The following is a 70,251-nucleotide window of genomic DNA, read 5'->3' on the forward strand; positions in this document are numbered from 1 at the left end:
ATTTAGGTGTCCTGGGGCTGCTCGCTGTAAGTCCTTTCTTTAAAAAAGCATCTTACATAGCATAGTTTCTATTTTAACATTTTGTTATAACCTAAAACTATATTTAACACACTACTTAAGAGAATTAATACAGCGTAACTTTCTAACACAACACATATAATATTCATTTCAATATTTGCGAAAAGCCAATCATAAAATACGCATTTTTCCCACCAGGAAGTTCTATGCTCCCTGCTGAACTCGACAGCGCGTTCCCAAGCAGCCGAGCCCCGTGAGGGCAGAGCTGCTGCCCTCATGCCGTGCCAGGACAGCAACGCGGCACCGCATCCAACACTCAGCAGGGACACCCCGTCCGTCGCCCTTCCAAGGCGGAACCTGCCGCTTTTAGCCAAGACGAGCTCCCGGCAGCCGCCGCCCCGCTAAGTTTGGTAAGGGCACGCCTCTCCCCTCCTTCTGAAGGGCGGTGCGGCGTGCCCTCAGCCAAGATGGCGGCGGGGCCTCAGCGGGCGTGCCGCCGCCGCCGCCATGTTGGCGGCGGGCAGCGCGTACGGCTGAGCTGGCCTTGCCGGGCGCGCGGGGCGTGCCGGGAGGGAGCGGAGCGAGCGGCGCGGGCAGGTGGGAGCGGCGGGGCTCCGAGGGGCTGGGAATGGGGATGGGGGGAGGTCTGTGCCCCCTGAGCGACACAGGCGGTGTCAGGCGGTCAGTGACAGCCCCTGTGAGGGGGAAGGGGTCTTCCCCTGTGAGGGGGGCCAGTGGCGTCCGCTGCGGGCAGGTGTGGAGGGGGCGGTCAGCGGTGTCCCCTGAAGGGGTGTGGAGCGTGGTCAGCGGTGTCCCCTGAAGTGGCGTGGAGCGTGGTCAGCGGTGTCCCCTGAAGGGATGTGGAGGGTGGTCAGCGGTGTGGAGGGTGGTCAGCGGTGTCCCCTGAAGGGGTGTGGAGCGTGGTCAGTGGTGTCCCCTGAAGGGATGTGGAGCGTGGTCAGCGGTGTCCCCTGAAGGGATGTGGAGGGTGGTCAGCGGTGTCCCCTGAAGGGATGTGGAGGGTGGTCAGCGGTGTCCCCTGAAGGGGTGTGGAGCGTGGTCAGAGGTGTCCCCTGAAGGGATGTGGAGGGTGGTCAGCGGTGTGGAGGGTGGTCAGTGGTGTCCCCTGAAGGGGTGTGGAGGGGGCGGTTAGCAGTGTCCCCTGAAGGGATGTGGAGGGTGGTCTGCGGTGTGGAGGATGGTCAGCGGTGTCCCCTGAAGGGGTGTGGAGGGGGCGGTTAGCAGTGTCCCCTGAAGGGATGTGGAGGGTGGTCAGTGGTGTCCCACAGAGCAGCAGGGGCTCAGCGCTGTTCGCTTCGGCCGGGCTGGGCATTGGCAGTGTCCCCCGGGGCAGGGCTGGGGTCAGGCGTGTCCCCTGTGGAGGATCAGCAGTGCTTTGCCCTTTGGCCGTGCCGGGGATCAGTGGTCTGGGGTCTCTGGTGTCCCCCATAGCCATACCAAGCACAGCAGCTGGGCCATTACACCTGTCCTGACCCCAAACTAGGGCCACAACCCATGTCAAACCCAGCATGGCAGTCGGGGCTCTGCCTGGGGCAGGGAAGTGATGCTGGGCTGCAGCTGGAGAAACATGGAATAAATCTGCCCTGTGGCTGTGCTGCATGCCTGAGATTGTCAAGTGTTTGTATTGCTGTCCTGATGTGCGGGATCTTTTACAGGCAGACTCAGCTCTGAGTTTCACCTTGACAGATCTGTTTGTGGTGGGGATGTGTTGTGAACCCTTCTGTTTGTCCATCCAGAGACGGGGGTGGAAACATGGGGAATTCTGCCTAAGCTTGATTTACATCCTTAATAGCATAGAAGAAAATGTCAGTGAATTTGGAGTTCCGTAGGAAAATATTACACCAAAACTTCCCCTCCTCTGAGGGGATGTGTTGCTTCTGATTTCTCATGTGTATGGCCCTCCTGAATATTCCACCCGCAGTGAGGACCAGCAGTAAGGTAGTCCTGGAGCATCTACAGCTGTAGGTGAACCTCTGAGTTTCCTTGTCTGAAGCAGGTTGTGGAGCTGCTGCTTTTGGCTCTGTGAGTTGCTGCTAGTGCTGTATGGTGTTTTTGTGGTCTGTATTTGATGAGTAAGTTTTTTGGTAAGCTTGTCCTTGCCTTTCTCAGAGAAATCAAAAGTAGTGATGGCCTGGAAGCTCTTGTTTTGTGCCTTATTTTGAAGAGTTTAGTGAGACAACAGAGAATGACTCTTCTGTTGTGTTGGGGATATTCCTCCTTGATGTTTCTGAAGTCTTCTGGATACTCAGTTGCTTCCTTACAGTGGCACAATGATGCCATGCAGAGTGGGTATTTTTTGATATTTTGTCATGTACTCGCTTCCCTTTGTAAGCAGGTCAGGCTGGCAGCTTGGTGACATTTGTGACTGGTTTGGTGTCAGACTTGGCCTCCTTTTCTCCCTGCAACATTTCAGCTGAAGGCTCCAGGACGTGTTGCAAGTCTGGCCTGTTTTCCTTTACTGACCCAGTCAGGCAGGATTGCCTTGAGGCCAGCATGAGGCTGATTGGATTTTGAGATGTTAAAAGTGAATCATAAGGAAAAAAAACCACCAACCTCTTGCATTCTGACTTTGAGTGTCGGCTTTCCTTGTTTCTTTGTTGGATTTGATGGTGTTTTAATTGGCTGTAATGTTGATGAGAGCACTGGACAGAAGAGATTAATGGAGTCACGTGGTTTAGTTGATAATGGGATTAATGCATTGTGCTGTGTTGGCTGCACACACATTGTCCTGCAGTGCCTTGTGCCCTCACCTGTAGTTATGTGCTGAGCTCCTTTGCAGGCCTGTTGCCCACACCAGTGGCCTGAAGGTGCCTTTTTCTGTCCTTCAGGAGCTTCTGTGGGGCCATGGCGACGTACCTGGAGTTCATCCAGCAGAACGAGGAGCGCGACGGAGTGCGCTTCAGCTGGAACGTGTGGCCCTCCAGCAGGCTGGAGGCCACCAGGATGGTTGTGCCCCTGGCCTGTCTCCTGACCCCGCTGAAGGAGCGCCTGGACCTGCCCCCCGTGCAGTATGAACCAGTGCTTTGCAGCAGGCCCACCTGCAAAGCTGTGCTCAACCCTCTCTGGTAGGAGTTGCTCGCATGGGGATGTTGGAAGGGGCTGGGTAGGACCTAATTTTTGTCTGAGCTTCACTGCTTCCTTATTCCCCTTTTTCTCTGCCCTATGCCTGGCAGCCTCTTTGATTTAGATGTGGTGGGCTTGTTAAAATCCATACATCAACATGCCTGTTACTAGAGCTGGCAAGAGCAGAGGGCAACAGGAGGATCTTTGGGGAGGCTGTTAAGGCAGAGAGTCCTCTTAGCATCCCAGAGAATTTCATGGTGAATGAGGAAACTCATAATAGACAAAGATGGCCATTATACTGATATTATGCTCAGGACTCTGATATTCACTTGTTTTCCTGCTTCCTACACATCCTGCTGCTTGTAGGTCAGTTCCAGTATGAGCATAATGAAGTAATTTTAGAGGAATATCTCAGTCCTAAGATCATATGATGATCATGCATACTTGGAGCATGGTGTTGGGCTGAGAAAAAGCAGGGAATGCCAGTGAGAGGAAGTGAAATGAGATCAAAGTCATGGAATGAGAATGTGGCATCCTGCACTAGCAGGATGTTATACTGGGCTGAGGAGAGTAAACTCTGTGGGACAGGGAACAGCCTGTTTGTTCTGTGTTTGCACAAGATCTGGGTGGATGGCTCATGCTGCTCTGAGACTGGAGCACTTGTGTGCTACAGCTACACAAACAATAAGACATGAGATGAGCCTAAGTGTAAGGAAAGAATTATTAACCCAAGTCTGTGTCTGCCAAGGGTTGAGCTTCAGAGAGCTGTCAGTTGGTCCCTCATGCTGACAAGCCTAAAAATGGCAGGGCTGGATTACCTAATGAACTTGCTGGTAATAGAAACACAGTCTGAGTCCCTGACACACTTGCTGTTCAAGCTGGAGCGTCTGTTTCTTCCTGAGTGCTGTGAACCAGCATGGATTAATGAATTAATTGTGAAGCTTTGCTGTAAAATTGTTCCTGAAGTCACACCAATGCCTCATCTTTCCCTTGCAGCCAGGTTGACTATCGGGCCAAGCTTTGGGCTTGTAACTTCTGTTTTCAGAGAAACCAGGTGAGTTGGAAAAAGCACTTCCACCTTTTCAGTGAACACTTTATTGATGGCCTTCCCTGGACATTAAAGATCAATTCTGCTTCTCTAGATCCCTTCCCTTGGCCTTCTTCTCTTGCTGAACCCAGGCTAGAGTACAGTCTGCTTTATCTGATATACTGTCAGAGATTTCACTGACATGCAGAACATAGTAAGGAGATAAAAATGCTATTTTGTTCCATGTGTCCCAGTGTGTTTTTTGCATCTGATATTTACTATTCCTGCAGATTATGGAATTCATTAGATTTGAGTAGACTTTTGCCATCAGAAACTATGGCTAAAAGAATTTCAACTACTACATTGTTGCTTTTGTAGCCTTACCTTTTATTTACACTGGATTGAGTCCATCCTGCTGGCCACTTGTTGTCTGTGCTTAGGAAAAGCACTGTGGGTTTCTTGTAATGAATTAATCAGGTTGGTGCAGTGGCAGTAAATAAAAAGTTAAATAACCACATCAGCAGCAGGGCAGGCTCTGTGCTGCAGAAGAGAGCCCTACATTTTTGTCCTGCAGCTTCCTTGTCCTAATTTTTTGTTCTCTTTTTCAGTTCCCCCCAGCATATGCTGGTATTTCTGAAGTCAATCAGCCAGCAGAGCTTATGCCTCAGTTTTCAACAATTGAATACATAGTGCAGGTAAATGAACCACAGGCGAGTCTGGAGCTCTCAGAATTGTCTTATTTGTGACAAATGATATATGTGTAAAATATTCTTAGGATAATACAAATAAATACCATGTCTGCAAGGTGCTTAAGAAGGGGCTCATTTTATTCCTTGGCTGGAGGCTTTATAAAATGTCATTTCTTCCCACGTCAGCGAGGTCCGCAGACGCCGTTGATCTTCCTGTATGTTGTGGACACGTGCTTGGAGGAGGAGGATTTGCAGGCCCTGAAGGAGTCCCTGCAGATGTCCCTGAGCCTGCTGCCTCCTGATGCCCTGGTGGGGCTCATCACTTTTGGCCGGATGGTCCAGGTTCACGAGCTGAGCTGTGAAGGGATTTCCAAGAGCTACGTGTTCCGGGGCACCAAGGACCTGACAGCCAAGCAAATCCAGGTGTGCTCTGCCATCCCTGGCTGCTCTGCCATCCCCCAGGCCAGGGGCTTGTACCTCTCAGCTCTGTCAGGCTCTCAAGCACAGGACTCTCTGGGAGAAAGGAGGGCTTGGTGCTCTCAACTGTGAGCCTGTTGCCCTCCCAGTATCTGTCCTGTCTTTTTGCCTTTGTAAATGTCTTGGAAGCTTGTTCAGGATTGAGTTTGTGTATCTCACATAATGGACCCATGATCCATTCCTAATGGCAGTGCAAAGATGAATAATTTTACAGATTTAAGTATATTTAATGCTGCAGTATCAGGGTATATTAAATAATAATACAAGCGATATGTTTAGTGTTTGAATAGTACATCTCTGCCTCCTCTTTACTGTTCTTAGGATATGCTTGGGCTTTCGAGGCCAGCTGTCCCCATGCAACAGGGAAGACCTGTTCAAACTCCAGAGCAGCCTGTTATTTCCAGCAGGTAAGCTTCACCTGCACAGCACACAGCAGGGCAGATGTTTTATGCCCCTTTATACCTGTAGGTCACGTTTCTAACCCTTTTTCCCAGGAGAGGAAAGAAGATTTAAATGGTATTGTCTTGTCACAGTTATTTACCTCCATTGAACACACTTTTCTCTTTCTCAGCTTCTCTTTTTCAGTGGTAGCTCTCATGCCTTTCAGCAAACTCACCTTTTAAATTCTTTCCTGTTCTTTATGTGACTTTACCTTCTTGTCAGTTACTGATGTCTTGCTTTGATCAAAGTTTTTATTTTGCACAGGCTTGTTATCTTGGAAAGTTTGCATGTAAGAAGACAACCTGCTGCATGTCTCTTTACTCCTGATTATTGTCTCAGTGCAATTTATGTGTGCCAGGAACAAAGAGGCAGTTTTTTTTGTCTCCAAACTTAGAAGCAAGAAAACACTGTATTTGAATTTTTGCAGGTTCCTGCAGCCTGTGCATAAGATTGACATGAATTTAACAGATCTGCTTGGAGAGCTGCAGAGGGACCCATGGCCAGTGACCCAGGGAAAGAGACCCTTGCGTTCTACTGGAGTGGCTCTTTCCATTGCAGTTGGCTTATTGGAGGTACTTCTAATGCTGCTGTTTGAGATGCGCAGGCCAAAGTAAGCACATGAGATGAGATTAGTACAGCTGGGTTACAGTGGGGTGCAGAGCTGCAATTTGTCTCTGCTGACATCTGAGCTGTGCTAGCACCAGCTGATGTAGAGTGGGCTGGAAGGTTCCATCTAAATGGTAAAATTTGCAGGTGTTTAAAGGCCTCTGATTCTTGTGTGTGTTGCTACACAAGGGGTGATAGTAAGCACTAGATTTATCTAAGTATTATCTAAGATATAAGTAAAGAGAACAGAAACTGCCTGCTTCCTGTTTTGAAGGCATGAAGCTTGATATGGTTTGTTTAAACTTTATGTGACTGTCAGGAAGTGCATCACTATTTATTGAGGTGGCCTCTAGCAGGGACAGGTCCCTGCTGACATTGCAGGAGCACGTGCACACCCTTCTCTAAAGAAAACATTGTTGCTATTTAATCAGTTTCCATTTTTTGTCCCTCCTCCCCTTCTTTGATATAAGTCTTTGTTTTTATTTCAGGGCACATTTCCAAACACAGGGGCCAGAATTATGCTATTCACAGGTGGGCCACCAACACAGGGGCCAGGCATGGTGGTGGGAGATGAACTGAAAACACCCATCCGTTCCTGGCATGACATTGAGAAGGACAATGCAAGGTTCATGAAGAAGGCCACCAAAGTAGGTACTAGGGCTTGATGGGCGTGTTTAAAAGCTGAAACTGAGTGTTGTGTCAGAACACTATGTGGGTTGCATGGTTGTCCTTGAAGTAATATGAGTCTTTGTGTACACTAAATTATGAGGATGGTTAAGGGAAGGGTAAAAAAGCTTTCTCCTCGTTAGTTCTCCATCATGGTCTTGTGCCTTCTCAGAGAAGAAAGTATTTCAGTGTTGTTTCTTAGCTGATGGTGGGTGGAGAGTTTGTTCATTTGCATCATTGTATCTCCTCCTAGAGAGGAACAAATCTCCCAAGAACTGGTTATTTCCAGAAAGCCTCCTTTGTCTTCTTGGCATATAAAACAACCATTAAAATAGAAAAAATGTCAGATATGAAATGTGCCTGTCAGTGTAGAGAAAGTTAAGAGAACAGGTGTCATCCTGCTACCTTTGGGTTCCCAGCAAGTCATCACAGACTAGATGATCCCTTGTCATTTATGCACTGTTTATATTTGAGACAATAAACTCAGGCTCATCCAAATGCAGTCCTCATCCTAGAAGGGAGCAGTGTGCTGCAGCCAACATCTCTTTAACTACCACAGCACTGGTGGTTGCCCCATGTGTACCTTGTGTTGGCCTGAGGTGGGGAGCAGCAGAAGTTGCACTTTGCAGCCTCCTAACCCCCGGTGTGTGTTCCCAGCACTACGAGACCCTGGCCAACCGCTCTGCGGCCAACGGGCACTGCATCGACATCTACGCCTGTGCCCTGGACCAGACAGGGCTGCTGGAGATGAAGTGCTGTGCAAACCTCACTGGGTATGTTCACAGCAGGGCAGCACACAGCTGGCACCTGCTTTTGAGGGTTTTTCTGGAGGGGGAAAATACTTCAGGAAGCAATTAGGTGTGCTGGCAGGGCAGAAGGGTTTTTATCGTTCTGTTCTAAACTGTGGTTTGAATTTGCCAGGAATTATATGGCAAGCCTCACCTGATCCCAGTCCACATTTCTGGAGTCTCAAAGCAGCATGTGAATTAGCACTGCTGTTAGAAAACTCAATGGTGGGTAGAAGCTTTCCTTGTGTGGGCCAGATTTTCTCTGCTTAACAGCTTGCTTATGCTTTCTCCAGAGATTCTTGACTTCCCTGGGCCCAGTTTTAAGTGACATATATTAAGGGGTAAAGGTCTCTGTCCCATACTGCTAGAAATGGTCTCTGTGAGAAAGGCTGTGTGCTAACCCAGGCCTTTTGGGGACTTGGCATGTCTTACTGCAAGTGCAAGGTGTTTGTAAATAACCCCTCAGTGCTCAGCAAGGAGAAGAGAGACTGTTTGACCCTGTGGATGTGTTACTGAGCTGCATCTGGTCAGGCCTGGGTTTGCCAGGGCACTTAGGGGAAGCCCAGCACCTTCCCTGTGCTGCAGTGGTGTAGCCACCCCATGTGTGATGCGGTGGTTCCAGCCCTGCTCAGGGAAGGCAGCCTGAGCAAAGAGCTTTCCAGGTTTGAAACACAAAGGTTTTGAAGGCAGCTGAAGCAATGGCAAGAAACAGAGTTGAGAAAGGAAACTGACAAAGGTGGAGCACTAACCTGTGTGGCTTTGTAGGAGGCACCCATGAATCTGCACTCCCTGGTATGAATCCTGCCTATGCAAAGGCATGCTCTAAAGCAGTAACTGCATGTGTTTGCATGTGTCAGAGGTTCAGGGGTGTATTCTTGGTGCTTCTAGATCCCAACTGCTTCAGTTCCCTTGTTTTTCTTTCTCAGAGGACACATGGTGATGGGAGACTCCTTCAACACTTCTCTCTTCAAGCAGACCTTCCAGAGGGTATTTAGCAAAGGCTACAATGGGGAATTTCGGATGGCTTTTGGTGCAAATCTGGATGTGAAGGTGAGAGATGAGTTTGATTGCAGTAATGGGGAAATACAAGTGCTGTTGATTAAAAATTCAGTTTAAGTCTCTGGGATGTTTAGGGTATAGGAATGTCTACATGTTAGAGGTCAGATGTAGTGCTTCTTTGGGAGTAGCACTGTACTGGAGGGATATTTATTTGGAAGCTTAATAATTTTGTTGTTGTTGTGTGGGTTTTTTTTGTTTTGTTTATTTGGTTTAGTTTTGTTTCATTTAAAGCAGCCTCTCCTCACTCAACGAGGAGCATTTCATACAGTTTCATCCCTATAAATATGTCTTCATTATTAAAATGTGGTTCTGCAGATTCACTAATTCTAGCAGTGGGTGGTCTGGGAAATACCATCTCATTAAAGCTGAGTGACTAATTTAGACTGTGTGTATTCTGTTTGACTGACTTAATGAAAAAAACTTTTTTTTTTTACCTTGTTCAAGACCTCCAGGGAGCTGAAAATTGCAGGAGCCATTGGACCATGCATATCCCTGAATGCTAAAGGGCCATGTGTGTCTGAAAATGTAAGTTTCTGACATGGAAAAATCTTTAATAAAGAAGTAAATATACAGTGCAAAGTTTCTGTCTAGACCTACAGTTGAACCAGAATGTCAGAGTTTTCCAGGAAGCATCCCTAGGAAATGACAGCCTTTCTTAGATTAAATTCTTGCTTCCTAAGAATTTCTTTTAACTGAATGGCCTTCAGTAACTTCATTCACACCCAAAAGATAAGCAATCTAGAAGACCTGCCATTACTGGTACCTCTGATCAGAATTTAACAAAAGCTTGCCTTTCCTGCTGCTAGAGGAAAATTGTTGCTTTCTTTTTGATTCTGTGCAGGAACTTGGAATTGGAGGGACATCTCAATGGAAAATCTGTAGTCTGGATCCCAGTACAACTCTGGCCATTTACTTTGAAGTGGTAAATCAGGTAAGTCCTGGCTTTTTTTTTCTTTTAATAGTCTTTTTTACTCATCAAACTACTTGTTACAGGTCTAGATAATGCCATGGCACCCCCTGTGTTGCAGGGGGATAGTTGCAAAGCAGCCAAGTGTTCTGTGATGAGGAAATAATTTCAGAACTTTTTTGCATGTGTCTCTTTCTTTTATGTGGTGTGGGGGCTTGTTACAGCTGGGAAGAGTTCTGGAAATCATGTTTTGAAGAGTGCCCTTGTTTCATTTGCAGCACAATGCACCCATCCCTCAGGGAGGCAGAGGGGCAGTGCAGTTTGTCACCCACTATCAACACTCCAGCACCCAGAAGCGCATTCGTGTCACCACCATAGCCAGGAAGTGAGTACCCCCTGCCAGTGCTCTGCCAGAGTGGCAGCAGCTTCAGCTCCAGTTTGTGCTGGGATTCCTGGCTTTTTGCTGCATGCACTGGCACACGTGGATGCATGTGGCATTAACCCTTTGCTCACCCTGCAGCTGGGCAGATGCACAGACTCAGCTCCAGCACATCGAGGCCGCGTTTGACCAGGAGGCAGCTGCTGTGCTGATGGCACGGCTGGGAGTGTACAGGGCTGAGTCTGAGGAGGGACCTGATGTTCTGCGTTGGCTGGACAGGCAGCTCATCAGGCTGGTAAGACCAACATACTGAGCTTGGGGGCATTCTTGATTTCAGTGAAAGTGGAAGAGACAACAGCAATCTTTTTTCAGATTGACTTGCTTTGTTCTTGCATCACAGTCACATAGCTGTAGTGTGGAATAACAGAACCCAGTGTGATCAGCAAATTTAGGATGGGATAGGTGAACATTCCATCATGCCAAAAGGGATTGAATAAGGGATAGTGAAACACAGAATAATGCAGGTGGGATGGTCACTGGTTCAACCCTCCTGCTTAAAGTAGGACTAGCTCTGAAGTTAGAGCAGCTTGCTGCAAGTCTTGTTCAGTTGTGTTTTGAAATCTCCAAGGGTGGGATTTCTTACACTTCTCTGGACAGCCTGTTCCAATGTCTGGTCACAGTCACTGGTTTGTGGTTTTTATTTCCCTCTTCCCTGCCTCTATCTCTCAATCACAATTTCCATTTCTCCAGTTACCAGTCACGTAGACAGAAAGTTGACTCCCTGATCTCACTCTTCACCAGGCTGAACAAACCCAGCCTCTTCAGCTTAATTTTCTTCATAAGATGCTCCAACCCCTGACTAACTTGGTGGCCTTTGCTAGACCAGTTTGTTTGTATATGCTAGACCATACCTATGTGTGTCTTGCACTGGAGAGCCCACAGCTGGACACAGCATTCAGGTGTGGGCAAGTTCAGGATAGTAATCTGAATTAATTCTGCAACCTCCTACTGTCTCTTGCTTTGAATTTCACAAGCCCAAATTGCCTAAATCAGTGCTGGTCTTGTCCAAACACCCATGTGGGGTTGGTACTAATGCAATATGGCACATCAGACCCTAAAAAAACAGGGCCAGTCAAATAGAGATTGGAGCACAAGCACAAACAGGGGCAAACTGTTTGCTGCAATGACTGTGGGATCATTTAGAGTTTAATTTCTAAAACCACTGATACTTAATTTCAGTGAAATGGTGAAATACTTATCTGCTGTTCTGCAAGAAATGTTCCATAGTGTACAGAACAGTTCAGGTGTAATAGCAGTGAATTAATGGAAAAAAAAATGGGTAGTGCTGTAGAGGCACCATTTCTTTTATTCTTGGATAAATTCAAATCTAGACTTCATGAATATATATATATATCAAAATAGATTAAATCTTCATTCTCATTTCAGTAAGACAGAAAAATCACTGACTTAAAGAAAAATAGCCTGTAAATACTGTAGTACTTGTTCTTGTCAGGTTCATGCCTTGATTGTTTAAAAATTAGCAGAAGAACACCCTGTAGAAAAAGAGATGTAAATTCTATTAAAGAAAAAGTAAAAAATACTAAAAAGAGAGAGATAACCAAACTACCCATTTTGCTTCCAACAGTGTCAGAAATTTGGACAATACAACAAAGATGATCCCAACTCCTTTAGGCTGTCAGAATCATTTTCTTTGTATCCTCAGGTAAGAATGTCACTTCCCACAGCCGTGGGAAAAGTGTGCAGGGGTGATTGGGAATGATGATGAAACATCTGGCACTATTTATCAGATTCAGGAGGGGAGGAACGGGTACTTTTTTAATATAGTGGACTGGTCCTGTAATTCAGCACTGCAACAGACCAATAAGAGAAGTCTGAGGAGTTATTAAGGGGCAGACTTTTCCATGAAGAATTTGCTGTTCAAATATACTGGAATTGGGTCCACATGATTTGGCAACTTTGGCTGACATTTCTTGTCTCACTTCTCTTTCTGGTGCAGTTCATCTTCCACCTGCGCCGCTCCCCATTCCTGCAGGTCTTCAATAACAGCCCGGATGAATCTTCCTATTATCGGCACCACTTTGCCAGGCAGGACCTGACCCAGTCCCTCATTATGATCCAGCCCATCCTTTATGCCTATTCTTTCCATGGGCCTCCTGAGGTGAGTCCGTGTTTTCCAGGAAGAGGTCAATCAACTCAAAATAATGAGTGTTCAGTTGAAGTAACACTATTTCAGCCAAAAGGCCCCTGTAGATTAAAAAAAAGTTAATGGACAAGATATTTTTATTCAAGATCATACCAAATTACACTGATGGGCATAGAAATTGCTCTCTGGCATCCTGAGATCTGAGAGCTTAGGGGTGCCTGACTTTGTTCTTTATTTTCCCCAGCCAGTGCTTTTGGACAGCAGCAGTATTCTTCCTGACAGAATCCTACTGATGGATACTTTCTTCCAGATAGTTATCTACCTTGGTGAGGTATGGTGCAACACATTCTCTTTGACTTTTTGTGCTCCTTCCCTCCTGCCATGCATGCAGACAGCTTTGCTGCTAGTATGAAATATTAAGAAACTAACTTCTTGCAAAGCCCACACAGCATCATGACCGTGTCGTACATGCTGCTTGTTGGAATGCAATTCCCACCACTGTCAGAGTAAAAGTAATACTGGAACCACTAAGGATGTGTTCTGCACCAAGCAGCAGTATAGGAATGTGCTCTCTGTTGATGGAGTGACAAAACTGTCTTTTGTCTCCTTAAAAAGGAAAAAAGCCTAGAAGTTTCTTTCCTCAATTAGGTAAAAAGACACCTCATAGGACTTGGGGGACTTCACCTCAAACTTAAGGATAGCCAATTGGACAGGAGCCAAAAGTCCCACCTAAGCAATTTACTAGAAGAAGACAACAAAGGAACCAATCACTTTTGTGAGGTGTTTTACCAGGAGCAAGAGCCTCTTGCCTCTGGCTCAGTTTTTTTCTGTGAAGAGTTTTGCTATTTTGCCTTTTATAAATCTTTTCTATTTCCAACACTACCACAGAAGCCATCCTGCTGATTTTATGCCTTCTAAGGTAGCTGAGCTATCTCGGGTGTGATATAAATCTCCAAGAATTTATGAGACCTAGCTTCGTGTGTTAGCTTGGCCACGAAGGTGGTCCCTTACCATACCTGGAAAAGGCCAGAGAAACTGGAAATGAAGCAAGGCAGAGTTACAAGATGATACATACTTTAACAGAGTTGCAAGTATTTTCAGAGGAGTGACAGACTTTTGCTTGCAGGGTTTTCGTTCTTAAGTACTGTGGCTCTTCAAGAAATCAGGCAGTTTTCCAGTTTTAAATACTGGATGTTTTTGAAATCTGCTGCTATATTCCTTCTCTCATGACTGAAGGAAGTGCTTAGTTACTGTCCCTTTCTAAAAATCTTCTGGAGTTACCTTAAGGAGTTTCTATCTTCTGTTGCAGAGCACATGTAGCAGGGTAAAAAGGGGAGGCTTGTAGACATCTGTGCTCCATTTTCATTTCCTCCCTGTCCCATCAATAGACTATTGCCCAGTGGCAGAAAGCTGGATACCAAGACATGCCTGAATATGAAAACTTTAAGCATCTCCTGCAAGCCCCACTGGATGATGCCCAGGAAATCCTGCAGACTAGATTCCCAATGCCACGTTACATCCACACTGAGCACGGGGGCAGTCAGGTAAGGAACTTTCTGGAGGAGCTCTTTCTGTTGTTGCCTAGAGCAAATGGCTGATTCTGCTTTTCTGAAAGGATGGTTCTGGTAGTCAAACACAGTTTAGCTCTTCAAAGTACAGAACTTGCATATTTTCTTATCAGCTTTTACTACAATTCTGTCTTTTAATAGGCTGATCACTTGCAGGATATGGTTATGAAATATGAGGGTGGAAAAAAATGGAAAAGCCAACTTAAACATGTTTTTATTCCCCAGTAAAAAGGTGGGAAAGAAATGATTTGGCTCTGTATCTACAGTTAGCTTGCTAGGACAGTAATGCTGAATGATTGACCGTCTCTATCTTCACTCTCAGACACTGAATGAGGATATAAAATTGTTCTTATTTTCACTCTCCCTGGAATTGCAAGTGTGCTGTACTTGTTTGTAGCAGTGAAGGGGCAGGAACTGATACTCCAAACCAAAGATTTGGTGTTGGTTTTTGGTGTGACCCTTTTACACTGGTCTTGCACTGAGCCCTTTTCGGAAGAGCAGATGTGGCATGGGGGAGAAGAGCAGTGCTGGTGTTTCCTGTGCAATGGAATCAGAGCAGCCAGGCGAGCACAGCCTGCTGGAGCAGGGCACTCAGTGCCCCTGGGAGACAAGCTCTCTGTGGAGCAGGGATTTCTGGGCTTGAAACCTGCTTAAGTTAAATTAGTACCTTGCAAAAGCAGAGGAACATTGCTGCTCATGCATCTAGAGTGAGATGAAGCCTGAGGGAGCAGACAGGGCTCTCATTTTACCAAACTCCTCCTCTTTTGTCTTTATAGGCCCGGTTCCTCCTGTCTAAAGTGAATCCTTCTCAGACCCACAATAACCTCTATGCCTGGGGCCAGGTAAGCGATGGGGGAGCTACTCATGTTTGGGAATGCTGTAAAATACACGTGGACACGTTTGTGTGTGCAGTGGCCATCCTGTCTCACCAAGTGGCCACAAACAGCATTGCATTTGTCTTTGGTTCCTTATCATGGTAGCACTGGGTGATCAGAATGGAGTTTTCAAGCCTGGATGTCATGCATTTTCAGTATTCTGGAAAAAGCAACTAGCATATGGATACATGTAAATCTGATTTAGCTGAGAATACTAGACTTTTTTATCCTCTTTGTTTATCTTGTTTGTGTAGAGCTTTGGGCAGCAAAATTCCCAGTGCTTTAGGAAGAAGAGACTTCCCTGCAGCAGTCAGATTGTAGGAGAGGGTAATATCAGTGCTGTTGCCAAAGAGTAGCATTTGGCTTTTGCAGGAGAAAAAGGTTTTAGCAGGCAGTTAGGTCAGAGTGCTGACATTTGATTTGCTTTCAGTTCATCCCCTCTGTTAGCCACAGTATTTTAGGCTCGTTATTTCTTTGTTTTTTCTGCAGGAATCAGGTGCTCCAATCCTGACAGATGATGTGAGTCTCCAGGTGTTCATGGACCACCTGAAAAAGCTGGCAGTTTCTAGTGCATCGTGACTGAGCAGACTGAGCAGCAGGAGCAGACGATTTACATGGATCATGTTGATGACAGAAGTGGACCAATTCATTTACATTTCCTTTCCTCTCTTTTAAACTAAGGATTTTAACTGTTACACGAAATAAACATTCAGGGAGAGTTTTTTACTTCTCCCTTCTAATTTATTTGTATTGCCGTTTGTCTATATTCTGTTCACTCTGCGTTTTCCACACATCGTAATTAGAGTTGAAAGGTGTTTTAGCCAACAGAGATTTTGACAGCCTTTAGCCTAACTTTCAAGAGTTCTCTTTCAAGAGTTCTTAAGAGGTCTCCTAGCAAGCGGGGGGCTGTATTAATGAAAACCAAAACGGGGTAGGAGCGCTGCTCCTTAGTGTTGTCCCCAAATCCCGCTGTCGGTGCCATGGGCGGCTCTTGCCTCCTTTTGCCCCGCCCCTCTCGCGCGTGCCCCGCCCCCCGGCGCGTGCCCCTTTTGGGGGCGGGGCTTCCGCGCGGGCGGCCATGAAGCCGGCGCGCGCCGCCGTGTGGAACGCCAGGGCCGCGCTGGTCTATTCGCTGGGCGCCTGGACCACGCTGGGCGCCCTCATCTACTACGGCCGCCTGGAGAAAGGCAGCACCGGCACCGGTACCGGCAGCGGGGCCTGCGGTCACCTCCGGGAGCTGGGGAGGTTTCGCTGAGGGAGAGCCCGCTCGGCGCGCGTCGTGTCCGGGGCGGGGCTTGCTCGGGGGGCGGGGCTTGCGTGAGGGAGAGCTGGAGAGCTGGGCCGCGGGCGGCTCCTGGGCTCTCATGGCTGTCAGGGGCACGGCCGGGATCCCCTCAGTCCCGCTCCCACCGCTTCCCGGCCGGGGAAAGTAACGCTGCGTGTTGCCCGCCCGCCCCTCGGGGCACTTCGGGCTGTGCGGCTGCCGGCTGAGTGAGCCGGGTGTCCGCCCGGCCCGCCCCCGGCTGTCCCTCCTGAGGGTAGATAAATCCCGTGTTGATGGGAGAAGCTCATGTTTTATGTCAAGTCACGGGAACGGGCACTAGGCTCTTCCCAACGTGGTGCTTTTATTTGCGCTGTGGGAATGGTTCGAAGCTGTGCTGCCGGAGGGTTAGGCTGGACATTAGGAAGTGTTTCTTTACTGAGAGGTGATCAGACAGTGGAATTAATAGGTGTTTGCACTGGGCTGCTTGGGCTAGTTTTGATGTGGATAGCTTGGGAAACCTGTTGTTACTGCTACTGTAGTACTGATAATTGTCCAGTACCAGTGCAGGTATCTGATCTACCCCATTAAATCAGTTTTTCTGGCTATGGTTAAGAGGTCTTTGCTATCTGAGCCTCAGAATGGAAGGAAAAGCAAAAAGAATACTGAATGCCCATGATAAAGGGATAAAACATTTTTATTGTTGTGCTCTTTTTTGTCTTCCCTCCCTTACCATCCTTTCTATTCCTTAGAGAATGAAAATGATCCTGAGGCAAAACAACCCCGCAAGGAAGTACACACTAAGGAATATCCTTTTGGATTGACAGTGAGAACAGAAATAACATACAAAGAGGTTCAGCCTCCTCTTACTCGGCTGCTCAGGCGTGTGGTGTCATTCTTTGTTCCTGATGACGGCCCTCCTTCTGAGAAGTGAGCTGTTCAGAAGCTCAGAACGTTGTGCTGGACCTGTGAGAACATCATCCCAGTGCCTGGCACCAGACCACTGCTGGAAAACAGTCCCTTGCATTGCTGGAACAGCAGCTCTGCCCCGCTGGTGTGAAGGTGCTTTCCCAGCAGGACAAGCCCAGGTGATGCAGGCTGTACCTGGGATGGCTCCTCAGCTGGGCAGCTCTGAAATGGATACTTCAGGAACCATGAGTAAATGGGAGGGAATATAGTTTAATGTCTTGGTTACCGGAGTTCTTAATGTTCCTTCAAATAAAAGCTCAGAGAGATGAGTTACAAGTGTGGAAGTGTTTCTGTAAGCTATTTTCCCTAGTCCTCATGGACATCACCTTCCCCGTTTCTACTGGGGCTCTCCCTACAACCCTTTTAGAACACATCTTGCCCTGCCCAGAAGGGGATCTGAGGTTTTCCATCTTGCTCTTTGGAAAGCTGTCTCCATCTCTGCCTGCACACCTCAGCTTCCAGATCCTTCCAATTGCTGAAGGGGGCCCTGCAGGGATGCTGCAGGGAGAGGGAGTCTTCATCAGGAACTGTGCTGATACAACAAGGGGGACTTGGTACAAATAAAAGGAGGGCATAGGAAAAGGTTTGATATTAGGATGAAATCCTTGACTGTGAGAGTGGTGAGGCACTGGAACAGGCTGCCTGGAGAGGGTGTGGATTCCCCAGCTGTGGAAGTGCTCCAGGCCAGGTTTTGGATAACCTTGAGCAACCTGGCCTGGTGCAAAGTGTCCCTGCCCTTCCAGCCCACAGCTTTGATTCTATAGGAGCTTTTACAACCCAAGCCCCACTCAGCCCGTGCACCTACGGCCCCGCCTTTCCACATGGGCTTCTCAGCTCCTTACAGCCACCACCTCCTTTTCCCGGGCACTCTGCTGTGTCCCTATAGCTGTTCCTATAGCGAATGCCAATCTGCTTACGTGCATATTCATTTTTTGGAAGGCACCCCCAAATCCCTACAGGAAGGGGATTAAGGGAATAAGAGGAAGAGGGGATTAAGGGAATAAGAGGAAGGCCAAGCACCTGGACACGCACCTGTCCCGTATCCTATGGAATTCCCCAGCGCGGCGGGGCCGGGGCTGCAGCGGCACCTCCCGTGCGCCGGGGGGCGCTGTGCGCGGGGAGCGGCCGCCGCTGCCGCTGCCGGGCGCCGCCGCTGTCCCCGCTCGGCGCCGGCCGCGCTGCGCTGCGCCATGAAGGCGATCGTGCAGCGGGTGGCCCAGGCCAGCGTCACAGGTCAGTGTGTCCCGAGCGCGGAGCTGCGGGGGCCGGGCCGGCCGGGCGCGTGTCTGTGTACGGGGCTGGCTGTGGGTGTGTGCGGGCGCTTCCCTCGCCTTATCCCCCCGCGTGGGGTTGGCGTGGGTCCGCTGCTTGCGGCTCCCCCGGGGGCCCGGCCCCGCGGGTGCGTGTGTGTGTGTGGGGTGTGTGCGGAGCTCTGTGTGCAGCCTTGCCTGGCGGGCGAGGGCTGGCACACACGCTGCCATCGCCTCCTCCAGCGCCTTTGTGTCGGCAGCACAGTCGCAGTCGTCTTGCTTCGCTTGTGCTCACGGAATCGCACAGGATTCCGAGTTGGAAGGGACCCACAGCGGTCGTGGAGTCCAACTCAGCCCTGCACAGGACATCCCCGAGAATCACGCCGTGTGCCGGGGAGCGCTGTCCAAACGCTTCCTGGGCTCCGGCAGGCTCGGTGCTGTGGTGCCGTGGCACCGCCTGGGTGCTATGACACGGCCTGGGTGCCGTGACACCGCCTGGGTGCCGTGACACGGCCTGGGCGCTGTGTTAGCGGGGCCGCCCTGGCACGGCCGTGCATTGCTGTGCGTGTGGTGGCAGTGCCACCCCGGTGTCCCTCTCCCTGGCACTGCAGTCCCAGTCACCTCGGTGCATGGCAGGCATGTTGGCAGTGCAGCCCGCATCATCTTTTTCCACTGCCTGTGTGTGTGTGTCAGTGGTGCTGTCCCAGCTGCCGCTGGTCACTGCTCGCCTGGGTTCCTTCAGGAACGCTGTGTCCTGATGGAATGTCCCTGCTATTGCACTGGTTTGCACCTGCTGTGCTCAGGGTGCTTCAAATCTCCAAGAAGTTTGCCCGTGAGACACTGAGTGCCTGCTGTGGGAGTCTCTGGTGTGCAGCAGGGTGGCCTTTGAGTCATTGAGGAGCTTCTGGCTGGGTGTCACTGTGTGTCAGCACGGGCAGAGCATGTCTGTGGGGGCACAGCTTTTGGGCACACCTGTCCGCACCAGTGATTCTTGCTGCCTTGGGACTACTTTTCTGGAGAGAATTTCAACTGTTGAGTTGAAACTGGGGAGAGTTCCTGGCTGTTGAAGAGTTTGGTGGACAGTGCTGTTCAGAGCAGGACAAATTTCCGGACTGGAGGACTCATACCCTGATCCAGCCACTTTCAGCTTTCACTGGAGGCCTGATCTCCTTTCTTTTTGTGGGATGTTTGGAGCTTTTTGTCCCAGTTATGAGCCTGGATGCAGTTTTAGCAGCTGAGTAACTGGTGGTTATCTCAGTTTTAAGACCGCATTTATTCTTACCACAGTCATCTCAGGGTGAACCACATTAAGATAATTTAATTAAATTAAGATAATTTAAGGCATTTCTTAGGAAAACACTACCTATTTTTGTGTTTTATTGTAAATGTCATTAAAAGGATTGTTTTCCCAATTAGGAGGGTCTAATTTGCAGGTTGTTGGAAGTCATGTTTCAAAAAACCCATGAGGACTCGGGTAGAAATCACCTGTTCAAAAAAATGGCCAAATATGAAGGGAATGGTGGAGTAGAGAAATTGAGTGCACTTGGTGGCATCAACCAGGTGGATAATTTTTCAAGGATTGGGGAGACTTTTACCACTTTTCTGTTTAGGACAACTGATGCAATTGTAGTATAAAAATCATCAAATAGTGTTTTTAAATGGTGGGGTAAGTAACCCAATCTGATAAAGAAGTGCTGGCATTGGAAAACTTTTGAAAGAATGCTTCTGTGTGATCTTTCAAATCTACAAACTTAAGACAGAGGAAACAGGGTTTAGAATGTAGTTTTCTTTAGTGGTTGCACTGCTGAAACCAGTCCTGACTTGTGCCATAAAACAAGACAATGCATTCAGCCTTATTTTTCTTTTCCCTCTCTGCTTTCTCCAGTGGGTGGTGAACAAATCAGTTCAATAGGACGAGGCCTCTGTGTGCTGCTGGGCATTTCTTTGGAGGATACACAAAGAGAGCTGGAGCACATGTAAGTCACTCCCTTCCTTTTGCCTTGTACTCCTCTGTTTGTGCATTGCTGATACCTGTGCAGTAGCCAAGCAAATAAGCTATTCCTGTTGGGAAATTCAGGTTTGCCTGTTAGTTCCTCTTCATATTTTATACTGAATACAAGTTTTCTCTTCATGTTCCATTGAGAAAAATCTGGTCCCATTTTTTGCTATGTGTTTTTTATCAAGAGCAGATTCTTTTAAATCCTTTTTGAGTCCAAAAGAAATCCATCCTTCAATGACGGGATTTATGAGCATCCTCAGACTCTCCTTTTAGCTTGCACGTGAGTTTTGTTCTTTCTAAAGGCAGGATAGTCTTGTCAGCTGCTTGTCTGCAAACAGGAATCAGTTTTGGCAGCCTGGAGGACTGGCTCTGGCCATCTGCTCCATGGCCACAGAATATTGGGATTCAGCCAGCAAACACATGCAAGAGAGAGCTCTCCAGGGGCTTCTTCTGTCTCTTGTGGACTGGTTATTGCTCTAGGACTGACCTCAGTCCTCGCAAAGGCAAAAAAGAAACAGGTAATGGAGCTGACTGGTGTCAGGAAAAAGGGGTTTTTATTCTCACATGCTCCATTGGTTCCCTCAGTGTGTAACATCTGCTCTGCCATCTCTTCCCATCCCTCCCTTGGTGGATGTGGAAGCTGCTCCTGAATTTGGCAGGCAGGAGATCTGTGGCTGCCATGCTGTCAGCACCAGGTTGTTGGGGTGGCTGACACAGGAAGGGCAGGAAGCCAGCATCTGGGCAAAGGGAGTGAAGAAAGCAGCTTAACCAGGCTTTTCAGGTCCTATTAAAGGAAACTTTAGTAATCCTGTAAATGAAACAACAAACACCTCTGTGTAGAAAACAGAGCAGTGGTGATGATTTAAACCTTCTGCTGGGGCCTTCCAGTGGATGCTTTCAACAATCCACTTCATTCAGGAGGTAATTCTGTTTGCTGTCGACGCACACAAGTTGGCGAGGATGTTCTTGTGACTGTGCCTTAGTGATGGCAAAACCCTGAAGCTAGACCACAGCAAAGTCTCAGCTTTGTCTTGCACTGACTGCCTCACCTCTGGTGCGGTGCAAAATGCCTGGCTGATGGCTGCAGTTGAAACCCTTTGTACTGGATAGGCTCCCTTGGTATGCTGCAGGTGTGGAGAAGCCAGAAGAAGAAACTAAAGACGGGAGAGTGGCTTGGATGCAGTCCTGTTATCAGTCAAAGTCCTGACATGGACTGGGTTGCAGTTTCCTGCTGTTTTTCAGGATCCACTTGTGAAAGTCCCCTTGTTGAGTTGAGCCAGTCTGTTCTGTCCCCTATCTCTAGAAAATCAGCCCAAAATTCAAACCACTTTGCTGCCAGCTGCAGTTCTGCCCTGTTCCTTGGATTCCTCCTCTCATCCTGATGAAAAAGTCTTGTCATCATCTGGCTTATGGGGCCTGGTCTGGAAATAGTGCTAGGAAGTGACAAAGCAGGAGGAGGATATCATGAATCATGATTGGAATCATGATTGGAAACAAAAACCCACAGTTTTAAACACAGTTTAGGATGATCTCATTTCCTACTGAGTGTGATTTCCTGGTCTGGTGGGAGGATTCAAATTCCCGAAGCTGTTCACACATTCAGTAATGTTGTGACACATAAAAGCAGATAGTAAAGAGTGAGCTTTCTTACTTCCTGTGCCATCTTTATGTTGCTGAGGAACATGCAGTTATTCTGTCCTGGTGCCACGCCGTGAAATGATGGTGTGGATTAATAACCTGACACTGCTGTGTAAGGGCTCTCTTGGTTAAGGCTCTGCCTAATGTGATGAGATTCCCGTGGCTGGGAATCAAGGGGCAGAGGGATAACTTGTTATCTTGTGGAGGCAGACTGAATATGCATCTGTTATTGTGTATGGTACCTGTTGATCCCACAGGGGACGATTTAGGAATTAATTATCTTCTCCTTCTCCCAGGGTTCGAAAGATCTTGAACTTGCGAGTCTTTGAAGATGAAAGTGGGAAGCACTGGTCCAAAAGTGTGATGGATAAACAGTATGAAGTGTTGTGTGTGAGCCAATTCACTCTCCAGTGCATCCTGAAGGGAAACAAGCCTGACTATCACATGGCCATGCCCACGGAGCAGGCAGAGTCTTTTTATAACAACTTCCTAGAGCAGCTAAGAAAAGCCTACAAACCAGAGCTTATTAAAGGTAAGGACAGAAGGCTGGTAAGGTCCTTGCTGTGACCAGTGGACACTCCTTGTGTCTGTCCTTTCCTGATTGTTGCTTTCTTTATTCTGTGATTTTCTGTAGCTGAAGGGATGTAAATAATATTTTTACTAGAGCCTCTCAGGGTGATTGCTCCAGTCTTCCTCTATCCAAGCCTTTCTCTGGATGGCATGTAGATCTTGTATTCCTTTTGGCTGCACAACATGAGCAGCCCAGAGAGGCTGCAGCTATGAGAACAAGCTCTGTGGTCAGGCTCCCTCAAAGGCTGGATGTTTTGTGCTGTATAAATAGATAAACCCAGGAGAAGCATTTTTTCTGAAAAGTGTGTTTAGTGAGGCTCTAAGGTGTCAGCAGTGTGTGATGGACAGCTCAGTTCCATCTGTCACTTCCACATCCTGTTACATGGAATTGTGACAGTGGGAGGTGTAATGTGCTACTTGAGAACAGGTTTTGATTTAGACTCTCTTTCCTCAACTCTGTGTCATGTGTGGAACAGTTTTCTCTTTATCAGAAAATACCTGGCTTTCCTGTTCATTTGCGCTCTGTCCACGCTCAATCTTTTCTGTTTGAGTTTCTGAGACCTTTCTGTCCATTTTCATATTCAGATTTGACTTTTTGCTACACTTGACAGAAGACAATTTTCTAGAAAAGACTATTTTTTTAAATGGTGTCTGCTAATAGATAGTGGTTGGCCTTACTTTCCTGATGAAAAAAAATAAAAGAAGCTGAGGAAAGATTTAGAGGCTAATTTTCATATTGACTCTAGCTTAGGATAATTATTCCAGTGCTTTCCAAGGAGGCACAGTGAAGTGCACATATGTCCACATGTCCAAAAATGTCAATTTTTCAAGCTTTTCTGGCTTGATATGTTCTTCCAACATTTGTTCCTGATAAAGAATGCATTTCTGCTACCCCTTCAATCACTTCATATTTTGAAAGCAGCTTTTTGAATTCATTCTCTCAGTGAATAGCAGTTGTGTATCTGAAATGAATATTAAGTGCCCTTATTTTGGCACTTTTTTTTGCCAGTGCTTTCTGCAAAATGAGCTTTCACTTCTGCATTTTTCTTTCAGTGTTAAAAGCACAGATTTGGAAACTCAAGAGTGCTATTGTGTCAGATAACACATGAATTTAAAACGGCTGGCAGTGCTGGAGCTACCTGTCAGTTTATGATTTTGCTTTCTTATTAAGCTGTGACAGTTATGGTGTGTTACACCCAAGTCTGTTAAGATTCTCTTAGGTTGTGGTTTCTGCTGTGCCAATTGCTTTGCCCGTGGTTTTTTTGGTTTTGGAGTTTTTTTGGGTTTTTTTTTTTTTCTTTCTTTCTTTGCTGTCTGGAAAATCTTGTACTCACATTGCCCCTACATACACACAGGCACACACACAACAGTTGTAGTTATTGGGAGATTAGAGTTTGATTCTCTGGATTGCTGTAGGTGCCCTTCCCTTTTGATCTTACAAATTGCTTAATGCATTTTAGAGGAGTAATTTAATCACTAAAAGTGGAATTTGTGTAGCTGAGGCAAAGACAGATCAATAAAGGTCTTGTCCTATCTCCTAGGAGCCTTGTGTTTTCTGGTTCCAGGAGAGAATTTGGCTGTTGGGAGTTGTAGGTGCTGGGCAGGCAGCTCCTCTCTGCTCTCTGGTCTGCCTGGAGCTTGCCAGCCAGGAGCTCAGAGTGGGAAGTGTTCCCCAAAGAGAGGCACAAACCATTCTTTCACACCAAGAGCAGTGGGACACTTGCCAAATGAAATCTTGGAGAAGCTTCAGAGCCATGGTTCCTAGGTCAGCACATGGGCACTCACATCTAGGAAATAAAAGGCTGCATCAGAAGTCCTTGCCTGTTATGCTTCAGTGTTTTCTTGTGTTCTTCAACATCCCACTCCACTCTAGGGAGCAGAGCTGGTGTCTACAGGCCTGAGCACTCTTGTGCAAGCTAATACCCAAATATCAGACCTACCAAGGCTCCTCCTTATGTTGCAGGGCCTTTGCTCTCTGTCTTGAATGCGGATTTATTCTTCTGAGGTAGTAAAGATTAACATGGCAAGGAGTGTGAAATGTCTTACTCCCTTAGTAGTGATATCTAAGTAAATATGAGAGGATTGTTCCACAAGGAAGAGTTTAACTCAGATTAAGGTTTGGTACAAGTTGAAAGCACAGTTATTCTCCCTGATTAATTCCCTTTGTGAGTGCTGTCATTTCAGAATAAGTGCTCTTATCTGGAGCAACAGTATTCACATGAGGTTAATTAAGAATAACTTTCCAAGTAGACAAGCTTAGAAGTATAAAACCAGTGTGAAATTTCTAGGTCATAAGGCTTGAAATATGTACAAAAATATTCTGGAAGTAAATGATGCCTCTTTTTCCAGTCTTTATGGCTCAGATGGGGCTTCTCTGACTCATGTCAGGTGCAGATATTCCATCTGAGGAAGGCATGCGTGCTGGGCTTTTAGAGGCAAGGAATTTGGAGAGATGGGTGTCCAGCAGAATGAACTTGTCACTTTAATAATACTTCTAGGATCCTGTTTTATTGCAGAAGATGTTGCAAGATGAATTGATCAGTCCAGATGTCTTAAAGTGGGGAAAGATGAAGGGCAGTAACTAGAAATTTAAATGTGTGAGGAGAATGGGAGGGAACTGTTACAGAAAGTTGTTCCTTGACGTGGTTTTGGTGCCAAAACAAGATAGAAAATGCTTATGACATGGGAGTACTTTGAGTGTTCTGGTAAAGTTGGGGGTTTATTTGACCACTTGATCAGCCTCTGGAAAAAAAAGGGCATGTGGAATTTACTTTTTTTAGGTCCATACACATGAATGGGAAATGGAAAAGACCAATCCTTTTTGTAAGTGAAGTACAGCAGAGGGATGGGATGATTGTAGAGAGCAGTTTGCAAAGTTGTGCTCCCACTAATAAAGTTTAAGATAATAGTCTTTGTTTATTATTTTGTCAAAGAAAGATGCATTAGTTTTGACTGGGTTTTGTGGTCACAGGGTTGTAGGTTACATCTGTATAAGTCTCAAAGACCAGCCTAGGTTACCAGCAGGAATGTAGAAATGGCTGTGGCAGATTGGGACTTACTGTATTTGCAGGGTGCCCCAATGAAGGAAGGAATGATGAATCTGACTCCATGTTCTCAGAAGGCTAATTTATTATTTTATGGTACTATATTAAAGAACACTATACTAAACTATACTAAAGAATACAGACAGGATACTTACAGAATGCTAAAAAGATAATAATGAAAACTCGTGACTCTTTCCAGAGTCCTGACACAGCTTGGCCCTGATTGGCCAATGAGTGAAAACAACTCACAGCAGAATCCAATGAAACAATCACCTGTGGGTAAACAATCTCCAACCACATTCCAAAGCAGCAAAACACAGGAGAAGCAAATGAGATAATTATTGTTTTCCTTTTTCTCTGAGGCTTCTCAGCTTCCCAGGTGAAAAATCCTGGGCAAAGAGATTTTTCAGAGAATGTGAATGCCACAGGAACTGAGCTGCACCCCAGTGTCCCCTGCTCTACAGTATTCAATTGTCAAATGCTTCAGAGTAGGCTCCAGGTTTTCCTACCTTTTGCCTAAATATAAAGTTTCTTCAAAACATCAAGTGGTCAGTTGGACTGAATCCCTAGGCTGAGCTGTTAGAGCCTTTGAAATGTCATCTCCTGGCACTGAGAACCATCCTGCCTATCCTGAATTGTGGGACACCCTGATTACCTGTAGGTTTGGTTTGTTTTGTGCATGTTTCTCTACTTAACTGTGTATTTATCCTCTCTGAATGTCAAGCTACATACCTGGGTGCACACACACTGTTTTTTTTCTTAATAACTTTCTGCAGTTGGCTGCCCTTTTATGTATTTTTTATTTCTTTTTGGTATCACTTTTGGTAAAAAACTTTGGTGTGTGTTATCCTCCCAAGGGCTCTGAGCACTTGTTGTCTTTTCCCTTTTCAGATGGCAAGTTTGGTGCCTACATGCAGGTCCACATCCAGAACGATGGTCCTGTAACAATAGAACTGGAGTCCCCAGCAGCCACTGTTGATCCTAAACAAGTAAGTGACTCCTAAGGTCTGTCTGGACAGGATGATGTGTATCCTCTGCAAATTTGTAGCATTCCTGTTGTGAAGCAGTACAGCTTCCATCGGGTACAAGGACCTTGTCCTTCCTGTGCAGCCTCTGAACAGACAAATAATTGCATTGTTTTCTTCAGTTCCCTGGCCTGTTGAAAGGTTGTGTGTGTGTAGTGCAGAACAGCTTTTCACAGTTTATTCCTCCTTCTCATTAAAGCTGTTTAATAATGACTCATTAACAGTGTTTTTAATAAGTCTGGACCACCCCCTGTGCCTTTAGTGAAGTTTCTTGCCGTGTGGGTGACTGGTGGAGGTGAAGAGGTGCCTCTCTGTCAGAAACAAGGAAATAGTGAGTTTCAATCCTGAATTTAAGTCTGGAGTGGACAGGAGAGTGAGCAAGCTCTGCTGAGGAACAGCACAAGCTGTGCTGAAAACCAAATGCAGTGCTGAGGCTTTCTCATCCTCTAAACACAACAGTGGCCAGCTTTTCCAGGCTGAGAGAAAGGGGGAAAGGATTGTTGTGCCTCAGCAAGGCCACACCAACTTTATTTGTATAATGCTTCACTTAACCTTGGTGAAATTGTTACTGCAGTTTCTAAAAAGGGCATGAGGGAAGAATCAGGAAACTACAGGCCTGTTAATCTAACCTCAGTGCCTGGAGAAGATCATGCTAGGTGCTCCTGAAAGGCATTTAAAGGACAGTGCACAGTCAGCATGGATTCAAAAGGGAAAATCCTAACTGATTTAATGCTCTTCTACAGTAAGGAATTGAAGGAAGGGAAGGTGGTGGATTTAGTTTTTCTAGATTTTAGTAAAGCTTTTGACCCTGTTCCTCACATCATCCTTCTCAACAAGTCCTCCAACTATGAAATGAGCACATACAAGCGCCCTGTGTTGCCTTAAATAGCTTGGTTTGAAGTTGGTTTCATTTTTACCTTCAAATTCTGTTTCTGGATTCTTGTGTCGTGTTTTAGCCCCTGAAAAATCCGCTTCTGTCTCTAGTCTTTCTTTCTGTACGCTCACAGTTTGAGAGTTCTCAGGGCAAACCATGCATAATTAGCAGCAGCAGCAGCTCTGTTTTTGGAGTGAGAACTGCTGCCCAGTGTGTAGGTGTAAAATAACCAAGGAATTACCAAGGTGTGCAGGATTCTGTAAGGTTTAATTTCTTTCTTGGGGAATATTGACTTGTTTAAGGGTTTTGCCTTCCCAGTTGAAGGCTGCCTGCTTTACCCATCTGACAACATCTTCCTGGGTGGCCACAACTTGGGCTGAAGGCAGGGAAGGGTGCTGGATTTTAAACTTTCTCTGGCAGTGTAAGGCCCAAAACTCCCTTGACAAGCCTCTTAAAAGGGTTTTTTCATGTTCCCTGAGTTAGACACAAGTGAGAAATTCCAACAGGATATTATCAAGAAGTCAAAACAGCAAAAATTTCACTGGCAACCTTTAGAAAATCAGACAGCTTTGGTAAAAATTTAGAGCAACATCCCGTTAGCACAAAACATTTCAGAAAGCATTGGCGCCTTTAATGGGTTAACCCATTCAACTTTGCAAACTCCAAACCCTGTCCAATTTTAAGTTGCTCAAAACTCAGAGGAGAGGGAATTAGAAGAAGAAGGAGACAGAAAATATACAGAAAAGAATGAATATAGCTCCCACTCCTGGTCCCAGCAGTGTTCAGCTGATAGAAATTCCAAGAGGAGGTGGAGTCAAGACATCCATCATGCAAAGTATGATGAGGGAGAGCCAATTTAAATTGTTGTTCTCTTTCCTCTTCCCTGCCCATTGCATTCTTTTTTTGCTGACAAAAATCTGTTGATTTGTTTGTAGCATGGGAAGTAAGGCTTAGGGATGGTGTGGTTTTTATATTTGAGCTTTCAGCTTTAGTAAGAAGAGGTAGTTGAACCACCTGCAGTGTTTAATGCAGGAAGAGATTAGATAAATAATTGCTGATGAATAGCTCTTTTATGTCATTGGATGTGACCATGAAATATCTATTTTATCTGAGCAATTGTCTGTGTTTGTAATTGGTAATCAGAACTTTGTAAGTCATTTGCAATTAGTCAATCCAAATGTATTTTTTGTATTACTTGTGCTAAGAGATATAAATAAATCACTTCTCTTTTATACTTGGGGTGATCATATTATCTTATGGTGATAATTCACTGTCTTTTCTAAATTTTTGAAGATCTCAACCTTCAGGGGTTTTTCTCTTTCTTTTTTGTTTTGTTGATACATGTATTGGTGTTGTGAATCTAAGTTGCAAGTTTTATACAAATGCTTACATTTACAATTTTTTAGAAATAGACTTCTGAAATCGTTTTATTACATGATGTACTTTTTTCCTTACTTTGTGAATAGCTGACAAAACTTGAAAAACAGCAACAAAGAAAAGAGAAGACCAGAACCAAGGTGCCCTCTGAGTCAAGTAGAGAAAGAAATGTCCCCAGAAACAAGGATGACCCCAGTGCCAGCAGCGGAGCAGAAGGAGATGTGTCCTCGGAAAGAGAGCCTTAGCTCATCCAAGGCAGGCCTCAGGTTTGGCTTCTCCTCTCCTCTGGAATGCTTGGCCCCCTGCCTCTTTTACTGAAGCAGCACATGCAGACAGTGGCATTAGAAGTGCTGGAAGGTGAAATTTTATAATCTTGCTGGTTTTATAAATTTTACAACCTCTGCTCCCATCTGCAGTTGCACACCAGAATGTTGGGGTGGGTGAAAAGCTTTTCCCAGCTTGGCTGGAGTTGTGGGTCTGGCCCAGTTGTGATTGTTTCCATGTTGGCTCAGGAAATCTGAAAGTTTGATCTGCTAATACAGCAGTGACTTAACTCAGAATCCTGCCTTGTGTTCTTCAGATACACAGAGACACAGGGTTGTATTTCTGTCTGTCCTCACCTAGCAGGGAGCTCACTCTTTAACAGCCCAAATACAGCACAGTCCCCAGCAATGGAGGTGGAAAACAGCTCAGAACCTGGAGACAGGGCAGAACTGCAGCTTCCTTTCATGGTTCTTACCTGCCCCTGCTCAGTTTTGTTCTTTCCCAGGATGAATTAGTCACAGGCTGTTTCATAGACCTGCACCATCTAATAAGGACATTAGGGCAGGCATTGAGAGCCAAACTTGCCTCAGCAGCAGCAGATCTTCTCTCCTTTCAGGCACTCAACCTCCAGGACATGCCTAGACATCAGAGAATGGAATTAGGCTGAATACAGACCTGAATCCTTTGTCATGGATTATCTGCCTATGTAGATATGTGTTTATCATACTCTTCCAGTCAGCTTTAAGCCTTCAGGACACAGCTTTCATTATCTTCCCTCCCCCTTCCTGCTCCCAAAAAGTTACATTGCTGATTTTGACTTTTCAAACGTGTCCAAGCTCTCAAGAAAGTGTTATTATCCTCATCTGCACACTGAAGCCCTGAGCTGGCTGTGCAGTTTAATTATTAACAGCTTTGCAAAGTTAAGGTTTAACCTTTCTCTCATTTTCCTGTCCCCATAGTGTAGTCTGGCTGTGATTTATACAATTCAGCATCGTTCATTGCTCACAAAGTTCCTTTTTTTTTTCTTTTTTAAATCCCTGAATTTCCTAGGTGGTCAGACATTAGGTGATGATTTTTGTTCTATACAGAGTTTCCCCCACACTTTTTCTGGATTGTGTGTTGAAATAAGGACATTTTAGAGGGTTTGCAATGTTAGTGGAAAGATTGGGTCAGTCCAGTCTTTCCAGTAACATTTGATTTCTGAGGAGCTGAACATCTCTAAAATGTGGTACACAGTTAACCTAGCATTAGTTTTCATGCTGTGACAATAAGTAAAGATTCATTTCTCTGTGGGATTTGAAGGAATCCTGCAGTATTTCTGGTCTACCTACAGTAATGTTCCTGTTTGTTTGCCTTCCACAGTTTCTTACACAAAAGCTACACTGAATTCTTGAAGAAAGATCCAACATTGGCCTCAGCAACACTCTTCAACCACTTTGGAGAAGGATGGAAAATGGGAAAGCAGAGCTGAGACATTAGAAACCTTTCATTCTGTATTGAACCAACCAAAGCAATGCTATCAGATTCAGTTGTTAATGTGTAGTGTCAGTAGTGAAAAGGACTTGTGACATTTCTGTGTTTGCGTTCTCACACGACTGCTGAGCAAAGGGTGGCTGTAGGCAGGTTGTAGCAGAGCATTTCACTCTCAGTACATAAGCTCCATTTAAAGAATAAATCAGGGTTTTTCCTTAAACTTACACTTGAATTCTGAAAATTCTCTGAGCAGGCTTGTGTATCGATTCTCACTCCGTGGTGTCATGTGCTACCTGTTTCCATTGAAGTGTGCAGATCTGTGCATATTTTGGTAAATTGTTAGCTGCTGCCTAACTTCAGGTTAGGCAGTCCAGTCTTTCTGCATGGGTTAAGTTATTACAAGAGAAGATCAGCCTCTGGTTATTTTATCATGTGGAACACATCTGTCTTGTAAACTTTTTTAAAACCAGAAAAAACTTTATTAAACAAATGATGCCAGCTGAGTGCCTGTTGGTGTTTGTGTATTGCACTCCCTGAGTCACTCCTGGGTGTAACAAAGGGGTGGACACAGAGATAAAGTTGTAGGCCAAGAAACACATACTGCATCAACTTCCCCACTTTTGTGTTGGAAATCAGGCTGCTGACCTGAAATCTTTGCTGTTTCTAACACATCTAAGTCATTTATTTTGTGGTGGATATCAAAATGCCACACAGCTGCTCCACCTACTGCACCCAGGGCTGCTGACAGACACTTCTGTCACATCCAGGGGAGCATTTGGAAGCTGCCAGCAAACAACAAGAACTGAGAAGGAGCTGCAAAGCTGCCAAGGAAGCATCGGGGGATATGAAAGACTGCAGGTTGTTACACTTTGACTTCTTTCAGAGGTGATGGCACCTTTTGTATTTGCTGTTCCCCAGGTCTGCCTTGCCCTTCCAGTCTGCCCTGGGCACCTGCTGTGAGTGCTATCAGAGCCAGGAGGCAGAGCTCTCTCCCTGATTGTAGGAATAACTCACTGGTGGGACCTTTTGGTCCAAATGCACATCACAGTTACAATGCTGCATGTCGTGTAACCACTGTGGTTTTTATTATTTAACTTGTAGGCTGCTTGTATTGTAAAATATCAGTCAACCAAGACAGGAGATTTAGAGCTGCACCCTGACATGGTTTTTTAAAAACCATGAAGCTCAAGTAAAGATTTGGCAAGCTACACAGCTGGTATTTGAACAGGAATGGTGAGTGGGCAGGATAGGTGCCTTTAAGAATGACATATTTTCCCCTGTGGCCATTTATTGAATCCAGGGTGCCCCTGATGCAGGGAATGATTGGCATCTGACTCCATGGATTCAGAATGCTGAATAATTGCTTTATTAAGACTCTATTATATTATATTAATTATACTATATTAAAGAGATACTATACTCTACTAAAGGATACTAAAGAAAAACCCATGACTGTCTCCAGACAGCCAGGACACAGCTTTGAGCCAATTGGCCAAGGAATCAAAACAATTCTCAGCAGAATCCAACTGACAATTACTTCAGGTAAACAATCTTCCTAACACATTCCACACGTGCAAAAACAACAGGAACAGCAAGTAGAGATAAGAATTGTTTTTTCTGTGCTTCTCCAGGAAAAATCCTCTGAGAGAGAGAGAATTATGTCTCTCTGTTCAAAGAATGTGAATGCCACATCCATTATATGTGATATAAGGAAAAGTTGTATGTTTGGGACATATGCTTCCTGTTCTCCTGTGCCCAGAGTATTTTTAAGCATCACAATTAGTTTCAAAAAAACCCACCAACCAGCCAAACCCATTTCATTTAAAAGTACTGTTTACTTTAACAGAAGTTATTGCCTTACTCTACTGGCAGCTAAACTTGGGCAAGGCCACTTTTCCAAGTGCAGTCACATGGCTTTGGAATTGGGTATTTATTCATGGATTTTTCTGCTTGTAGAGAGCTGCAAGCAAAAGCCAGGACACATGAATCCCTGTGTTTTGTTCCTCTTCTTGATATTTCTTAGGAAATAATGTTTTCTCAACAGAAGACACCTCCAATGGAAATGTGCTGCTAATTGTCATGGACTGCTAAAAACCAGAAAATACAATTATAACACTAAGAAACCTTTGCAGGTGTTTTTCCAACATCTCCATTCAGATACTGGCCCTAGGAGCTATGATAGTTTGAAAAATAGGATTTTAAGAATGGAACAGTCAGAATAACTGATGTTTCTACAAAGCTGTTTGGAAAAATGATCAGAGTATTTTATTTTGGGATGTAAATACAGTAATCAAAGTCAAAATAACATTACTGTTGATGTAAGTACCCAATGGCTAAGCTCATAGTTTAGAAGCTAGTGTGGACAATTAATTTGAAATGTTCTTATTTACAGAGATGCTCATTCATGGAGCACCCCTACTCCGACTAGTGGAGTTTCTTCCTTTCAGTGCCTGCCCAGCAAAGGGACACAGACCTCCCCAAGCAGCTTTTGAGCTGGTGTGAAGTGTCTGCTCTTCTCTGGCTGCCAGTCCATCCTGAGCAGTGCCACAACGTTCTCAGAAATGCCCATTTTTGGTTGATTTTTCATGTGAGTGTTTAGAAATGGTTCTCTGTCAGCTCAGCTGCGTGTCACTATGGATTATGCAGACAGCAAAGGTTTGGTAAAAATTCAGAGATTCCTAAACTCTTTGCATGTATTTGATTCTCAGTGGAAGTGACATGGCAGGGCCTGGCAGGAATCAGAGCAGATGCTGTGAAAATACAATGGAGCCTGGTCACCTTTCCAAATTCTGGAGTACACACTCACACCAACCTCAATTTTATTGTAAGTCATTCTATTCCCAATGCCTTAGGAGAAGAGCACTCTGTCATCTCCAAGTCCATGGTTTGCCAGGCTAAATCCCAGTCCTTCCTATGAAAAGTGGCCTCCTGTTCACCTTGGCATCAGTGGCTCAAAGCTGAGTTCATTCAAAGGGATGAGGAGCCAGGTTGAAGCTTGAGGGGTTTTTTGACAATGGTCTTTGAAAATAAACCATGGAAACCTGATCTTGGACTTTCTCCTTTCTGAGAGCTCCTCTGATTTAATAAACAGTTTAGTATTTGCAGCCAACAGTATCTGAATATGTTTTTGTTCTTTGTGAGTTTAACCTAATACCCACAATATTTTAGAGCTGCTCCTTGTATTTTCAGGCCCAAAATTATTACTGATTTAATAAATATATTGCCAGCATATAGGTGTGTGGGGAATGTGCCTCAGTTGTGACTTAAGGAGAGGAGATTTACATTTTTTGTAAGACAGTACCTTGCTATTCATGCAAAAGTGTTTTTTTTCCTCTTGTGTTTAGCTTGTCTGGGTGATGTTGACCAGTACCAGATGAGGTATGATGGTGATTTTTTTTCCTGTTAAGAACTGGGACTCATTTTATAAAGGTGGTTGAAAAGCCTCTGGCTGTATAGAACATATCTATATCTTTTTACTAACCCTTCTGCACTAACACAACTGTATGCAAAAGGTTGGAGCACTTGGGGGTGAACAGTTCATAGGGCAGATGTTAGTAACCTGTAAAAGCCTTCCAAGGCCTCTCTTACAGAACTTTGAGTGTTTTGGTTTTGTAGTAATAGAAATGGCAAATCTTGACTCAGAGAGGGTGAGATGAGATCAGCAGCAGGACCAGAGATGTTTGTTGCTTTGAGACTATTTCCCTTTGTGCCACCTGGTGTCAGCAGAACCTAAGAAACTGAAAACCATTACAGTGGATTAAGGTGGTTTTCATTAAAGCCTCCTTCCCTAAAGAAAAAATACCATTCCAGTGATAATTGATACTGCTGTTTCTTCAGAGTGTATTTGGTCTAAGTATTTGCACTCTCCAGAGTTCAAAAACTGCAATACATTAATTTTTTCTGTGTATTAACCCAGTGATCTGCATGACATTTGTGCAAACCCCTCAGCCCTGCAGAGAAGCTGCCAGGGGAAGAGGCAGCAGCCCTGTGTTTCCACAGCCTGTGGCGGCATCAGCATTGTCTGGGCTGCCTTTTGGGAGCTTCAGCTCCTTGGCTCAGAGCATTTCTGTCAAGCTACAGGACTGCAGTTTTGGCAGCACCAAGAGATGTGTTTTGGGTGCCAAGACAGGATTTCCTGAGAGGAGTCCAATGCTTACCATCACTCCTTAGGACTGACAAATAGGTGGGTGCCTTTTGAATGAAACTGGGGTATGGTCCTACTCACATTTGTGTCTACAAGATCTCCTTTAGGGGAGGAGGTTGCCTTTGCTGGTGCAGTTTGAATCAGAAAATGAATATGTCTTTCATTCTGGCATGAGTTTGTTTCTTTGAGGTGCTCTTGCTCCTCAGAAGCCACACACTGTCTGTTTTACTATGGATTTTTATTTCTATCTCATGATAGCTCCAAAGAAGTTCTCTCTAATTGCTTTCCTTTGTTTGTTTGGTGTGCTGGTGTTCACAGGGGTCCCGGGATGAGGGAAGAGATGAGAATCTTGACTCCATGTTTCAGAAGGCTGATTTATTATTTTCTGATATATATGATATTAAAAGAAAATGATATATTAAAACTATATACTAAAAGAACAGAAGAAAGGACTTCATCAGAAGGCTAGCAAGGAAAGAAGTGGATTCATAACAAAAGCTCGTGACTCTCAGAGAGTCCAAGACAGCTGGGCTGTGATTGGCCACTAATTAAAAACAACCAACATGGACCAATCAAAGATGCACCTGTTGCATTCCACAGCAGCAGATAATTATTGTTTTTCTTTTCCTCTGAGGCTTCTCAGCTTCTCAGGAAAAAAAATCCTAAGGAAAGGATTTTTCATAAAACATGTCTGCGACAGTTTGGGGTTAGGGGGACACAAGACAGGAATGTAAAGAGCAAACACAGTGGTTGTCAATCCTGGAATATTCACATTCTAAAAGCTGTAGTTTCAGGGGGATGCTTCAAAAGGGCAGCCAGCTGGAATATTTCTCCCTATGGAGAGCTGGTTGTTGTGTCAGGGTCTCACAGTGCTGAGTTTGCTGTCCCTGAAGCAGGCACAAAGAGCAATCAGCCAGGCAGCATTCCCTGGTGGGCTTTAGGAAGTGGGCAACAAGCTTGTGGTGGCCAACCAAGGAATTCCTGGCCAGCATGGAAATTCCAAGAGATTGATAAACATCCTTAGAAAAGAAACCTGAACAAACCCCCTGAACCTGCTAGAATAGTTTCTGATACGCTAATTCATAGTGAGGACTTGATGAAATGGGAGGGAGGGTGGATGTTTCTTATGGATTAAAAGGAATACCAATGAAAACTTTAAGTTTTAGGAAATTTATTGGAATATAGCCAATGGGCTTCATAAGTTGAAGTATCCACTACAACCATGAAGTTGTTGTGTGCCTGCTGCAAAACTGTCTCTGCGTTTCAGGGGAGAAGAGGGAGGTGAAAAACTCTTTTATTCCAATTAGTTTGACATCCATATATTTTTAACACATCTAACAAAACATTTTATGAATAAATTTCCATTTCCACACCTGTGTTTTGAGGAAATCCATGTTGTTCTTCTATAAAACTGATTAGAAATGTTTCTGATGGTAGGACAAATTCTATTTTTTCCATTACGCTCCAGCGGTGAAAGTATACTGAGCTAGCCAGAATGTCTCTGCAAATAATCACAGTGAAATATAATGTATTATGGATTAAAATCCATAAAGAAAATTGATCAGAGTATTTAGATTCAGACTAATGTCTCTTTCTAATAGGAGGTATTGTTGAGAAGTCCATGAAGTCATATGCAGCCACATGCTGATAAGAAAACCATCTTGAAGAGCAGCATAGTGCATTCTTGCAAGAATAAAAGTGCTGACATTAAAACTGAAACTGTTTCATTTGTATTCAACATGTTTTAGGAAAAATTCAACATGTTTTAGGAAAAAGGATTTCAAAATAGCCCAGAAGTTCTGGCTACAACCCCCTAACTTCAAATCTAGTTTGGTGTTGGAACTGTGCTCTGTGTTGATGTGTTTTCCCTTGTTTTTCACCCATGCCAGCTCCAGGAATCTCTCAGGGCGAGTAGGATCTCAGGCTGGGAGAAGCTGTGCTGCTCCTGATGTGGGTATGGGTGTTGGTGATCCTCCAATCTGCACCAGACAAGGCAGAAAGATTTTTGCATATCAATGCCAGGTCAATCACCATCTTTTTCCCGGTTATTTCCTATCTGAAATAAATGTGTTTGTAAAGATAAACACAGCATACATTTAATTCCTGTTTCTGCCTTGTCTCTCCTCAGGAAGGTGCCAGATGCACTGCTTTTGAGCACATTTTATCTTGTCTTCCAGCATCCCTTCTTTCCCCATCATCAAGCTGATCAGCTCCTGCTCGTCTGTGCATTGTAACCCCATGTTGAAAAATGGACCCATTCCCCTGGGGCTCCTCCATAAGCCCAATTTCCAGCCCAGCTCTCAAAGTGGGCTTTGTTTTGGTTTTGGAAATGTTTAGAAGGATGTAAAGATAAAATAAAAGATGCTGAGAAGGAAAAAAACCTGTTTGCCTCTGCAAGCATAAATCCCTTTGAGGTCCCAGTGGGGAAATGGGGAGTGAGGGAGAAGAGGAGCAGCTGGAAGCTTGAGTGGTATCTGTGAGGTTTTTTCCTTGGAGTAAACCAAGTAAAAGATGCTTCAGGTGTGAACTGGATGTTTCTATACTGGTGGCAGCATGCCCAGCATTACCAAGTGCAAATGCCACAGGAGATTAATTAAATGCACCAGAATGGTGTTGCCATACTGTTGTAAATAAAGTATAAAATACATTGACCTGTAATCTGTGGAGCTCTGAAGTGGAGCCCATAGGCTGATTATCTGTTCATCTCTAAATGTACAGATGATATCTGTGATATCATCACTGATATTATTGGTGATATTTTTGCCTGACATCTGTGAGAAATGACAAGGAGGACTCCATCTTACCAGAAGGCTAATTAATTACTTCATTATACTATATTATTCTATACTGTATTACATTATATCCAAACTGAATCTGCCAAGCACCCAACTGCACTCCCCTGCACAGCATCTTGTGACTGTGACAGTCCTGACACACACACCTGGATTCCATTGGTCAGTGAATCAAAACACTCACACCAGAATCCAATTACCAATTCCCTTCAGGTAAACAATCTTCCACATTGCATTCCACTTGTGATCAACACAGGAGCAGTAAATGAGATAAGAACTGTTTTTTCTTTCTCTGAGGGTCAGAGAATGTGAAACCCAGAAATATTCTTGGGAAGTTGTGCCTTGCTGTTCTCTGTGAAGAGAAATGCAGGAATTTGGGGCATCACTTGTCTGCATCTTTCTGGCCTGCTCCATTGGTGTAAGACAATATTTCCCAGCCATCTCCAAGATCTGTACATCTCTGAAGTGTGATGTGTGAGCTCTGAGGTCGATCCTCTGTCCCCTCTCTGCTGCTCCTGATAAGTCTGTTTTACACCAAACCACAGAGTTACTTTGGACCTGCTACAGGATGCTTCCTACAGAGGCCAAAAATCAGGGGGCTGGTGACTCCTTCAAACAGGAGCACTGAGGAAGAACACAGATGTCCTGACCTTTGTGCCACACAGTCCCAGACAGATTCTGCTCCTGGTCCCTTATTCAGAATGTGCAGAAGATGCTGAGGAAGACCTTTGGGGCCATGGTGTTATTTGTATGATGATGGTTTTCACCTCCAGCTCGCCAGTGTGGTCATCAGATTCACTTAATTCACTTTTCTTACATCAACAGCATCTGGGTGAAGTGGGGTTTAGTTCGTGAATGTGGGCTGACAGAGGATTAATTTAAATAAACTGAAATTATGTTTCTGATGGGGAAATCCAGAATGTTGCAGAAACTGCAGTTTATTTGCATTCAGGAAATTTGTCAAACCAGCTTGGATTACTGAATGTATGTATTTTGTGTCCTCAGAGCAAAAGGGTTTCATACAGTATTTGTCCTTCTGATTGGTTTGAGATTTGCCAGCTTTTCTCCCTTCAAGCCAGATCTTGCTGGAAAATGCATATATATATATATATATATTTTTATATATGTATATAAACGAAATAAAATTTGTGAAGTGGCACTATAAAAGTGCGACTTTAAAATTTATATATATGCATATGTTATCTATATAAATATATGTAATATATAACATATATACACACACACATATATATATATTATATAATTTATAATTTATATTTATATTTATATATGTATATACACACACACATATGCATCTGTGTCCTGCAGGGTTTTGAAGAGACAGTAACAATTTTGGACACAAAGAGCTATGGAACACAGTAACATTTGGGGTTACCCTCACCAATCTGTCATGTCCAAGCAGGGATATTTAATATTTTCTTATTAAGATCAACCTTGAAGTTACTTTAGACATGAGCAGGCCCAGCAGGTTTTTGCTTCACAGGGTGTGCTAAATTGTGTGTGCTTCTGTTTTTCCAGACTGATTTGATTGTCAAAATCCTCACTCAGAGACAATTTACTTCTGCCCTTGCTGGAGTCTCCTGTGATGTGATGCTTTGCATGGGTATTTTCCTCAAGTGGAACTGCTCATTTCTTGGGACCACTGGCTTCAGTTCACCTCATCTTATCCAATTCTCAAAAAGAATAAAAATATTTACTGTATAATAAAACACAGTGTAATAATACCTCATGAGATTTTTGTCTAGACCTGTGTTCTCACCCATAAAAACCCTGTTGGCAGAAATCTTGAACAGCTTTTCAGTAACAAAGTGGAATATCTGGAATATATTTAGGCCCTTTAGGGTTGCTGTACAAGCCTCACAATAATTGAAGAGAGACAGCCTGTAGGAGCAGTTTTACTTCTTCCTTCACCCCAAATCTGTCTCCTTGAGGGATGCAGGGCGCATTGAAGTTTGCAGCATCTCATTTCATGATGTTGCCATGTGATAACTCTTTATTGGTCTCTCTGGGAAAGCCTGCAGTGTGTCACCATGATATTTTCTGAAAAATCCTCTTTGCACAGGATTTTCTCCTGGGAAGCTGAGAAGCCTCAGAGAGGAATGAAAACAATAGTTATTGTTTTCATATTTAATAAATATTGTTTTCAAGGATTGCTGCTGCTGTGTTTGCTGCTTTGGAATGTGGCTTGGACATTGTTTACCAACAGGTGACTGTTTGATTGGTTCCATGTGAATTGTTTTTTCTTAATGGCCAATCATGGCCAGCTGTGTTGGACTCTGAGGAGTCAGTCACGAGCTTTTATTATCATTCTTGCTAGGTTTTCTGATGTATCCTTTCTCTTTCTTTAGTATAGTTCTAGTATAGTATTCTTTAATATAATATAATATAATATCATAAAATAATAAATCATCCTTCCAAGAACATGGAGTCAAATTCTCATCTCTCACCTCATCCTGGGGACCTCACAAGCAGTGTCTAGAAGTCTTATCAGATGAGAATAACCCCTTGCCTCAGCTGCAAGATTTTGCCTTTTTAAATTCTCCCAGCAGGCCCACGAGAGCTTAAATGGATGTGGAAAGTGGGGACTCTTCAACCATCCTCAGCTGATAATGCTCCTTGTGTTGTACAAGGTACATGTTGGGACAAAAAATGGGGAAAATGACATGAATTCTTAGAATTTTCATTTTTTTCTCCCCCTTTTATTTGCTCCTGGAATTTAGAAGTGTTTGACAAGAGCCTGTGCTGGTGAGCCTGTGATGCCAGAACCCCTGCAGCAGCTCCAGCTGGCAGCAGGAGACGCTCCTGGAAGCAAAACTTGAAGGAGGAGAAATGCTGCATCAGGAGAACTTCACTTCAGGTGATTTCTGGACAGTTCTGCATACACTTGTATTTTCTTTTAATTCTTCATTGATCTTGCAGTGAAACCCAAGCCTTCTTTGGTACCTTAGAGACTCCTTGGAGTTACAAGACTTCTTCCAACAGATGGTTCTTAACTTCCCTCACAGACTATTTCTGGTGAACTCCTTGCTTCTTGCTTTGGCTGCCTGTACTTTGAATTTTACTTTTAAACACTCCTAGCAGTAGGTTGAGTTTTTTTGTTTGTTTATTTGTTTATTTGTTTTTTTCCCCCCAGACATGTGCTTGTATAAACTCCAGAAATGCAGCCCACCAAACCAAAACTGTAGTGAGATTTCTACTATTTTAATAGGATTTTGAGACACTGGAGCATGTTCAGAGAAGAACAACAAAGCTGGTGAAGGATCTAGAGAGTAAATCCCATGAGGAGAGGCTGGGGGTGTTCAGCCTGGAGAAAAGGAGGCTCAAATCCCTAGAAGGAGGGTGAAGCCAGGTATGGGCTGTCATCTTCCAGACAACCAGGACAAGGGCACACAGCCTCAAGATGGACCAGGGGAGGTTCAGGTTAAACATCAGGGAATATTCCCTCATGGAAAGGGTTGTCAAGCATTGGAATGTGCTGCCCAGGCAGGTGGTGTGTCACCATGATATTTTCTGAAAAATCCCTTTGCCAGGATTTCTTCTCCTGGGAAGATGAGAAGCCTCAGCTTCTCCATGTTTTGCTGCTCTGGAATGTGGTCTGGAGAGTGTTTATCCAAACATGTGAATTGGTTTTAGTTAATGACCAATCCCAGTTCAGCTGTGTGGACTCTCTGAGTCTGTCATGGGTTTTTGTTATTCATTCTTGTCTGGCCTTCTGATGTCTCCTTTCTTTAGGATAGTAATATAATATAATATATCATCCTTCTGAGAACGTGGAGTCAAATTCTCATCTCTCACCTCGTCCTGGGGACCTCACAACACCACAGTGGTGGAGTCACCATTCCTGGAAATGTTCAATAAATGGCTGGATGTGACATTCAGTGCTGTGGTTTAATTGCCAGGGTGGTGTTTGGTCAAAGGTTGGGCTTGGTCATCTTGGAGATTTCTCTCCAACCTTAATGATTCTGTGATTCGAAGGGTTTCTCCTTCTTTTCAGTGATTGCTTTTTTTGGGGACCTGGCAATTTGCAGGTGTTTTTTATATATTGATTTATATCTTGATTTGTATCAGCAAGAACATTTTACATACCCTCTTTAAGGTGAAGGTAAATAAGGAATCTTTTCTATGATTCTGTGCTCACCACCTATGGTGTAAATCAGAACTAAAGTCCCTCGTTAATCTGGAGTTTTTATAGGCAAGATCTGTGTGACCTACATTGTTACTCCCCACATACTCAGACCATTCCATCCCATGCCTAGGCCTAAAAAGTTCCTACAGCTTCAAATTACCCTTTATACCCATCAGATGAAATTCTAATTAATAAGAAAACCAGCATTTTCTCATGAACACACAGAATGATGTTCTAAGCGCTCCTTAAACATCATCAGATGGTAAATTTAACATTAATCCTGGCTGCTTTGCACAAGTGATTGCCTCTTCTTATTTGCAGGAACTTCCACATTTCAGTGTGAGTGGGTGTAGTGAGTGCATTTTAAATAAAGTGCCTTAATTCTGGGGGTAAGAAATCAGGTACTGATAAATTTAGCTGTGATTTCTACTGCTGTGCCTCCTGAAGGGAGTGGGATGTGCTTGTTCTTTCTCTAATCACTGGCTACACCTTTATTTTCATCTCTGAAATATTTTGTCTTGTCCCTAAGCAATGTTGCAAAGGATTTGTTTGGCATGAAACCCAGCAGAATTCAGGGAGGGGGTGTGTGTTTGGTTTTTAGATCAGACCACAAAGTTGGAAACCAGCACTGTGTGATCCTTTAGGACAAATTAGTTTTGCCTTGGGGGATAAAGTGGTGGAAAAAAGCAAAAAAATTATGATTATTGCAGTAAAAATTTAGTGAAAAAAATAATAGAGTTGTGAACTGAATTCTTTAATTATATTTTCTTTATGAGAATGCCTTCTTTTTTCCTGCTGGCCTTGAAGGTGCTGAAAATGGGCACACAGGCAATGCACATAGGCATTTTGACCTGTTCCAGCATGGATGTTGGATGAAATTCCATGCCCCAAGCCTTGTGTCAGGTAGTCTTGGAGTCTCCCACCCCATTTCCATGTAATGCCACATCCTGAATGACATTTTGTATAGTTTTTCCATTGTTAGGTGATTTTTTTCCTGCCCTGTTCTGCCAGCTGTAAGGCAGTCTGAATGCTAATGGAGTTGGAATGCACTAAAAGAATGCATTGAGACTACAACAGCAATAATTCTTTAGGTTTTATGAATATTGTGTCTATTTATGAGTTCATTTGTTATGTTTGGGAAGGGAATCTGTTAAGAGATTTTTTTTTTGAGAAAGGTTTCTATTTAATAACTCTTCATAAGTGAGACACATGACCTATTTCCAGAACAGAAATGTATTGGCTTAGTGGTTCTAATAACCTAATTTGAGTTCCATTTCTGCTTATTGGCTAAATGAGCAAATGTGAAAAATGAAATTAAATTTGTCTAATTTGTTCCACCACCAATTTTTCAGGTTATATTTACAGTACTGAATATACTGCATGTTTTTTCTGATTTCTGTTTGTAATGTGTGGGGAAAAAATGGGCTGTGTCAGTTCTCCAGAATTTTTTAAGGGGAAAAAACTCCAGCTTATTTTAGGGATATACAAGACCCTGAAATAAAATAAAAGCAATCCAGGATAAAGGAGCAGCTCAGCAATGGGAGGATAATTTTGAATTACACATTTGTTTGTTGCTGCTCAGTGTGCAAAGCTGGAGAAGTTAAGAAAGTTCCTACCCCTTGGTGATGGTCATCATTCCTTTAGTGTGGGTTTGTAGACTTTCACTGATTTATCATCAGATACGGTTTTACAAGTTTAGTTGTACTTTTGGACATTGCAATGTCAAATTTCAGAGTTTTTAATCTAATTCTAGTTGCAAGCAGGTGTCCAAAACTTTTTGGAGTAGGAGTAGAAAACCACGTGTAACACTTCAGTAGGACTGTAGATAGTAATGAGCCATGAATATGATTTACAGCTCTACTTCTCACATATTTTTTTATTATTAGCAGGCAATATGCCACTATTAATATGTGTCTGTATGAACCCAACAGTCTGTCAGTTGAGGAAGATTATTGGCATGTGAATTAAACCACTGAGTCCTCTACGTGGAGGAAGTGATTCTCCTCTGTATTATGTTGTTTTAGTGCAGTTTTAATAGTGCAGCAGAAATAACTAATACCAAAGGATTAAATTTTTAAATATTTTATTATTAACTCAATAACAGGGTGAGCACATTGTGCTGGTCTGGAGAACTGTGCAGCCCCAGATATTGAAAATGTTATTCCTTGGAGATAGGGAAATTCTTCACTACACAGAAAAGTGTTGTCACATGTCACAGGTGTAGATTTCAGGAAGGTTGGTTGGGATGTTACTGCAGAATAATTCACTCTGGAATCCCATGACTTGCACCTGACTGGCAGCATTTAGGAGGAAAGATATTTAATACAGATGAAAAATATTTAAAACTGCAAAATAATGAGGAGATGCTTGATCTCAACCCTTAGGAAAAAGGGGATCTTTGGCTGGGCTGTCATTGAAGCTGTGGGTCAGACTGAGGGCTCTTACCAGGCTGATGAGGGTTTTCCTTAAACCCTTCAGGAATGAAAGATGGGCTGGCAAAGTTGTCAGTGCCAGAAATGTTTTTGGATTTCTTTAAATCAAAACTAGCCTTTGCAACTTCTGCAACAATATGAAGTTTGGAATTCTCTGAGCAGCATCAATAAATGAGTAGCAGAGTGTCTCTCCCCCAGCCTTGTTAGCTGGGGAGGATGCAGGTCAGAGGGGTGACTCATGGAAGAAGATTATTTTTTCTTTGCTTCAATATCTCAGTGTTCAGAAGAAGGAAATATTAATTTTAGCTGCAGCTCACATGCTCACCTCTACACTCCAGAGAAGCCTGGATCAAAATACAAACCATGGGCACCCAGTATCACTGCAAAAGGGACTGCTGGTCACATCAAGTATGTGTTTCTGGTTTCCAATTAAAACACATTTATTGCTTGGCTACTCAGAATAATGGAAAACAGGGTGTTAGGGGCACCTGAGCCTCTGTGAGCAGTGTAATTTACACAGCCAGTCAGAGATGTAAATCTGTGCCGAAGCACACGTCGTTAGGAGAATATTACTGAATAAGAAATGCTCTTCTTCAAAGCAATCCCAGTCATGGAAAAAAAAAAAAAATTAAAATGCAGTTGTTCCATAACGTCTCCCGGATAATTAGTGGCTCCAGATATTTGAAGTTACCTGGAGTTGCTCATACTGGTGACAGTATTTATTTAATAACTGGGTGTTGTGTGGGGCTGGGGCCACCTGCAAGAGCCAAGCCCCCTTGCTGAGACCTCCTCTGGGAAGCCCAGCCCTTTGAAGAGGAGCCTTGTAAAACATAATTGCAGCCTAGATTTTGTGCTTTCAAAAGGCCTTATCAGCCTCATCTCTGTCTTCTGGGAACTTGGCTTGCTGCTGTAATTGAATCAAATTGACTCTTAATTAGTTCGGTTCTATTCAGGAGGGGTGGGTTAGTGAGAAATCCTGACTGACTTTCTCTGTGTGCCATGCTGTGCACGAAGCCAAGGCTGCTCAGCTGGATGCAAATCCTAACCCAGCTCCCACTATTAGGACACTCCCTGGATTTGAGATCCAGGGCTTTATTTCACGTGGCACAGCTCGAAGGTGAAATCTAAGCAGGTGGGCACGGCGTTGTCTGTCCCTAGGCTTGATAAATATCCTCCTGAAACATGCAACCCCCCTACTCTGGAGCAATTTAGGATGCTCCTTGTAACACCAGAAGTTTATTTGGATGATTCTTCAGTAATGCAGTTGAAGCCCATGAGCAGCACAAGGATCAGCTGCCTTATCTGCTGTCAGGTGGCTTTAATTCAGTGAATTTACTGTGCAGGGCACCTGGTAAGCAGATAAAGCTGTGTTGCTTATTTAAATAAGGGCTGCTAATCTCCAAACCTCTTGCCTGGCTGGTCCAATGCGTGCTTTCAAAGGCTGGTATGTGGTAATTAATTACTGGGATCAGGTTTAGTGAGGGTTATGGAAAATCTGAAATAAAGAAGTGAGTGTGTGAAGGCTAAATTCAGTAAAATTCAATTTCAAAAAATAAAATTGCTTCCTTCCCTACAGGAAGAAAGCCATATAGAAGAATTACTTATTACCACCCTGGAGAAAAGCATCTTTTCTCTATTCCTATATCAAATATCTGGTATTAGCCACCAGATTTGGTTGAGCAACAAGAATAACTTCAAATGCATAGAAAGAGGTGTGAAAATACAGGAGATGAAAGTAAAGGTTAGGGGAGAAGGAAATGGGTTCTGTTAGAGATTGTGTGAGAAAACAACAGGGCAAAAATACCTGACTGATTTTGGTATTTTATCACATAGGAGTAATTGTGTGGTAATGTGGAGCTCTTAACTGGGCCCTAAAGAATTAAGCTTGTATTTAAAATTATGACATATTTGTATTTTCTTCTGGTTTTTATTATCCATGAAAAGATGCTTAGACTTCCATATTTATAAGCTTTTGCCAAAATAATTTAAGCTTTATAATGTCATTAAAATTATTACTCAGTTCCATGAAAAGTGCAGGATTTTAAGATTTACTTAGTTTTAAATATTGATTTATATTTCAGATACCGTTGAGATGTCAAATGTATTTCAGTAAAAATTTGTTTTAGCTGAATGTAACTTTTTTAAAAGTGTTTATGAGAGTTTGATGTTGTGTTCTTTGCAGTTTACCAGTTAACAGAGGCAAAACAAAACCACCATTTTCTTAAAGAGAGCTGGGCTTTTGGGATTCTGCCCTGTATATTTTTTGGCCATCACTTAAAAAATTATTTTCTTCTGGTTGAAGTCAAACCTGAAGTCTCTTAATGTGGAAAGAGGGAACCATTTTAAAAAACTACACTGGAGTGTGTACAAGAGAGCCTTTGACACAAATCTATTGGAAAATAGAAAATTATTAAAGATTTTTGGTTTGATATATTAATTTTTTTTTCTTCACTTAGCACATTTAATTTCCCATTCAGGAGGAAATTCAGTAATGTTTGTAGATCTAGGCAGGAATGACATGGCTTTTTATCCTACATAACACCATAACAGTTGCTCATATCCACAGTGTTCCCCACTTACCCAATTAAGCCATCATTAAAAGTTCTTCACACACTCTAAAGATCTGAAATGTAAGTTAAACCAATTCCTGAATATGTACAAATGCAATCTCTGGTGGAAGGAGACTTTGAAATCCTTGTTAATTCTGTGTTAAAAAAAAATAGCAAAACCCCAAAAGCTAAATAGACTTAATCTGAGTTTTTTTTTTTTTTTTCTCTCTTCTTCTCCAAAAGTGCCTCCCTGGTAGCAGGAGATTTTGGAATTAGAAGTGGGAGAGCAAAGTTCTGCAGAGGAAGGTGCTGCGGCTGAGGCATTCCCCTTGGAAAGCAGGTACACTTTCTTCCAGCCTAACTTCCTTTCAAAAAGAAACAGAGGGATTTCTGATTGCATTAGCAAGGGTGATGCTGTCAAACTGACTTTAGAATTGCTTTTGATGGTTTACTGTCCTCAGGATATAATCTGGGTAAGGATTTGTTAAAATATAGCACAGCTGTCTGTGCATTGTTTCCTTTATTATTTTAGCGCTGTTGTGTGCAAAATTTTGTGTCAAAATTTTAGAGGAGTGTTTGGCTATGTGGGATTTACCCTGTGGATAAGGATGACCTTAATCTGATTTTGGAGGCAATGAGCTGGGAGGGACTCCCTCCAGCTGTGGAGCAAAACCTCTCAGGCTCTGTAGAGGAAGCTGCCTGGGCTGCCAGCAGTCCCTTTGGTGAGGGGTACAGTTGACAAAAACCCCTCTGCATGCCCCAGTTTCCAGAACCCAAGTGGGAAACAGCTCTTTGTGCTCCTACCCAACAGCAACAGAGCATCAAATAATCAACAGGAATTACCCAGAACCTGGGGAGGGGCAGAAACTGTTACCTTTGCAGAAAAAAAAGGTATTTGAATGCATTTTGCTGGTTGTGGTGTTTATTTTGTACATATCATGATTAAAGGAGGTATTTTTGATGTGTGTCCACTTGCCAGTGATGTGTGTGCCTCATGCTGAATGCTCTGGGATGCTGTCACACGAGCCCCAGCACATGTGACAAGGTGATGCTGAGAGCACTCACATCCACCTGTGCTCCCAGTACAGCTCCAAGCTTAAATGAGGGGAAAAAAACTGGGAGGTGGTGCCATGGTCTTGCTTTTTAGAGACTCCCTTTGGTACCCAAAAGGAGCTGGGACTCACTCTGGGAACTGGGGAGAGGAGTTCACATGGGAAAACCCAGGGAATGTCAATGAGAACTGCACCTTCCTAACGTGATTTGTTCAGCCTCTTGGAAAATTTGGGAGATGATAATGAGTATTATTTGATAACATTTTTCTAGGCAATATCCCACTGATTTTGTTTATTAGTTTTGGAATTTAATTTGTATTTATAGCAAAGTGTCTACCCTGCTATCTTAGCCCTTGATAGCAACTAAAATGCAAACAGCAGAAATTATCATAATAAATATTTGCAGCTTATTGTCAATTCTATAATCAAAACCAGGTCAGCCAAAAGGGAAAGATTCAATGGCTCTTTGTCTTCAAATGCCACCCTCCAGAAAAGCAGATTTATATAGAATTTATGATACAATATATATATTGTTCTTGAAAACTTGTGCTCAAATGCCTTCGAGTACTGCCTCACATCTAACAAAATTCTTCTTTGAAGGGTGATAAAGCTGTGTTAATATTATTAAAATTTCTTTGGAATATTGTATCTAGTATTAATTGGCATAAGTTTTTTGGAGTGACAAAGGGGTTTGCCTGGGGAAATTTAATTACAGTTCTTGCTTTGTTTCCACTTCCATTTGAAACTTTACATATGAAAAGCACGATTACCTCCTTCCATTGTTTTTGTGTGTGTGCAAGCTGCCTGCCTCTGCACAGAAGCTGTGACAGTGAGCCTGTCACTAACATTTCTGAAGGAAGGTGTTTGAGGAGAGCAAGGATGTGACTTGCCCAAGCTTTTGGGAAGCATCCTTGGTAGTTTTACTGAAATTACAGCAGGTGAGCAGCTCTGTCCTTGCACAGCAGGCTCAGTTCCCAGTCACCAAACACAAAGAGAGGGAGGAGAAGAAAAAGCCCCCAATATTTCCCTTTTTCATTTGCTGAACCAGCAGCAGGTAGAGAGGGCAGCTGCTCTGCTGAGATTCAGCATTTCCCACCCCAACAGGACTCAGAGCTTGGACTGAGCTGAGCTCATCACTTGGCTGAGCAGGGGAAATTAAAAGTGGAGTGTTCATGCTGGCAAGTTCAAGAACTGGTGTTCACACCTCCAGCTGACATCTGCCCCTGGCACACTGAATTTACTGCCCATTGTGTCTCCTTTATAACAGAAATCAGATTTTTTTCTCCACATATATGGGAGTAAAAGGTGACATAATGAAATTGTTTTTTTTTAGAAAAGCTATTTCTTTGGAACCCTGCAATATTGTAAAATTAAAAAGCCTTGCTTCAAGAAGATGCTGTCTTCTGGCAGCTGTTACTTTGCTCACCATCATCCTTTAAGAAGGAATTCATTTTCTTCTCAGCTTGGAGCTTTTTTAGGAAGAGGGGGCTGTGTTTTTAGAGGAAAGACAAAAGGCTCTCTCTCTTACCTTTGTATTTAGTATCACCTTTGAACTGCACAACACTTGAAGTTTGATAACAAATTTAAAAGTTTCTGTGCAACCCCCAGCTTCTTTTGTGCCCTAAAAGAACTGTTTAGGGACTTGATGTGTATGCAGTTGTCTTCAAAGACATATTTCATATTGTGATAGGAAATAGCAAATGGGCAATGGAAGAGTTTGTTTCCCAAGAAGCTGAATTCTGCTGCAGTCCAAAGTAAGGCTTTCATTTTAGAACACCAAAGATTCTGTAAAACATCTGAGTATTAGGATTGAACTGAGTGAAACAAACATCACTTTAAAAACTTTTATTCATGTTTTTTGACTGCTGGTGTGACTGAATGATGTTGTTTTGTAGAATCAATGGATAAAGCTGAATGCAGATCATTAGGGGAGTAGGCTGGAGCCAAGGTTTACATTTGAGAACCTGCTGCCTTTTTTTGTTTGAAAACAACATCAAAACTACAAAAGTGCAATAGATTTTAGTGTTTTTTAGAGACTATCATAAGAAATCCCACTTTTATTGGTAAGAATGTGCTAAAACATTTGCTGTCACTGCCTCAGTCATTAATGAAGATGTTATAATTGAAGATTAGGATAATCTTGTCCTAATGTCTCCAGTGAATGACTCTAAAGCTTCCCCTTATGCTCTTTCCCAGTCCCTAATTGCTATTACACCACTGGTGACAGGAGCAGCTTTATTTCCAGTTTTGTTCATATTCTGCCCACGTGGTTTTGCTGGCTCACAACACCCCCCTCAAGGTATTTAAATTCACCTTAAGACAGGGGCAAATTCTACATTGTTCCACTGCACATTTTGGATCTGTGTCTCCTGGATTGACCTTCTCAGGTTGTTTTGCTTTTAGAAGCCGAGTTTCCAACCAAATGCTTCCAGGCAGCAGCGCTGCAGAAAAGAAGCGACATCAGCAAGACACCCTAGTAGAGGCACCAAAACTACCATGCATAACAGGAACTGGCAGGAGGTGTGAATAAAACTGCCAGCCCAAAGTCAGAAAGAATGATATCAGGCTTATGGAGCCAACAAAAAGCAGAATCTGTTTCTGCTGAAACCCCTTTGAGCACCTTCACCTCTCCACCTGAGTCTCTTGTTAATCCTTGTGAGCATCCTGAGGGTTTTTTTTTTCAGTTTCCAGCCCTCTTCCTACAAAAGGTGGTTTGTGTCAGCGAATTTGGGGCTGGACCAGGTTTCTGAACTGAAGCACAGTCTTCACTTTTTTTCTTGTTTGCAATCTCCAGTGTCTTCAAAGCTGAGTCCTGACAGGTGACAATATGATATTCTCCAAATTGAAAGGCTGGCAGGGCCCTCACTTGTGATGTTCAAACTGCATTGTGCAAAACAAAGTGAGATCCCATGGAAGAAATCTGTGTCGATAGGGAGGGACTGAAGCAAGGAGTGTGTCCATGTCACTGTCACATTTTCTGAAAAATCCCTTCGCCAGGATTTTTTCTCCTGGGAAGCTGAGAAGCTTCAGAGAAAAATGAAAACAATAATTATCTGATTTGCTTCTCCTGTGTTTTGCTGCTTTGGAATGTGGTCTGGAGATTGTATATCCAACATGTGAATTGTTTTCAATTAATGACCAATCACAGCCAGCTGTGGCAGGACTCTGGAAGGGGTCACGAGTTTTCATTAGCATTCTTGTCAAGCCTTCTGTCTGTATCCTTTCTCTATTCTTTAGTATAGTTTTAGTGTAGTATAATAGAATATAATATATAAAATACAATATATAAAATAGAAAATAACATAAAATATATAATATATAATATATAATAATATACCATAATATACTATACTATCCATTATATAATATAATATACTCTAATATATAATATACTATATATTATATAATATACTTATATATACTATAATATACTATAATATATATATATAATATAATATAATAGCCTTCTAAGGACATGGAGTCAGATTCACTCATCTCTCACCTCATCCTGGGGACCCCTGCAAATCCCACATGTCCAGTTCTGGGGAGGGCTCAGCTGAAGCCTCTGAATTCTGCAGGGGGTTTGCCATGCAGAAAGGTCCTTCTGAAGAGCCTCAGTGAACTCAGCCCTGTTAAAATCCAGGGATTGCCACTCATGGGGGGATCTCAGGGCTCATTCCAGGTCTCTCCACAGCAGGGCCCCCACCCATCCACAGGGGAAATACAACAAAAGTGAGCTCAGAGCTCGAGTGACTTTCATAGCACCACAACCAGGGGCTCTGAAATAGATCAGAGGGGATTAAAAACCAGCAGCATGAACTCCAGGTGACTTCAATGAGCTCTGCTAATTCTAGAGACAGTGAGGAGCTCAGCGCTGCTCACAGAATAACAGTGTTTGCAGAAAAAAGTAGCAGCTGCTCAGAGGGGAGGGCAAAAGACTAAGGAGAATGGCTGTGCATCCCTTTCACTCTTATCCATTTTCTTCCTAAATGCCAGGTTAATTTTTAAATTAATTTTATTTATTCATTTTTTTAATCTCTTTCTTGACTTTTCATATTTTTAGAGAAGGAAGGCTTTTCAGGCTCGGGGTGAAAACTGTGCTCACCTGCAGCCCCCACACCTGCACGAGGCTTTTGGAAAACAGGGCAGCTGTGCTGTGCCTGCGTGGTAGGAGAGAGCAACCCAGGGCATTTGGCCCAGGGAACACATCTGCTGGGGAAATAACTTCTCCCTTTTCTTTGCTTAGGCAGCTCTGCTGTGAAGGATCACTCCCAGGAAGGTAATCCATCTTCCTGGCTCTGAGCTAAACACAGGCAGGATCCTATTGATTTTTGTGGGCTCATAAAGCCACGTTTTTAGACATAATTTTCTGCTCTCATCTCTGGTCAGTGCTTTCAAATGCTTGAATTTCATCAAATCAAGAGTGTTTCTGAAGAGGAGATAGTCTTTACTAGTTCTGACTGCATGATCTTGAACAAATCATGGAGGCAGGAGCCTCCTATTTTATATTTTTTGGTCCATTTTCAGGTGACATCAATAAACTGACTTTTCAAGGTGTCAAATGCCCCCAAGGTAACAATCCCATGCTTTAGAACCAGGTGAGGATTTCTTCATTAACCAGACACTGAGTTTGAAGGACTCTGCCCTGTGCTCCTTGTTGTGCATATTTTAAGGTTATAGTGGTGGTAAGGACATGCAAAACCAGAGCATCCTCTGCACAGGGAGCTTGAAGGAGCAGGGCAGCTGCTCACAGAAGAAAACTGCAAGGTGGCAAGAAATGCCTCTGGTTTAGCTTTTCTTGGAAGAATAAGTTAACTGAAAGATCTCAGAGCTACTGTTCCTCCCTCCAGAACATGTAAGCAGCACCTAGGAGGGTCCTTGGCTCCTAAAGTCTTGTAGGTGGTTTTTAGCCTTTCTTGTCATAGGATGGTTAACAGACTTTATGCTCTTTGCCATCAAAATCTCAGAAAATTTGTGTGAAATTTTCATGTGTTGTGTGTGTTACGTGCACTGAAAAATAATACGCCTTGGGATTTGGAATAAGGAAGGAATGGGAATGAGACACCAAGCAAAGGGAGAGTCTTTTTGAAGAGATAATTTTGAAAATTCAATTTTTCCCATGTGTGTGGAAACCCGGGGCACTGGGAATATTTCCCTGTCAGCTCTGGGATGTCCTGACCCCCAGGGGAGCACTGACTTTGACCCTCACTCATGGAGAAAGTTTCCTAAATTCCAGAATAGACCAGAATCCACAAAAGTGTGAAATAGTTTATAGAGAGCAGTGTAGGTGTATCATTTGGTGAGAAATTTAGGTTTTGGGATTTTTAGTATGTTGTGGATGGAAGCAGGATGGAGGGCACAAGGTGTCATCCTGGGTTTCTTCTTTATGCTGCTTCTTCCTTCTTCTTCATGGGTTTGGGTGGCATTTTGTAATTGGGCAGAAAAGTCCACATTGCAGCTCTTTGGGATCAGTTATTGGGTTAAAAGGGAAAATAATCCAGGTGTCAGTTCTTAATTGGATAGTTTAGCCTCAAAAGACCTTGTAACAAGAGATTGTTGGCCATTTTGTGCCTTCTAATGAAAAGCTGCTGAACCTACAGTAATGAGACTGTTTTACTGATAAGAAATAATAAACACCTGAGTCAGAACATGAACTATCATCTCAAGTGCCTCCAATCCAGACCCAGAGAAACTGATAAATGTGGAAAAAACCTGATCTGCTTTTAGTAAGAGAAAAGCAAACCCCAAACCAGAGTGAAACTCTTGCTCTGCTGCATGTTCTGGCTCCAATCATACAATTTATTTGCAGGTGCCTTTCTTGCCTCCCCCTGATGTCAGCAGGGAAAAGCTGCAGCTCCCACAGCTTGGGAGAGCCATCCCTGCCCATGGCTGAACCTGACTCAGTTCAGCCAGGCCTGCTATGGATTCAGCATCAAGCACATGTTTAAACTCCCATTGAGGCTTCATTTTGGCACGAATATAAGACCACTGGGATTTTAGTTTATGCTAAATTTGTTTCTGGAGTGCCTGGCTAAGTGTGTGTTTGAGCTGTGGCCTCTGAAAGAGCGTGTTTGTATAATGCAATATCCTGATTCGTGAAAGGAGGGAACATAACATTTATTGGGGTATGTGATGGTGTTCACAGGGGTCTCAGGATGAGGGAAGAGATGAGGATCTGACTCCATGTTTCAGAAGGCTTGATTTATTATTTTTTATATATATTACATTGAAACTATACTAAAAGAATAGAAGAAAGGATTTCATCAGAAGGCCAGCTAAGAATAGAATAGCAAAGAATGATAACAAAGGTTTGTGGCTCGGACAGAGAACCCGAGCCAGCTGGGCTGTGATTTGCCATTAATTAGAAACATCCAACATGGGCCAATCCCAGATCCACCTGTTGCATTCCACAGCAGCAGATAATCAATGTTTACATTTTGTTCCTGAGGCCTCTCAGCTTCTCAGGAGGAAAAATCCTAAGGAAAGGATTTTCCATAAAACATGTCTGCGACAGGGGTACTGCAGGAGTCAGGGTAATCTTTGTGCATCCTGAAATTCCCCTGTGGATCCCTGCAAGATTTTGGGCTCAAAGACCCCTGGGCTCAGAGTGCTGCTATGTGAAAAAAATCATCCATAAAGCCTTGTTATTTATCAGAGGCAAGGAGTTCCCATAAGAAAATGATGCATTTGAAAAAGTAACAGAAAACCTAGATTTATGCAGCATAGCAGTTTTGAAGTAAGCAGGCAGTCTAGACACCTACGGTTGTTACATAAGGATGCATTGAGGACTCCTTAATATTTCACTAACCAATAAAACGTTGTGTATTAAAGTATTAAAATGTAATGTTATCCATTTAGTTGCCTTGCAATGGGAAACAAACAAGAAGAAGGAATATCATAGGAAAAAATCCACAAGGGTAGACTTGAAAATTGCTTTAGATGCAAAGCCTTGTGGGGTTAAAAAAGATGCTGGGTAGGAGAAGGGGAGCAGTTTTTGGGGTCTGTTCTGGTTTTGCAGCCACACACATTTGAACTGTACATTGGAGCCTGGGATAAACCCACAACAGGTGATTTTTGTGTGTTCACACTGGTTATGGCAGCTTCAGGGGCTGCTGCTGGCTTTATGCAGGCGTTTGGGAAACCTTATCCTTTCTATGTCACCAAATGTTATGTTTGATTCCCAATCCAATGGGTTTTTCCAAGTGCAGGTGTAAATTTGGACTAAGGCAGCTGCAGGCTTTGAAGGGGAGGTGCTTGAAGGAACTGGGTGCTGAGCTTGCACTCCAGATCCTTTCAGCGTGCCTTGGAAAAGGCAAATATCCAGGGAGAGTTTCAGATTGCAGTGGGTTGACCCTGGCTGGATGCCAAACAGGGCATCACACAGCCAAAACCTGCCCACACAAACCCAGTCCCCACACACACAGGGCATGCTTATTCCTATTTGCAAAAAACAGAGCAAAACAAAGCAAAAAACCCAGGGAAACCAAAGGAAATACAAGTAAAAACCAACCTCTCTTTTTGGCTTGGGAATGACACACTTTAAAAGGCAGCCTTTTAAATAGGGCTGTTCTCAGTAGGGCTTGAAATACTGTAGGAAAAAAAAAATAAATCTGTGTCATCAAATTCTTGCCCTGCCAAGTCTCATCTCAGGCTGTGGGGGTGAGGGATAAGGTGACTGTGGCTGTATCTCCTTTTTGGCTGCCAAGGGAACCAGCCTGTGCACCAGGCCCTACAAACAAGAGTGCTTAGATTTGAATTAGCAGCCCCAAATAAAATAAACCCCAAAATTCAAGTTCTCAATACAAAGAAATGATGGGGTGGCTTAACTGGGATATAGCTCTAGTTTTACTGGGGAATGGCTATACCAAAATCTTCTGGGTTACACATGTGTATGAATTGAGATATATCGGAGATGCAGGGGTGTGTCAGGCCTTAAAATAAATTTTGGTGGGGTGATAACCTTGATAATATCTTGGGTTTTGGCAATTAATTTCTTTGACAAGGTGGAAGCATTTATTATTATTATTATTATTATTATTATTATTGCTCGTGTAAGATGCTTTTCATCAGTGTTTCAGAGTAAAATTGTTCTGTAAAGTGCTTGCACAGACAAGTAATATTGATTACAATTAAAGTCTCTTTTGAATTTGAATTTAAGGCATGCCAAGTATGGCAAGAGTCTGTGACTTTGTTATTGATATGTGTTTTTTGATGGCTGATATCAGCCTATAGCTGTTTAAGGAAATGATCTCCCATAGAATAAATGCCACATTCTGGATAATGTAGGATCATTTTATTGTTGGTTTAATTTTTAGTAATGGAGATAAAGTTGTGCTTGGTTTAATATACACAACTTAAGTAAACATGCCTATTGTTTAGTTGTATGAAGTATTGGTATATTTTTAATTTAACTTTTAAACTAATTTTAATTTAACTTTGTAACTAATGCCATGTGTATGTGTGTTCATTTAAAGGCCAATGTTGTGTTTAAGGCTGCAACAAAGACAAATGAGGATTTCAACATTTAATTCTGTGGAAGATGTCCCTCAAATATAATTAAATCTGATGTCACTTACTAGCAGACAAATGAATAATTCATGGAGTTTAGGCATAATCAGGTTATGAACTTTCTTAAAATTTCAGATGATGCGCAAAGGTTAATCTTTATATTAAAAGAAGAAAAGCTGGGATAGTTGTATCTCCAATGTGATAATCCAGGTTGCCTAGGATACCATGTTAAAGAGACAGAAAGTTCAGGATATATATAGAGAGTGTCAAACACGACCTGGTATTTATTTAATCCAGAAAATGTATAGATTTTTGTGTGTGTCTGAATAACTCATTATTTCCTCTTGACAAACACAACAGGGAGAAAGGGCTGGGGGAGCTGAAGAGGGAAGGGAGAGCTGCAAACCAGAAATGGCAAACATCCAGGAAGGCAGAAGGAGAGAGGCAATTCTGAGCCTGGGAGGAGCAGCCGATGCCTGGCAGCTTGAAAGAAGCCTGATGAAGGTAAAGAGAAATTGTGAGAAACGCCAATCCCTTGGTTTTTAAAATTTTAAAAGTTTAATAGTCATAAAATGGTTATAAAAAGAGTAATATAATTCGAGTAATAAAAATTTGGACAATTTGGATTAGGACAATATGAAACAATAAAAACAAAGAGTTACGGACTGTCTGGGTACCTCTTTCTGGGCAAAATAAGCCCGGAAAAGGACCCACGTTAACAGAGGATTAACCCTTAAAAGCAACAGCCTGTTGCATATTCATACACCTCATACATGATACATAAATTCCATGCAAACACAGGATTCTGTCTGGTCAGTGTCAGCTTCTTCCTCTGAATCCTGACAGCATCTTCAGGGCTGATTGAGGCAGGAAGAAGTTCATTTCTTCTGATAATGGAGCAATAAATTCTCTTTCTCTGAAAGATTCAGGTGTCCTGTGGCTGCGAGTCCTTTCTTTAAAAAAAGCATCTTACATAGCATAGTTTCTATTTTAACATTATGTTATAACCTAAAACTATATTTAACACACTACTTAAGAGAATCAATACAGCATAACTTTCTAACATAACACATTTAATATTCATTTCAATATTTGCCAAAAGCTAATCATAAAATACGCATTTTTCACAGAAATTACAGCCATGGCGTGGCTTCGGCCAGCAGCGAGGCTCCCAGGGCCGGCAGAGCTCTCTCTCCTTTCCCCGGGTGTTCCCAAGGCAGCGGCACCGCCCGCAGCCCGCGGCAGCCTGGGGGAGCTCTTCCCACGCTGGAAAATCCGCAGCCAGCCAGGGGGGGATCAGTCAGCCATCAGGAGACAGGGATGGAGGGGTTCCCGGTCATTACCAGCGCTGGGATGTCCGCAGGAAAAATCCTCCCACCCCCAGGGCATCGTGTGAAAAACGTGTATTTTATGATGGGCTTTTCGTAAATATTAAAATGAATATTAAATGTGTTATGTTAGAAAGTTATGCTGTATTAATTCTCTTAAGTAGTGTGTTAAATATAGTTTTAGGTTATAACATAATGTTGAAATAGAAACTATGCTATGTAAAATAATTTTTTAAAAGGAAGGACTCGCACTGAGATAGCAGCCACAGGACACCTGAATCTTTCAGAGAAAAAGAATTTATTTCTCTCTTATTGAGTTCTTCCTGCCTCACTCAGCCCTGAAGACGCTGTCAGGATTCAGAGGAAGAAGCTGACACTGACCAGACAGAATCCCGTGTTTGAATGGAATTTATGCATCATGTATGAGATATATGAATATGCAACAGGCTGTTGCTTTTAAGGGTTAATCCTCTGTTAACGTGGGTCCTTTTTTGGGCTTATTTTGCCCAGAGAGAGGTACCCAGACTGCCTGTAACTCTTTGTTTTTATTGTCTCATATTGTCCTAAATCCTAACTGTCCAAATTTTTTATTACTCTAATTATATTGCTATTTTTATAACCATTTTATTACTATTAAACTTTTAAAATTTTAAAAACAGGGGATTGGCGTTTTTCACGATTGTGAGTGGGTTTCTGTGCTCTGCTGTTTCACCCAGTTTCCTTTTGTTCTCCTCCTCGCTGCTCTTAGAAATTGTTGGCTTTGAGAACATCTTTCCACCATAGATTGGATTGAATATATCCAAACAAGTCCCCAGTGAAGAAGATATCAGGGTTTGCTCAGCTAAGCAACGAACAGATCTTTCATTAGAAATGCGAAATAGATGTGAGAGAAGTAATACACACTGGAACAAAAAGTATTATCTTTGGGATGCTTGCCTGAAATAGCAGCATGCTTAGTGCCTTAACAGAAGGGAAAATAGGTTTGCAGTAGTAAATCTCAGCTCTGACAGCTCTCACCCTGTGTGTTACAGAAATCCCACTTTTTCTTCGCATGCTGTGTAAATGTGCAGGAGCTGTGCCACGAGAAACACCAGTGCAGGCCTGTCTGGGATCTTGGAGGCCTTGGCCTGGAATTTCTCTGGCCTTGTTTGCCTGTATTTTTGCAGGAATACGTGGACTCTAATCCCTGAAGAGGAAGGTGCTCAGACTTCCCCACAAACCATCTTTAGAGGGTTCCCTGCTCTGCGTGCAGATGTTAGCAGTGCCAGCACATCCTGTCTTCCTCTGCCATCCAACAGCCCAGGAGCCCAGCTGGGAGAGATTTCAACCATCCAGTTACCACTGTGGTTTTATAGAGACAATTCATTTTTGCTGACTTTGTTGATATGTCGGGTGTGTCCACCACCACATTTTTTTTCCCCACCCCGTATTTTTAGGCCAGCCATTATTTCTGCTGGCAGCACTGAGCCCTGGCTGCTCACAGTACTCAAAACTGCATTTGCACTGGACATACCCAAGTCAGCTGAGCTCCCCTGTGAGAAGTGCTGGCGCCCAATTCCCTCCAATTTCTCCCATTTCCCACTTACTGAAAGGGGCTTTGTTTGCACCTGTGTCAGCACCAGGGCCCTGTGAATTCAAAGCTCCTGGGTTATGCTGGCTGAGCTCTGCTGCCTCTGCAGACTGGGGCAAAGCTGATGTTTTCCAAGCAGGAGTGAGGTAGTTCTGATCCTCTGCTTGAAAAGCCTCAGCAACATCTAAAAGTCCTGCACCAATGGACTGGAACTTCACTCCTCAATGCTGCAAGATCCTGCTGCAGTGACAGGATGTTTGGAAATAATAACAAAAAAAAAGCTGTTTCTAGTCCAAAGAGACATAACTTAAAGCACTGTGCTGGGCCTTGGCTACTCCTCTGCAATTTCAGAGCAAAAGCCACTCATTTTCTGATGGAAGTAACAAAGAGAAGGTGTTCTGACACCGTAATGTTGGTCATTTGCTGCAGACTGTACTGGGCTAACTGCACTATCCAGTTTCTTGCTGAGGTAGCTGAAAAAGCAGGTGATGCCAGTGAAATGTGCCCCGGGATGCTGGGAAGGGAATTTGGGTGAAACATTTAAAGCCATTTATCTCTGAGCCCAGAAAGCTGAGGTTCTCAGGTCAGCTAAGCCACCAAGTGATGAGACAGTTTAGCACCAAATCCCTGTGCTCTAATTTAATGTGGAGCCTTATCTCAGTGTGAAGCCTGGTCCCCTCTCCTTTCTCAAGGAGCACAGGGTTTTGCTCAGGATACCTCTGGGGAGGGCAGGGAGAGCAAATGAGCTCCTCTTGCTGCCCAGGTTACATGGATTAGTGATTGATTCATTAATTAGAAGCCTTTTTGACAGTCCAGGAGGTCACCAAAAGCCAAGGTCCTGTCTCATCTGAAATACTTGCTCACAATACCAATTTAAGGGATGAGTTTATTTTCTTAGCAGTTTCTGCTAGACAGGGCTGGGGGAGGAGGGGTGCAGGGAAGGAACCTCCCCAGAGATTTAGGATGGAAACAGAATGAAGAATAATCTCTGCAGACCTCTTTATGGGGAGAGTCATGGGACAAAACTACTCTGGCATGTTAGCAAATGTACCTATGTCTTATACCTTGTACAGGGAAGGTGTATTTTGGGGCCTGTAGCTTTTTCTTTCAGTTTGTTTGTTGTTGTTGTTTTGGTTTTTTGTTTTGGTTTTTTAAATTTTTTTTAATTTAAAAAAATTTTTTTTGCTTGGCCATCCTTTGCTGCTGTGCAGTTAACCCTCACCCAGAGCAGCCTTAGCACAGGACAGACATCCTGAGACATCCTGTTGTTTATCTGGCTTTCAGAGGTAACAGCTTCTGTGAACTGCCTGCTGGCATTTTATCCTCTGACTTCAGCACTCACGAGAAAATTTTTAATCCGAATCATTTCTGAATCCCAAATAATAGGAAGGGAAATCTGTACCAGGACTGTGTTTGCTTTCTGAAGCTCACTGCTCAATGTCTTGGTCTGAATTTTAAATATGTAGAAATCAGGGATGCTGGTGGTGCCTTACACTGACTGAGGTGCAGGGTGGAGTTGTCTCTGAGGAAAACAACTCCATGAGAGAGCGGCCAGGAGCAGCCATGAGTAAATGCTTGGATGTGTTTGTGGACACAAGCAGTAAGAAAATACAGTAAAAAAACCCAGTAAAATATTTACTGTATAATGACAGATATAATCTATATAATGACATTCTAATGGCATTTTATACAGAAAAAGAAAATAGTCTTCAAGTAACAACTACTTCAAACCCAGCTATTGTGCTGATTCTTAAAAGTACAAATATGCTCTCTTGTTTGTGCTGGCTTATCTTCGAGCTGTAGACATTTATGGAGTGACCATCTGTGGCAAGAAACATGTTTCTCATCTTGTCAATTCTTTTCTTCCTGGCCTCTCAGAGCTAGGATTTCAGAACCCTTATGCTTGGCAGGTTCTTGAATTTGTGATGCATCTTTCTGTGCCTGGAACTGCATTTTTAATATCTTGGCAGACGGCATCCAAACAAGTGTGAGTTTTACACTCGTGGTTCCCCTGGTAGGGTATTTATTCTGAGGAGCAATTTTGTCCCCAGTCACACCACAGTGCAGGGGTCTTTTTCCCTCTTTCTCCAGCAGTAGTGAATTTTGCAGTTTTAGGTTACATTGCACAATTTGGAGCAAGATAGAAAGAACTTCCACTGACCTTCAGAATTGTGCTTGTCCATTTACATTTCTTTTTCTCCTCTGAGGAAGGAACCCTTGTTCCTCATTTTTGGCAAGTTCAGGACTTAGAGGGTAATAGAATCTGACCAGTTTGCATTCAGGAAGTAGTAGTAGCAAGAATAATGTGCAACCTTATGTAATTGTATTACAACTTTTAGGGTGGTGGAGGGAATAAAGGGAGGTCTGGATAACCCTCAGTCTGGTGTGGGTACAGCTGAGCTGTTGGTCTCCATTGCCCACAGGAAAAGATAGCTGGCCTAAAAACAAGTGACTTCTATGAACCAGAGTCAGATTTGGCAATGCCTAGAAGTGAGCAGCATTCAAATGCAACTTTTGAATTGCTGGATTGTCACAAAAGGAGGTATTGATTGTTGGATGATTATGCTGAACCAGAACAATGGCGACTAATGTAAGAATCTGTTTGTTAGCTGTTAGGAAATGCTGGATTGTACTTGAAGTGAGCATTTATGTTGATTTAACACTTATTTTCTAGTATTTTGCCCCCAGAGCATCAGAAATGTCTCAGCTTTTTTTTTTTCCCTTAAATTATGTCGGGCAAACTGTGTGGGGCATCAAATAGCATTTGCCTCTTCTCCCTGAGTTATTCCCAGACTTCAAATGTCTAGAGACCAAAAGATTAAAACATTTGGACCTGCCTTTTCACTTGCAGAGCCCTCTCCAGTGGGTTTTGGGGGGATCTGTTAGACCTGTCAGATCCCATCCATCCTGGCAGCTGCAGTGCATTAACTCCTGTGTCCCAGTGATGGTGGACACTGCCCTGGCAGTGCAGCAGCATTCTGTCCTCAGCTGCTGCTTTTCCTTGAGTATATTTAGAGTGCCAGCATGGGGAGAATTAGCCTCTAGAGCCATATTTGCAGGCCCAAATTAATCTGCAAAATAATTCAAGAAATTTGCAGAAAAACTCCAGTGCTCTGAGGGAGGGTGAGGAAAATCCACGGTGCCACAATGTTAAAGCAAGTTGCAGTCCTTTCCAAGGGAAAAGGGATTTTTACAATGCCTATGTAGGCACTGTGTAAAATTCAGGTACAATTAGCAGAAAGTGGTCTTTAAAACCTTTAAAACCACTATTTTAGTCTTTTGAATGACTTCTCTCCAACCTCTATTACCTTCAGTACTGCCAGTGCTGGGATTAACTCCTTGGGGCTCTGAGCATGCAGCAATGATCAGGAAGGTTGTAGGGAGGCTTAGTTGATAGAAAAAGTTGGTGTATGGAATAAAATTCCCCTAATTCCTCAAAGAGATTGGAGTGTGCATAAATGGAAGTTCAGAAGGCTTCGTGCAGGCTAAGGAAATGGGAATGAACAAGGGGAAATATGACTTGGGCTCTTTAGACAGCATGTTGGTTTTTATGAATTTGTGACATCCAGTTGCTCTGTGACTGCTGTGCTTGTGTTGTCCTTACCAGCCTCTGGCTGTGCAGCTCTGTCTTCTCCTCCTGGCTGAAAATCTTGCTCCTATCATCCCTGTCCACTCCCTGTGCTCATCACAGAACACAGGGAGAAATTCACCCCATTTTCCTTTGCAGTATCCTTTGGAATACTGGGAGGCTCTTTCACAGCTCTATTCTGCTTTCCTGACATTAAACCCCAAGTCCATTAATCCTCTGATTAATCCCATGAGACCACGTTTCCTAAAACCTTGATCTCTCTTAGCTGGGGTCTCTGGATGCTTTTTCATTATTGTGTGTCTTTTGTGAAGGGTGATCCTCAGAAACAGGCACTATTTGAGCTAAGAATTAGCAGGAGACCCCAGGCTTGACTCCCAGAGCAGTTTTTCCATCAGCCATCAGAAATTTGGTGGAGACTCCCCTCTGTGAGGCTGCTGATGGGCACATCAGGTGAGAGGCTGTGAGGACTCTCGTGGAGTGGGATTTGAAATGGAACCCTTCAGTTAGAATAATATTCCATTTTTAAATGAAATGAATTAATTTTTATTTATTTCAGTTTATTCTAAGTTTACTCCACGATGTTTTAGCTCCAGGGATGTTTTGATGTGTGTCTGCTGTGTGTACCGGGGAGGAAAAGATAAAATTGAGTGAGTAGTCAGAATTTCTGCAAATCTCTTCACCTGTGAAAAGCAATTGCTAAAAATGCTTTTCAGTGCTCCCTTTGTAATCTTGCAAAGAGCAGGCTGATACAGCAATATCTGCATCTCCAGGAGGCATGATGATTTTCTTATGAAAGAGTAAATCAGAAGAAATGCAATTTGTCAGCTTGCCCCCTGAAGCTGGAGTGGGGTAATTTATTATCAGGTGGTTTGGCACTCTGTGCTCTTGAAATGTACAGGAAACAGAGCTGCCTTCCCTCCAGTTTTCCCAGTTCTGGCTGTTTCCAGGGGATGTGCTCCCCATTTGTGTTAGGGCAGGAGCAGAGCAGGTCCTTGTTGAAAGTGCAAGGTGAGCTCTGGTTGCCAGTGCCTACATTCCTTGTTTTCATGTCAAGTCAAATGCCAGCCTCACTCTGGCAGGGAGGAGGAGGAGGGTGCTTTTCCAAAAATGAATTTAATTGTGTGTCTCCATTCCCTTGGCAATAAAGACTGAAGTGCTCTATTTACCAGTGACTTTACCCAGCAGCCTGATGTGGAGCTGTCTGTGATTCTGTGGTGCTCTACTCTGTTCCCAATGTGAAATCCATTATATCCATCTCATTTCAATGCACAGGGATTGCTGTGGCATTCAGCCTTGCACAGAATTAGCTCCTTTTTTAGTTCAGAAATCACTTCTATCACAGAGTGTAAAGTTGCCTTGCACAGCTTTATCCACAGTATCTGAATAATAGCCCAGAGACTGCTGCACTTCAGATCTTGAGAAATTCTTGCTGAGCAGCAAAGTATCCTTCTTGCACTTAGCATATTTTCCCACTGTCATTAGTCTATGTCCTATTGAAGTGAGATATCAGAACGCTGGAAGTTATTATGTGTCTGGCCTGACAGCTCCTGCAGGTTTCCAGCAGGATCTGGGAGGTTTCTTGGTACAGGCACTGCTTTGCTTTGTATGCTTATTTCCATTTGTAAACAGAGAGCTGACTTTTCTGGCTGATCCATTCCAGGTTTAACTGGAAAACTTGATAGTAGTGTTCATAATAAGGGGTAGATATGCTTCCCAGATGGATTTTTGTAGTTCTCTTTTCACCTTTTCTTTCCTTACACAAAATGACTTAATGGGACCCCCCTCTATGACTGTTCAGCAGCCAAAAATTCAAGTGAGAGCTCTCAGATTCTCATTGTAGCAGTTTGTCTGCTTAGCCCAGCTCTGAGAATTCATGCAGTAAACAAATTCCTTCTTTTTCTCTTGCTGGTTTCCTCTTTTTTTTTTTTCCCTCCAGAGACTGCACTTACTCAGCCTGCTTGCTGTCACTTTGAAATGTCAGAGATGCCGTTTGGACATTACTTTGCAGGAAAACAATGACAGGTCAAGAAAAACCCACAGGTCTTAAAGAAGCAGAGCTCTGGTACAGTCCAATATTTCTCAATATCTAAATGACATCAGGTACCAGCTGAGACGAGGATATAAATTTCACAGTAACAAAGAGGAAAAGGGTGAGCCAGGTTGTGCTGTGCCATCTCACCCATTTCAGGTTTTTTTTTTTTTATTTTCATTCTGCATTCAGATTGAAGGATAATTCATGGCATGAGTATTAACTGCTTTCAGAATCTCTCTGAAAATTATTACTGTAAATGTCTACTTCTGCTTTTTGATCAGGATATACCCCAAACCTATAGTTGGTGCAATTCTAATAGAGATTTATAGGGTTGGAAGGGACCTTAAAGATCATCTAATTCCAGCCCCTCTGCCATGGGCAGCATGGGTGTTCTTGTCATTTCTTTTTAGCTCTATCAAATCCCTTTGAAAGTCCTTCAGTGTTTTAAACCCTTTTAAACCAAATATTAAATAGGGAGTGAGTGCCACTACGAGATGAGAGTCCAGATAATTACATGTATGAGTTGAGCAATTACACATGAGTTGTTTCAAGAAGTGTGTGGGTGTAACTTGAGCTGTGTGAAGAGTTTGAAGTCTGGTTTGTCTCTGGCCAGGTGTGGACAGGTCACTGTATGGTGCTGACAGCAAAGCACAGCCTGGGATTTAAAGAGAGGATCTGTTTGCTTGCCTGGCCCCATGGCTTCTGCTTGCAGGAAAATCACTTTTATTAGCTACGGAAAAGGAAAAAAAATTAATTGCTTGAGAGCAGAAGAGAATTTTTACCTGGGGCAAAGAAGGGAAGTGTGTTTGACGGCTTTTGATGTGCTAGTTTGATAGATGGTTATGTGTGACCTTTGTCTGCAGAGGCACTGAGAGGAAAGTGAGCCAGTAGCTACAATCTCAGGAGAAACCAGTGGAAGAAGAGGGAGAGGAAGGAGCTTCAGTCCAGGCTCTTGGCAGCCTCCCCAGGGCATGGCAGCAGTGCTGCTGTGCCAGGGGCACAGCTCCAGCCTGTCCCTGGGGCCATCACAGGCTTTCCCAGCCAGGGCAAGAGATCCAGAGCTGGTTAGCCCAGCCACTCCTTGAAGTTTAAAAGAGGGACACAGGGGAAGGAGCAAGAGAGAATTGCTGGAGAGCTGCAGAGCCTGCAGGAGTGAGGGTCCCCATGGGAAGTTGTGCTGGAGTCTGGTGGCAGCCAGTGGAGGTGGGATGGTTTCACTGGAACAAAGGGCTGGGATTAGAGGATGCTGTAGTAAATCTTTGATTTGTGTGGGTAATGGAGGGGCAAACAGTGATTAAAAACTACTCCTCTAAATCTGTCTGATCTCCTGAGTGATTTGCCACAGCCCTTCTTTCCCTCAAGCATTGCTTTGTGTTCCCCAAAAGCCCCCTCAGAAGTGGGATGGACTCAGAAGTTCTTTTAGTTAGCAGTGAGATCTAATATCTGATTCCCAAATTGCAGTCTCTGAATTTTCATTCTCTTGTATTTTATGTTTCCAGGGGCTATATTAATGTAATGTAGCAGTAAACCTTTTGTCTACACTAATTTGATCATCTAGCTTTCTTTACAGAAGTTCTGCAGTTACAATTATCTCTCCTATACTCTAGGAAATAGCTTTTGTTTTGAATGCTACAGCTGCTACATTCTATTTTTTGCAATGGTGGAACAGGTTTTATGCAAACTCCTGATTCACCTCATTTACTCCTCACTTCCCTCAATTTCTTCCTGTTGCATCTGAAGCACAGTAACTTCATTTAACTCAATTTGCCTTTCAAAAAGCTACAACTCTCTGGTCCTGATCCTAATTTTGGCCCTTCCTTGGGACAAGCTTTTTCCAGTGGATAGTTAGCCTCCTTCTCACTTTTCCTGATGATACACGCAAAAAATAATGGCTCAGGGCAGGCAAAGTTAACTGAACTAATTTATTTTTTTTTATTTTAACTCGGGGGAGGATAATTTCTATCACACTCCTGGTAGTGCTGCTTGCTGGTCTATATACATAAATTGTATATGTATATATAAGTGTGTGTATATATATATACACATATATATACACACACATATAAATATATATATACATATAAATTGTTATATATATATATACATGTAATTGTTATATATATATATGTATGTATATATATGTGTGTGTGTATATATATATATACACATATATATTGCTTCTCTGCTGTGAAATGGAGATGATGTGCCATGTTTGTGCTGTTCAAACATCTAGGCACATCCTGTTGAGGACAAAAGGAGTTTTCTGTCTTTTTCAAAGGTCAGATTAATTTGCTTCCTGAAATTAAGCTTAGGTTTAAGTGCAGCATACCTGAATATCCACAAGGGCTGAACTAAAACCTCTAGAGGAGATGGTTTTAATCTCTGTAGGAGCTGTAAAACCTGGGGGTGTTTTCTTCTGAAAAAGGAATACAATTTTCTGGAAAGTTCACTGCTGACTTTGAGGCACTCCTGTGGCCTTGCCTGTGAGGGAGCTCCTTTGCAAGGTGTGGGGTGAGCTGGGAGCCAAAGGGGAGACCCCAGGACCTCCAGTGGCCAGAGAGCAGCCCCCAGGGCTTGGGCAGAACAGGGAACTGGTACCAGGGTACAGCAGCTCAGAGAGAAACCACACTGGAGCCATCCAGGCCATCAGGAGAGGACAGGAGCAGCAGGGTGGGCAGAGGGAGATGCATGACTACAGGGGAGGTCCAGAGTCCCTGCTAGGAGACAGGGATGAAAACAATTCTACAGCTCAGGTGAGGAGTGGGAGTGCAGCCCAAATTTATCCAGAGCTTCAGCGCTGTGGCCAACGGTTTGGCTGGGGGTCTCAGGTGAGGATGGTCAGGGTGATTGAGAATGTGAAAAACACCAATCACTTCTTTTTAAAATTTTAAAAGTTTAATAGTAATAAAATGGTTATAAAAATAGCAATATAATTAGAGTAATAAAAATCTGGACAGTTAGGATTTAGGACAATAGGAGACAATAAAAACAAAGAGTTACAGACAGTCCCGGGTACCTCTTTCTGGGCAAAATAAGCCCGAAAAGGACCCACGTTAACAGAGGATTAACTCTTAAAAGCAACAGCCTGTTGCATATTCATACACCTCATACATGATGCATAAATTCCATTCAAACACAGGATACTGTCTGGTCGGTGTCAGCTTCTTCCTCTGAATCCTGACAGCGTCTTCAGGGCTGAGTGAGGCGGGAAGAACTCGAAAAGAGAGCAATAAATTCCCTTTCTCTGAAAGATTGAGGTGTCCTGTGGCTGCTATCTCAGTGCGAGTCTCTTTAAAAAAGTATCTTACACAGCATAGTTTCTGTTTTAATATTATGTTATAACCTAAAACTATATTTAACACACTACTTGAGAAAATTAATACAGCATAACTTCCTAACATAACACATGTAATATTCATTTTAATATTTGTGAAAAGCCAATCATAAAATACGCATTTTTCACGTGCACTGTGGCCAAGGGTTTGGCTGGGGGTCCCAGCTGAGGATGGGCAGGGTGATTGAGAGCACTCAGGGCTCTGACACTGTTGAATTACGCTCTGTGTGTGTGTGCTGGGAAATGTTTTCATTAGGTCAATTAATTGTGATTGATTTTCTGATTGCATTTAGGGAAAGACAATTAATTTAGAAAGGCCTAAAGAGACACAGGCTCTTTCTCCCTGTGTGGTGCAGAGGGATCTCATGCTGCCCAACTCCCAGGTCCCACCTTGCTGGCTGCAGCCACCAAGCTCCCTGGCTGGCACCCGGAGTATCAGCAAGGTAAGTGCTGGCACCAGGCAGGAAAAGAGATTCACAGTGAAGCTGTTTGAAAGAAACAGCACTTGAGCAGAGTGAAGGAACAGTGTCTGAGGGCAGGCGGAAAAAGTAAGGTGTATTGAGTGCAGAAGTGTTAATTTGGCTAGTAAGGAAAGTGGGTGTATTTTATACTGGTTCTTGGATTTGTTTGTAATTACAAGCTCTACTTAACAATTCTGGGTTATTTTGCACAATCTGAACTAGAGCCATGCGCTCTCCTTTGGCCTGTGTGGCGTCTGATGGAATAAGCATTTGTGTCATCCAAAGGCATTTCAAACAAATAAGTACAAGCAAGGAAGGAACAAAGCCATTTTGGTTATCAGTGGTACAATGTAATTCCTCCTTCAAGTAATTACTGGTTTCCACCTGCTTCTCACAGGGCTTGAACTAAATGCTGTGTTAGCAAGCTGCAGGCAGAGTTCAAGAGATGAGTGCTTATGCAGCTGGTTCTGGAGGGAAGGAGTAACAACAAAACCCAAAGGCAGTGAAAAGGAAGGAATTTTGGGATTATGTTGCCACAAACACTTGACATGAGCAGTTTTGGTTGATTCCCAAAAGAATGGCTCTTGCAGATCATTGCCAGCTTCCTTTTTTTTTTTAGTTTGTCAGCTGTTTTCAGCAACAGGTAAGGTGTTGTTTCTCCTTTTGCACGGGCACTGCCACAGAGGTTACTGCTTGTTTTCAGCTCCCAAATAATATCTGCTGAACCTTGCTGACACTCTAAAATTTTACAGGGGTGCTGGCAATGTGTGAGGAAGGAAATAAGCCCCAAGCTTTGGATGTTTGCTGCAAAAACAGGGAGCAGAGGAAAGGTTTGCAGCAGAAGCAGCAAAGATGAGCATTTAGCATAAAATAAATGAACTTCAGCTGGTGCAATTATGAAAGTGTCAGAAGCAGGGTTATGTTGAGGGTTTCAGGATGCACATGAGGTGTTCCATTTCAGTGTCACATCCATGTGTGACTGGCAGGGTAAATATTCCCCAAGAATCCAGCACTGCCTCTACCCCATGGAGGGCTTTGTTTGGAACTGGGCACTTCCAACATGGATCAACAGCTGTGAACACTTTAACTTAAATTAACCTGGGAAAAAGCAGAATACTGTGGTAGCTTGGGAGTTATTTTGGACTCCTGGGTAAACACCATTTAGACTTGTGTAAATTTGTAGGAGATATTTTGACAAAATTATTATTTACCCAAGTTAATATGTGCTTTATTTTGCTGCGTGCTCCATATGTATTTGATCAGTCAGCACATTGTGTACTTAGACTCTACCTCTGATGGTTTCAAGGCATCTACACCACTGGCTGCAGTATATTTTTAGTTTAACTCAGATTTAAGACAGTGCTACTGGATTGACACCATCTAACATGAGTAATTTTTGCCTGACCCATTTCTCCCTAGAGTCAGGAGAGGCTCCTTAGATGTTAAATCCATTGGGTCAAGGCGTCTCTGCTGGTAGAGAGAAGTAAATATACCTAGGCTAATGGTTTTCCTTTTTTAAAATGTGTTATTTGCTGGGTGCTTGTTAAAAAGCCTGTGCTAATATTTCTGAGGGGTGCTGCTCTTTTGCTCTATTTTACCTGGAAGTACATTTCCTACTGATGGCCCTTGGATCCTCCTAGGAGTCAGGAGTAGTCTGTTTGACATCCAGTAAATATTCTTGGCAGCCTAAAACTCACTAGAGCCATTAGTCTTGCAAGACAATCTTGACAAGCCATCCATGAATATAGCTTGGTAATTATTAATTACAGGTCAGGAAGAGGTGGGGCATAATGGAGAAATGGAAAAAGTCTCCGTTTGTTT

At 43.3% G+C, this 70,251-nt stretch overlaps 3 protein-coding genes across 4 annotated transcripts; all 3 read left to right on the top strand.

Annotated features, from left to right (window-relative positions):
• The first annotated feature begins 518 nt into the window (after window positions 1–518).
• Window positions 519–15,496, top strand: SEC23B (SEC23 homolog B, coat complex II component). Of its 2 annotated transcripts, XM_030944862.1 has the most exons (20): window positions 519–615; window positions 2,868–3,104; window positions 4,099–4,156; window positions 4,738–4,824; window positions 5,005–5,241; window positions 5,617–5,702; window positions 6,164–6,308; window positions 6,831–6,989; window positions 7,666–7,781; window positions 8,723–8,846; window positions 9,300–9,380; window positions 9,697–9,786; window positions 10,041–10,147; window positions 10,283–10,436; window positions 11,787–11,864; window positions 12,159–12,320; window positions 12,550–12,636; window positions 13,694–13,849; window positions 14,650–14,715; window positions 15,238–15,327. In XM_030944862.1, the coding sequence occupies exons 2-20, from the start codon at window positions 2,884–2,886 to the stop codon at window positions 15,325–15,327; spliced, it is 2,304 nt and encodes a 767-aa protein (XP_030800722.1). In that variant the 5' UTR covers window positions 519–615; window positions 2,868–2,883. The 2 variants fall into 2 exon arrangements, with proteins under 2 accessions (XP_030800722.1, XP_030800723.1); XM_030944863.1 differs by lacking the exon at window positions 519–615 and having other exon boundaries at window positions 2,884–3,104; window positions 15,238–15,496.
• Window positions 15,497–15,805: 309 nt separating this feature from the next.
• SMIM26 (small integral membrane protein 26) lies at window positions 15,806–17,254 on the top strand. Its single transcript, XM_030945882.1, has 2 exons — window positions 15,806–15,950; window positions 16,762–17,254. Exons 1-2 carry the CDS (start codon window positions 15,827–15,829, stop codon window positions 16,941–16,943), a joined length of 306 nt encoding a protein of 101 aa, XP_030801742.1. The 5' UTR covers window positions 15,806–15,826; the 3' UTR covers window positions 16,944–17,254.
• An 853-nt stretch (window positions 17,255–18,107) lies between these two features.
• Window positions 18,108–30,995, top strand: DTD1 (D-aminoacyl-tRNA deacylase 1). The gene is made up of 6 exons (XM_030945101.1): window positions 18,108–18,211; window positions 20,114–20,204; window positions 22,162–22,397; window positions 26,371–26,468; window positions 28,845–29,021; window positions 30,382–30,995. Exons 1-5 carry the CDS (start codon window positions 18,169–18,171, stop codon window positions 28,998–29,000), a joined length of 624 nt encoding a protein of 207 aa, XP_030800961.1. The 5' UTR covers window positions 18,108–18,168; the 3' UTR covers window positions 29,001–29,021; window positions 30,382–30,995.
• The last annotated feature ends 39,256 nt before the right edge of the window (window positions 30,996–70,251 follow it).

This window comes from Camarhynchus parvulus, chromosome 3 (assembly GCF_901933205.1).
Source record: "Camarhynchus parvulus chromosome 3, STF_HiC, whole genome shotgun sequence".
NCBI classification, from domain to species: domain Eukaryota; kingdom Metazoa; phylum Chordata; class Aves; order Passeriformes; family Thraupidae; genus Camarhynchus; species Camarhynchus parvulus.

Bases quoted from the DNA above. Each gene is read 5' to 3' on its own strand.
- SEC23B (XM_030944862.1), top strand. From the start codon at position 2,884: ATGGCGACGTACCTGGAGTTCATCCAGCAGAACGAGGAGCGCGACGGA. The intron at 3,105-4,098 runs GTAGGAGTTGCT...TTTCCCTTGCAG, and splicing joins GCTGTGCTCAACCCTCTCTG to CCAGGTTGACTATCGGGCCA. The intron at 10,148-10,282 runs GTGAGTACCCCC...CTCACCCTGCAG, and splicing joins GTCACCACCATAGCCAGGAA to CTGGGCAGATGCACAGACTC.
- SMIM26 (XM_030945882.1), top strand. From the start codon at position 15,827: ATGAAGCCGGCGCGCGCCGCCGTGTGGAACGCCAGGGCCGCGCTGGTC. The intron at 15,951-16,761 runs GTACCGGCAGCG...TCTATTCCTTAG, and splicing joins GAAAGGCAGCACCGGCACCG to AGAATGAAAATGATCCTGAG.
- DTD1 (XM_030945101.1), top strand. From the start codon at position 18,169: ATGAAGGCGATCGTGCAGCGGGTGGCCCAGGCCAGCGTCACAG. The intron at 18,212-20,113 runs GTCAGTGTGTCC...TGCTTTCTCCAG, and splicing joins GGCCCAGGCCAGCGTCACAG to TGGGTGGTGAACAAATCAGT. The intron at 22,398-26,370 runs GTAAGGACAGAA...TTCCCTTTTCAG, and splicing joins CAAACCAGAGCTTATTAAAG to ATGGCAAGTTTGGTGCCTAC.